This window comes from Olea europaea, chromosome 12 (genome assembly GCF_002742605.1).
Source record: "Olea europaea var. sylvestris chromosome 12, O_europaea_v1, whole genome shotgun sequence".
Classification (NCBI taxonomy): domain Eukaryota; kingdom Viridiplantae; phylum Streptophyta; class Magnoliopsida; order Lamiales; family Oleaceae; genus Olea; species Olea europaea.
The window spans coordinates 21,002,230-21,073,681 of NC_036248.1; the positions used below are offsets into that span (position 1 = coordinate 21,002,230).

General features: G+C 33.1%; 4 protein-coding genes across 4 annotated transcripts; 2 read left to right on the forward strand and 2 right to left on the reverse strand.

The window, feature by feature from the left end:
- The first annotated feature begins 28,830 nt into the window (after window positions 1-28,830).
- On the forward strand, window positions 28,831-30,144 carry LOC111407021 (major pollen allergen Ole e 1). The gene is made up of 2 exons (XM_023036359.1): window positions 28,831-29,078; window positions 29,571-30,144. Exons 1-2 carry the CDS (start codon window positions 28,895-28,897, stop codon window positions 29,900-29,902), a joined length of 516 nt encoding a protein of 171 aa, XP_022892127.1. The 5' UTR covers window positions 28,831-28,894; the 3' UTR covers window positions 29,903-30,144.
- Window positions 30,145-51,190: 21,046 nt separating this feature from the next.
- On the reverse strand, window positions 51,191-56,293 carry LOC111406754. Its single transcript, XM_023036132.1, has 4 exons — window positions 56,102-56,293; window positions 52,722-52,812; window positions 52,052-52,320; window positions 51,191-51,901 (listed from the first exon to the last, which is right to left on the reverse strand). The coding sequence occupies exons 1-4, from the start codon at window positions 56,291-56,293 to the stop codon at window positions 51,191-51,193; spliced, it is 1,263 nt and encodes a 420-aa protein (XP_022891900.1).
- A 2,747-nt stretch (window positions 56,294-59,040) lies between these two features.
- On the forward strand, window positions 59,041-60,381 carry LOC111407022 (major pollen allergen Ole e 1-like). The gene is made up of 2 exons (XM_023036360.1): window positions 59,041-59,299; window positions 59,826-60,381. Exons 1-2 carry the CDS (start codon window positions 59,116-59,118, stop codon window positions 60,155-60,157), a joined length of 516 nt encoding a protein of 171 aa, XP_022892128.1. The 5' UTR covers window positions 59,041-59,115; the 3' UTR covers window positions 60,158-60,381.
- A 9,761-nt stretch (window positions 60,382-70,142) lies between these two features.
- Window positions 70,143-70,534, reverse strand: LOC111406755 (ethylene-responsive transcription factor 5-like). The gene is made up of 2 exons (XM_023036133.1): window positions 70,423-70,534; window positions 70,143-70,378 (listed from the first exon to the last, which is right to left on the reverse strand). The coding sequence occupies exons 1-2, from the start codon at window positions 70,532-70,534 to the stop codon at window positions 70,143-70,145; spliced, it is 348 nt and encodes a 115-aa protein (XP_022891901.1).
- Window positions 70,535-71,452: the final 918 nt, after the last annotated feature.

The following is a 71,452-nucleotide window of genomic DNA, read 5'->3' on the forward strand; positions in this document are numbered from 1 at the left end:
AATTTCATGGATTTCAATAGATTTTACAAAATCCATAAGTATTCGTTTCTCATTCTTTTCCCATTAAAATGAAAAATATGACCGTTATCCATACATCAAGCCACCAAATTTAAATTTATATCTCTTTTAAAGGGCTCATAACGGCTATATTTTTCATTTTTATTTTTATGAAAATAGAAAACAAACGCCCCCTAAAAATGGGGAAAATTGAAAATGATTTGTTATATGTATTTCTAAACGTGAAATCCATCCAAATCTTCTAAAATTACTATATTAATGAACTTAATATAAATCGATTAGTTATTGAGCACTCCTCGGGGGCCGTTTAATTTTAATGGATTTCATTAAAATGTGTTAGAATCTCAATTGAGAACACTTAAGTTTAGAAGGATTTTTAAAATCTATCAAAATCTCAATTTAGGGCACCCTCCAGTATGGAAATTGGCGTGAAGGGAGGTGATACTTCTAGATAACTGGATCAATTTACTTAACATGTCCCCAACTTTTATTTCGCTTAGATATGAATTTTAGTTTTTAGATGTGAATGGCGTTTCAATCTTCAATTACATGTTAGATAGTGAATTTTGGCATGAATGGTACTTTTTCTCTATCTTTTTAGCATTCCGGGTTTTCAATTTTCAGGTTTTACAGCATTTGAACAATATTTTACTTGTGAGTCCAATGATTATTAAAAATGTTTATGTATTGACTTGATCGACATGATTCATGTGTTATAAAAATAACTAGTGGCTATAAGAAGTCAAATTATACAAAGCATTAGTTAAAAACCCTAAAGTCTATGCTCATGCAACGAAGGGGACAGCAACCAATTTCTATTATTTTTAGGACATTTTTAAGGATAAAGGAAATAAGTATGTTTAAAGACGATGTCAGTAATCTTAGTAGACTCTTATTTTTTAAGTGAATTATTGCTTCTTCTCCTGTCGTAAGCTCGATAATAGTCATTTAACAACCACAAGTAATTTAATTATAGATTATTTCAATATACCAAGACATCATAGGTAAGTTTGGAAAGATATTTAAACTCGTTCAATTTATTGGCTGAGACATCAATGGTTCAGTATATATTTGTGTTATATTCAAACCATGATTAATATATCTAGTGTTCTTGTTCTGTTGACAAGTTCATAATAGATTGAGTTTGAGAGATCCGTTTGAAAGTGATAATTTGAAAATTATTTTTCCTTGCTCATTTTCAATTATACGATCTCCAAAAAAGAATTATTTTTCACATTTTTTTCTTAAATTTTTTTCTACTTTTGAGTCACATATTCTCTCCAAAATAAAAAAATAAAAAAAAAATAAAAAATAACTTTTCAAAAACTCACTTTCGCACTAGTACTATGTACTAAAATTATATATCAAATTATTTGTCTCTTATATAGAGTATGAAAGAGCTATAAACGACACAATAAGAATGAGTACTAGTGTAACCATGTATAAAACATATAAAATGTTAGGCAGCGATTTGGTTGGGTGGCTTATGCTAAAAGTTAAGCTCCAAATATGTAACTTATTCTAAGTTTAGGTGGATCCACTTTAAGAAGAAGATAACTTTTATTTCCTAAAAATTTATAGACAACGAGGGATAAGATTCTTCAACTTATCCAAACATTTGAGTTATGTTTGGAGTTGAAGTTCCAATTGGATAGACGTGTCCAGAAAGAAAGAGTAAGATGTGCATTTGTTCTTAAAAAGAATTCTTTTTGTTCAAGTTGTTACGTTTCATCTACAATAAAAAAAATTCTTGTGTATATTTGCATGTATGCATACACATGCATGTAGATTGAATGTAGAAACGGCATTCTTGTAAGGCGTTAGCTGTAGGGTAAGGATTTGAAACTTTTGACCTCACCTTATCTAGTCCTTTGATTATGTCGAGAAGAGACATTATAAATGTTTGATTGTCCTTTCTAAAAGAGTAGTTGAAATCAAACAATGACAAAACAACATACTCGTTTACATAGTCACTCGTCCAAGGTTTCGGAACAATTATGTATGTATGTATTTTTTGTGCTTATGTATGTATGTACGGTGTGTGAGAGAGAGAGAGAGAGAGTGTGTGTGTGTATGTGTGTGTTAGTTAAGGTGTATGTATATCATGCCACCTCTTTAATTGATTTCTTGGACCAGAGTAAAAATGCAATACATGCCACTTCCGATTGTACTATATATTACAATTTACTCCATCTAATCACAAAATATGAATATCCTAGTCAATTTAGCCCTTTTACACACTGTAGAGCTAAGGCTTGTTTGTTATTTTTTTTTAATTATTGTTTTAAAACAATTTTCAATCACAAATTTTATGGACACACAATCCTTTTCCACATTTTTTAATCTCACGTTCTAAATAAAATTATTTTTTTCTTGAAAAAAATATGTGCCAAACAAGTTTTAAGTATTATTATGAAGTGATATAACAAATTATACATGCTAATGATAGAATTAGGGCATGTTTGGGAGCGATTTTTTCTCCTAAAAAATTGATTTTTTGACCTTTATTTTACTATTCAAGCCGTCATATTTGACTTCTTCTCTCACAGTTGAACCCCACATTTCTTCTAATCGTCAAAAAATTAATTCTCAAAATCACTCCCAAACAGGCTTTTAGTTTGTTGCTAATATGAGTCTCAATATTCCTCCATGGACTAGTATAAATTTGTCATGATACAATCACACGAGGAATTTCTGACGACATTATTGATTTTTTTTTTTCACAAATAATATTTCAACTTTTTTCTAATATTATCGACCATCTTCAACATCCATCGCAAAAACCCTATTATACAATTTGTCATTCTAAAAATAAAATATAATAAAACATTCTAGATAATTATATATTTCCAAACGTTTGTCTAAATTTAACGTATTTCATCATATTCAGGGTGTAATAGGGTTTCAAAGAACTTAAGTGTTACTTAGATAATAACTTATCAAATAGTAATCAAAATACTAAACCCATGTTTGGGACACATTTTTTAGGAAATTATCAGACAAATTCTTATCGTTGAGATGCTAGGTGAGACCCACAGTAGAGAGAAACAGTCAAAAAGTGCGGCCGAAATTTGGAATCAACGGTCAGAAATCTCATTATTTTCCCTTGAAAATGTGTTCCAAATAGGGGCTAAAATGCAACCTAAAAATAAATGTTTAGAATTAATATTTCTAAATCATCCCTCGAACAAAAAACTATTTATGAATTGATAGCTGTTCAACTTAGATAATATATTATCACCTCATGAATAATGTAGAATTAGAAGTCAAACAATATGTCGAGGACTAGGAGACAACCTTAAACTACACAAGTTGTACCCATGAATCTAGGGTTGAGTGAAGCAACTGCGCAATGCCTTTAATGAATTAAATTGAATAGCACATCCCTCGTAATTTTACATAATTTCCAAGTCAATGAACCATGTGCATTCTAACACATTGCAGTTGACTTATTAGACTTACACCTAACTATGTCCATTTCTCAGATAAAGTAAATAAAATTGAGTTTTACGAGAACTTAAAAAACTAAGCATAAATTGTCCATTTAATGTTTATTTTGAAATAAAAATAATACAACTCTTTTAAATTACTATTTGGTATTTATATATTGTCTCGTTCCTTTGTTTATTCTTCAATTCCGCTCGGTCACAAAATGATATTGACTTTTTCTGAAGATACTCAAGGCTTGTTCGATAGTAATTTTGAGAATTAATTTTTTGATCGTTGGAAAAAAAAGTGAATCTTATTTGTGAGAGAATAGGTAAAAAATGACGGCTTGAATAATAAAATAACGGTAAAAAAATTGATTTTTTGAAGGAGTGAAAAATTGCTACCAACACATGCACTTAATTACCTTTCTTTGTTGCTGACTTTCACGATGAATTTTTCTAATGCTTCATTTTGGATTCTATCTATGGTGCCTCCACTACTCGAAAGTTAGGAGTACATGAGGACGTGAGGAAATGTAGTAGGAGTGTACGAAGTGGAACTATCTTCGTAACGATCGGGGAAAAAAAGTAGATAAAGTTGGAAAAACTGTGTTGAAATAGAAGATGAAGAAGCTCCAAGGCACGTGGTTGCCCCAAGCTATTGAGCGGCTGCCCAACCATGCCACTGCCTGGTTGTCCCGGAGCATTGGGGGGTCGTCTACAAATCTGTTTGGGCCTCGACTAGCCCTCCTACATTCTCCACCACTCGTATTTACCCCGATTGATACCTTGGCGTGTGCTAATTCTTTAACATATCTAACAATGTCGAAATTCGACATTGAGATTTTCCAATAATCGTTCACCAACTAAAAAATTGAGAAACGAAGTTTTGAAAAATCTCTCGTAAAAGTTTTACCAAATTGTTGTACCAATGAAGTTTTCTTTTGAACTTGAACCTCTATCTAGTGGTTATATCTCAAATGTTTACCAATTAACATGATCGGCAAGTGGGGCTGGACAAAACTCCTGAACCGAACCGACCGAACTGAACTTGATGGTTCTTCCTAAGTTATATACCCAAACGTGTATCCGAATCGAGAACCGATGGGTATGGTTCGGTTCTCGATTTTAAACCAAGAACCGAATAACTGAATAAGAACCGAATTTTCTTAATTTTTTTTATTTTTTTATATTGAAAAAATCAAATTATTTTAATTTTTTCTAAATCTAGTTTTTTTGCCCAATTATTTGTTTCATTTTTCATTTTTTTTTTTTTAGCCCAACATCAAGCATTCAAGCCCATTTTATTCTTCCATTTTTAGCCCAACTCTAAATCTCTAATGTCTAACCCTCTAAATCCAAGTATCCAACCCTAAATAAACTACATAGCACATACAGTCCTACCTCAGTATTAGCCCATAAGAAATTGAAAAACCTACACATCCAAAGACCAAAATCGAAGTCACCTCGTTTGGCCCCCATCGAAGCGGTGAACTCTGAAAGCCCATCGAAGCAGAGACCTCCGACCATAAACCATTCGAACAAGGTAGGAAGTATTCTTCCCTATATTCACCAGGGTTTATACAATTGTTCGTTCCAGTAAATCCCTAACTTGATATCTGGTTTCATTATCTTTTTCCCTTTTAAATTTTTTGAAAATTTTTTAAAGTTTTATTACAATGTTGGCTTTAGGGAAGAGCAGCAGAAGCAAATTATTAACTACGTTTCTTTTCTCTTTCCAGACAGGCAGATAAAGAGTCATCTTTTAAGATGATAGAAGAGCTCAGATAAATAATGAGAAACAGGTAGTTTAATCTTACATGTGCAACGAAATAGCATTATTGTAGGAAGATTCGTGGCTGCCTCATACCGGTTAGCAAATTCTCATAAACCTGTGCATATGATGTAAATTCTTCATCTATTACGCGTTGGAACCTTTCACAATTTTTTAAAATCTTTTTGTAGATTCAATGGGTTTCTAAATTTCAAGGTTAAGTATTGATTGATTTTTATCCTAGTTTTCTTTTACTATGTTGTATAAAACGAGTATTCACTTTTCAAGAGTCAAGAAAGGTAATAAAAGGGACAATTTTCAGGAGTGATGAAGTTATAACATGATTAAGTTAATTATTTTGAACAAAAAATTCAGAGTAGTAATTCACAAATTTGCTAAAGGTGAGGGAGATTCTGGAGTGATAAAGTTATACAATTTGACTCTGCCACTTGATGACTTTCTTCCATGTTGTTTGTGCAGGATTTAATCAAGTTTCTCGTTAAGGTGATACCACTTTTGAATGCTTAAATGGGAGACAAAAAACAACCTAATAAGAGGTCGGAAATATGGAATTTTTATCTAAGGTTGCAAGGGATGTCCCTGCAATTCCTGTATCTACAATGGCTTTTGAGTCAACATTTAGTACTTGAGGGCGAATTCTTGATCCATTTAGGAGTTTTTTAACTCCTAAAGCAGTTGAGACCTTGATTTGTACACAAAACTGGCTAATGGAAGAATCTAAGCTTTTGAAAGTTTCTGAAGATAGAATTTGTATTGAAGAGACAGAGTTCTATGAGAGCATTGAGACAGATAATAAAATATATGTTTTATTTTTCTTATTAAATCTTATTAGTTGAAGAATTTTTAGTTCATTTATGTTTGTTAATTGTGTTTTTTCAATTTTTTCTGTAGAGATTCTTCGTATGGCAAGTCAAGTAGTCGATAAGTATTAGCAATACTTAAAAATATTTTATCTCTATGACTTCTAATTCATATTTAATTCTTTTATGTAGACTTAATTTTGATGGTGTGAAGGTTGAAGCAAGGGAACTATTAATATGGATTGCCGATATTTTAGTACTAGTATCTACTTTTTGGTATATGTATACATTGGTAAATTAATGTTATTGGACAACTTGTTATTTATATGTTTTTTAATGGGACTTCGTTAATTTGTAAAAGTTATGATTCAACATGTTATTAGTTGTATTTATGTAGTGTTGTAAATGTTAAAAAATGTAATTATGGTACAGAATCAAACATAACCAAACCGAATGGAATCGAACCCGAACGGTTCCAGAATTAAATTTGGACCCGACGGTTCCAATTACTAAGTACCCAAAAATTTCGGTTTAGTTCTTAAGGGAACCAAACCGAACTGGACCATGTCCAGCTCTATCGGCAAGTTTTGAACCAACGATCTTATGTGGTTAACTGGAAATACTTCACTCACAGGTTTGCATATCCTTATTTGTTCATAAATCTACAAATGAATAACAAACATGTCGTTTATCCTGGATTATCTTGAAAGTTTTAAGTAGTTACCAAGTTATTATAAAAGTAGAAACATTCCTAATTTTAATATAGATCGACTTATCAAGATACTCTTGCAACTTAAAGTATTCCTAGATATTACTATATAAGTTGCTTAATAGCTTCACATTTACCCTTCCATGTTATGGGTACCAATCACATTACCCTAGGAACAATTTCATAGTGCTTGCAATCACTCATTTAATATACTTCGCTCATTGAATCCAACATCTCGATGTTTCAAGTGTTGGGTCAAGATTTCATTACTAGTGAGTGAAAATTGGCCTTTGTCCTTATTATTCTTTTTACATGAAAACTCTATTAGTCTCTTACAAGTTCTTTGTCAAAGATTATAATGGCATAACAATTTAATCCATTTACAAAGTGTTTCGATTTTGATACCCAATAAATCTTCGCGATAATGTTAAATGCTTTAAATTAATTATATCAACACCACGGTTGATGGGCTCGATCCGAAAATAAACTAGACCATTAGAAGCAACTATTAATTTTTGTTGCTCGTGGTCCGTTCATTAGTTGGAGGGCCTTTTAAGTAATTAACCCCTTTGTGTATTATGTCTTCGCCCAGTTTGTGTTTAGCCAAATTAGAATTTTGGCCCATCTTATTGCCTTAGCCTAAAACCATAGATGCAGACCCCAGTTTGCGAAGTGAACATGTGCTGCAATTGTGAGAAAGAGGGCAGCCGCTTCCGTGAAATATTCTTCTCTGTGCTTGAGCTTTAAAACCTAATTGCTACCTTTTCTATTCTACTCCTTTGAGGCTAATTGCATCCACCATTCTTGATCCTTTGTAGGTTAGTATTATTGGACAACTGTAGTGAAGTTGTCCTGGGTTGAGGACAATCAATTTGGTTGGTGTTTGATTACGTATATGAATATATATCTCCTTATTTATGGACCCATGATTTGGCCATCTCAATTAATTGTCTTATCACTTTTAAATTCTTGTACTATCCATTAGGTTTGTGGTCACTCTGTAGGGTTAACAATTGCCTTATGCCAGAATTCAAGAATTATTTACCCTATTTTACATGTTTGAAGTGTTGTAAAAATTGTTAAGCTTGAGTGGTAAAAAGTTTCTTATTGATTCTTTGATATAATTGCCGATTAAGTTACTATGTGAGACTTGCATTGAGTAAGAAATTGGTTTTGTTGGCATACCTCTTCGTTGCAATGATTATTCTATTGCAACACCTAAAATTTACCCGTTTGATTATTCACTTGATCTGAGATTGCGATTCTCAAGAATCCTTTAAAATGTAGAATGATGTATATTGCGACCTTAAGGCTGCTTTGTGTAATCTAATTGTATAATTGTTCATTTTGGTTGATCTATGTCCAAAGATGACTACAGGTTTTGATTTAGGAATTTTCAATGGAAAAAGAAATTTCTCTATTTGGCGAAAGAAAATGAGACGGATTTTTCTTTAACAAAATTTCAAAAACTAGTAACCAAAAAACCACAAAAGAACTTTGAAAAAAGTTAGAGGACTTGTATTTGCATATGTACACTCCTAACAAGCTTTACTTACTCAAGAGATTTTTTAATTTAAAATGGATCCTTAAAAAAATCTTGATAACAACTTGGATATGTTTAACAAATTTGTGTATGATATCGTTAGTTATGAAGAAACAGTGTCTGAAACATATAATGCAATAATTTTGCTTAGTTCCATGTCTAACACTTATAAAGAGCTAAAGAATGTAATTGAGTATAATAGAGATACATTAACACTTGAGATTGTCATAGATTTCCTTAAGAGTAAGGTGATGGAAATTAAAGCTGAAAAAAGCTGTGAGATACACATGATGAGAAGTAGAACACGGTTTAAGCAAAATAGTCATGAGGAAAATGAAGATAGTGGTGACTCGAGTGATGAAAAGAAGGGTAGAAGTTAGGATAAGTCTATGTCTAGTACAAATAGTAAGCAATGTTATAGCTATCGTAAGTCTAGATATTTTATAATAGACTTCATAAGAAGAAAAATAAGTAGAAAGAAAAGGTAGGTGGTTAAGTGAATATTGTTGTTGGATCTAATTATGACTGGAGTGAGATCTATTGATAGTGAACCTGATTAATGCTTTTACATCTATGTGAAATTCCATTTGCATGAATGATTGCTTGACTCTGGTGCATTGTTCTATGTTACATTTTATTGTGTTTGATGTGTATTTTCTACTTGAATTTGAGAATGGTCGTATTATTATGTGTAATGTGTTGCATGCATAGTGGTTGTCATTACTATTATAAGGATTGACATTGGATGTGTTCTTACTTCACTAGGTGCATTAATAGTATGTCAATTGGTAATATAGAATATAGATGCCTGATGGTGTATTGGTAATATGTACGAGAGGTGCAAAGAATAACATTTGGATCGCGAGAGGAGGAATTATTAAACGGTTTGGAATCTTCTATCTGTTAGAATCCTGATCGAATGAAGTGAGAGAGTGACATTAATATCACCTCTTTTAGGTGGAGACCTATTATTCACCTAGATTGAAAGAGATAAGGTAGTGATAGATGACCATCCCATAGATATATGATATGTAGTGTTTTACCAGTTAGACATGAGTGAGCAATCTTGCGAGCATGATTGGCAATAAGATGAGAAATGTGTTATATAAATATAAGCTATACAGAATAAAGTAGGATAATTGTGCTGAAGTTTTTTCTTAGGGTCATTTTATACACTAGTTGTATATGTTGGCCATTTACTTGATTAACTTGGTGTTAAATTGATGTTCTATGTATGTTGAATATGTTGAAAAGATCTGTGTATTATCCTTGGTACGTCTTCATCGCATGTTTTATAACTATATGTTGTTGTGTGCTCTTGATTTATTACTAAAAATATCTAATTGTACTGGTGCTCTTGACCTTAGCCCTTGGTCAGTATAAAGGGTAGGTATGTTATGTGTTTTATGATCGAGATAAGGGCAAGGTCTATGATTTCCAATTTTATTTGGTTACCTTGATTAGGTAATTATAAATTTGGTGTTTGCTTGCAAGTTCATTGGGTATCGATGTGGAGATTTGTTAGATTTTGATACCTAATAAATTCAAAAAATGATGTTAAACATTTTAGATTAATTACATCAACATCACAATTGATTGGCTCGACTCAAAAATAAATTGGGCCATTGGAAGCAACTATTAATTTGTATTGCTCATAGTCCGTTCATTAGTTGGATGGCCCTTTTAAATAATTAACCAATTGTGGAAATTACACTAGACTAGATATTTAAATATCGCACTTCAAAAATCAGGTAACAATTTAATATTTTAATTATTATTATTATATTAGAAAGTCAACACCTACTAAAACACTCACCCCACCCAATTTCAAATCCTAAATCATTTTAATCCATTTTCTCTCACTCTCGTTCTCCTCAACGAGATCCGTGAGTGGTGAAACCTTCAAGTTTAGAAACTTCAACATTGACGAAAGCCTTAACTAGAAGCCGTCGTTGGAGAGAACCTTCGACGGTGCCACTTTAATCTACTACTATGCAATGTAGAGAAGGTATCATCTCTCTATCGCACTACTCACGAAAAGATGCCTCTCTATCACTCTGTGTGCAGCGATGTTGCCGTTCACAGCATTGTCGTGCTCGAGCGGTGCTGCTAATGGCGTTAGTGGTTTGTGGCAGCGTCGATGGAGTTGGTGGTTCATAACAAGCGTAATGATGCAATGTGACTACAGTTGATGGGATCTCATTTTGGATAGTGCCATAGTGTTCTCAATATTTTCCTTTTTTTTTAGCCGCACATCTTCAAAAAAATTACTATTCCTTTCATTATAATTTGAAAAAAGGCGGCCTAAATAAGTTGTGACCTATGATCAGTGTTCTAAATAGCATACCAATGCACGTACTAATGCTCGCATTTGGCACGAGGCGAGGCTAAGGCGCCAAGCAAAGTACTTGGCACCTTACTTGGCGGTCAACGGACGCGAGGCAAGGCTTAGGCACGCATTATTAGTTTTTTTTTTCCTGATTACAATTCTTTTAAGTTAAAACTTATAATTATTAAATAATTTATAATTATTAAATAATTATTTTATTGATTAAAATTTAAAATAATATTAAAATAAGAAAAAGCTTTTAATGCTTTGTTACGCATTTGCCTCACCTAATCTCGCATTGCCAAGTTGCCCTTAGCTTGGTATCAACGCATCGTCACGTGTTATGCCTTTTAAAATACTGCCTATAATTATGTAACTGTGACCATTATTTGTATAGTATGATCTTAATATATTTAATTAATAAAATATTTTTAATTATTTAGTTATCGCTTGAGATTTAAAAATTTAACTTTACACCTGAGATATGAATTTTTCAATGTTATTAAAATCAGATCGGATCGGCCAGTTCAACCAAGAAAACCGGGAACCGGTCTCAATACCGGTCCGGTCTTCATGTATTAATCGAAAAAAGAAAGAACCAGTCAAGACCCATAAAACCGGCAGCTTTGACTCGAAACCCGGTAAACCGGTCCCGGTTTCGAACCGGTGACTATTCATTTAGGTTTTTATTTTTTTGGCTGTTTTTATAATTGAATATTCTTGTACAAAATTGTTTAACTTTCAATGTGGGATCAAGGCTTTTTCAATCTTTATCAATTTTCAATTGCTGATCTTAAAGCTTAAAATTCCTATACTAATATTATCCTACAGTTTCCGATGTGGGATTTGGAAAGTTTGCACAGTAAACTCACTAATGAAATTCTACTCAGTTCATACTTGTAAATATGTTTCTATTAGAATTTTGTAGTTTCATTTAAAAAAAAAATGACATAATCATCTTGGTGTAAATTATTTGTCTCTTTAAAATTTTTTTTTTCATTATCAATCCAATTTACTTGATCTTTCATGTAATTTTATTACATTGACACAATCAAATATTATAAAAATATTAAATAATTTACAATATGACAAATAAAAATTAATTGTACTCAAATTTAATCATTAGTCGGTGCTTTTGTCTATATATATTAATTAAGTTGAAAAATTAACTTAATTTTGTCAATTTTGTGGTATATTATTTATTTATTTATTATTAACGGTTCGACCCCGGTTCGATCCTTTGACCCTTGACCCTTTCTCTTTTCCGGGTCGATGGCTGGTCCGGCTTTCAAACATTGGAATTTTTCCCTGACCAATTTGTGTGTTATCTCTTAGCTAATTCGTGTTTAGTAGAGTTTTGGTCCATTTTCTTGCCTCTACCTAAAACTCTATATACAGCTCCTTGTTTATGAAGTGAAAGTATGTTGCAATTGTGAGAAAGAAGGTAGCCGCTTCTGTAAATCTCTTCTTTGTGCTCGAGCTATTCAACCTAATTGCTACCTTCTTTATTGTACTCCTTTGTGGTTAATTGTGTCCACTATTCTTGATCCATTGTGTGTGGGTTAGTATTATTGGACAACCATAGTGAAGTTGTTGTGGGTTGAGGGCCAATCAATTTGGTTGGTGTTTGATTCAGAATATTGTTGAAACTAAGCCCAATTTGCACACGAATCCAAGTCTTTGGTGTAATTTTCTTGACACGAAGTCACTATCGAATTGAAGTGACTTTCTAATCCATCTCATTTCCAAACAACGATAATAAAATACACTCATTCTTCTTTTAGCTTTTTAACCAACAAGCCTCATTATTTCACATGATTTTTTATTTTTTTATTATCGGATTTTGTTACCTAGTATCGCACTTCATTGGTCAGCTTGACGGATTTTTATTGTTGCTTCCTTTCCAATATTAATCCTTTGATCCTTTCTAAATGAATAGGTTAGAGAACAAAACTTTCTACTCTCAAAGTAGCATATAATGATAATATCAATGAAACATCTCCATAAACTAAAACATCTTTAGCATATAGAATTTTTTACACTAACATTAATTTTCACCTTTACATTCTATTCTTGTGTTTTAATTACGAATAGAAATCATAGTTCATGCTGAAGAAACAAACCAATATAGTGACCTATGCATTACACAATTTATATCCTAGTATATGCTTAGAATAAGAATCATGTAAGTCTATATAGCATATTGTCGAAGTACCATAACTTGTCATTTTTATATTTAAGTGATTACATTAATTTATTGTACATAACATAAACATTACAACAATACAAATATATAGGACTTAACTGAGAAACTATAGTAATTTTTTAAGACACTTGGGCCACAGAATTTACATTGTCATTTTGCTTTTGGTTTTTCAAAAGTCAACATTCGCTTTTGAGATATCCTTCTTTCTCTTTGAGTCCCCCTCCTTTGAGTCGTGCTTTCTCTACTTGTCTTTTTTGGAGTTTTTTTCCTTACATTATTTTCCTTTCAACTACATATATCCAATCAAATTGCCAAATATTTCATCAGAATTTATAACTTTGAAATCTCCCTCAATTCGGAGATGACGACCCAAATCTTCAGCTAAGTTAACTGGAAGCAATAACTATTAAGGATGGGAGTTCATGCTCAGATAAATGATTTAATTTAGTTCTTGGCTCTCGACTCCTTTGTCCATTCTTGAGGATGATTATCACGCATAGTAGCAATCAATATTTCCTTTTCGTGTTCACTCCTCATAATGGAGATGTCTTCATTTTATGCTTTAGACTCTTTCTATAGTCATTTCAGGTGGATAGAAGTTTATCCATAATCAACGATGCCACAATATATGCTGGTGATATTGTATAGAGAAATGGTTGTTCATCAAAACAGAAAGTTGGTTAAGTTTAATTTGCATGAGCGTAGTTTAACTCTGTGAAGATGGAAACGAAAAGAAAGAATAAAAAGAAAGTGAAGGAAAAAAATTCGAGGAAAGTGAGTAACACTTTTTCTTAAGATAAAATTGTCCCACAATGGTGTTAATCGATTACGGAACTTGCCTCCCAAGATATAATGGATACAACTTGTGGTAAAAGCACTTCAAACCATAAGCAACAGCGAACTCGAACGAAATTCTTCCCTCTACAAGAAAATGATTTTTGGAGAGTTTTTGCAGGAGTTTTTGACATAATACTCAATGCAAATGATATGGATACATATTGAACGTCACTAAGTGTTTGATTGAATCTTCATAACTTAGTTGTCCCTTTGAACCAAGATCTTGAGATCTCCGTTCAACAAGGTAGGGTTACAATTACAAAAATTCTTATGTAGTAGGATTTAATTCCATTCCTTTTAATAAGCAATGTACTTGATCTCTAAGTAAACCTTTCGTAAGTGGATCCACGATATTCTCCTTCAGTTTCACATAATCTAAGGAAATAATACTATTTGAGGTTAGTTTCTTAATGGTATTATGTCTACGACGTATATGTCTAGACTTACCTTTATGCATGCTGCTTTAAGCCCTTCCAGTACTGATTGACTATTACAATGTATACTTATTACAGGTACCATCTTAAGCCAATATGGAATATCTTCCAAGAAGTTACGAAGTCATTCTGCTTATTCTCCAACTTTGTCTAAAGCAATAAATTTTGATGTACACGTTTACTTTGTCTACTTCCATGATATAACAACTCCACTAATGATAAATACATAACCATTGGTAGACTTAGAGTCCTTCATGTCGGATATCTAATTCAGAGTACAATATCCTCCTAATATCGTGATATATTTTGTGAAGTATAATCTACAAATACCTAAAAACTCTTGTTAAAGCCTTCCAATGATCTACAAGTTTATTCATAGCAAATGCTATATCCAGTCTAGTGCAGTTTGTAATATACATTAGATTGCCTATGACCTGTGAATACTTTAATTGTAACACACATTCATCCATATTCTTTACTAAGTGTAAACTTGTATCAATAGGGATTTTCGCAAGACTTTCCCTTTCTAAGTAGACTCTCAATGTAGTGAGATTGGGAAAGTATAATGTCTTAGAGATCTTAATCCCTAATATCACATCAACCACACTCAAGTCCTTCATATCAAAATATTTTTTAACATTCTCTTGGTGTTTAACATTTTTTAGTGGCTATTAGCTATTATCAACATGTCGTCTCTATACATTCATACAGGCTTTTGGTGTTTGTCTGATGTACACAGTTGTCACACTTGTTTATCTTAAATCCATTTGACGATATCATTATGTCAAACTTTTGGTGCCATTATTTAGGAGCTTGTTTGATCCATAGAAGGACTTAAACAAGTCTACAAACCTTTTGCTTGCTTGTTCCATTTTATCTCCCCTTTACTCACCATTTAGGAATGTCGTCCATTTGATAAATTTCAAGGCCGTGTAATGTGTCAATTACAATTAACAACCCTGTCGAAGTGATTCTAGTCGTATGTGAATAAGTATCAATGAAGTCAGGTCCTTTCTTTTGCTATATCCATTGGCAACCAATCTAGCATTATTTTTGTAAATGGATCAATTTGATTTGATTTGATTTTTTTAAAAATCCATTTACATTCTAAAAGGATTATTTCCAAGAGGTAAATCAACTATGTCTTAAGTATGGTTTTGCATTATAGAATCTATTTTATCATTGATAGCTTCTTTCCAGTGCAGTGCTTTTGCTGTAGACGTTGTTTCATCAAAAGTCTTTGGATCATTTCTACCATATAGGTTAGAAAATTTAGGTTAAATGAATTAGACCAAATGAGCCTCCGGCCTTATATTTTCAATCGATTTGTCTATCTTTGACATCTCGCTGTCAAAGCGAACTTCTTTTCTTAGGGTATTGAACTCACTTAAGCCGAACCTCACGCCTTGACTTGGAGGGATAGCAGGTCGCTACTTTCTGGTCTGATTCGAGGAATTAACACAACAGCCTCGAAGAGGCCTTTGCTCTATCTGCTTCTTCCTCTTCCCAGGAATGAACAATTGGATTCGAAAAAATGATTTTTCTATTTTCTTTTATTATTGTTAGGGAAGGCAGTTTCCAATTAGTAGATCCAGTTTGACGAGAGGTACCACTCTCTTTCTGAGTTATTCCAGCCACAGTGCGACGTTCAGGTCATGTGGAGCTACTTGCAGTGGATACACGATAGCACCGCCTCTTAGAATTGCGTCGTTGTGCCTGCTTTGATCTTGACTTGCTCTCTAGGCCTTTTACTACGCATTAGTTCTTCCACATTTGAAGTGTCACTTGTAATATCATATGTTCTTTTATTTGAACTTGTGTTTTTCTTGTCTTTATATGGAAAATTATTTTCGAAGAATGATGCATTTCTTGATTCAATTATTGTTCCTTCATATATATCTTGAATTTCAGATTCATGTACAGGAAAACAATATGCACTACTATTATTGGAGTATCCAATAAATATGCAATCAATCATCTTGTGACCGATTTTCACTTGTTTAGTCTTTGGTACTTTAACCTTAGCCAAATACCCCACATTTTCAAGTGTTGGTAGGAAGGAGGATAGCTTTTCCATAGTCCATACGGGGCTTTTTCCCTTTTCTTAAGGGGTATCTTGTTAAGAGTGTTATTTGCCAATAGAATCACTTCTCGCTCAAGTTCTGGGATAGTTCGAATTCAATTTTTGAGTTCAGTAAATCCATTTAATTGGGATGAGTAAAATGTCGTTGTTTGATGAATAATTTCATGCTCGAAAAACTATTTTTCAAACGGTGCTCAGTACTCACCTCCTTTACCACTAAAAATATTTTTTATTCTCTTACCAAATTGATTCTTAACTTTTGTCTTATAATGTTTGAATCATCTAAGGCTTCGTTTTTACTTTGTAAAATCATTAATGAAAGTTATAAAGTATTTCTTACCACCTTCAATTTGAATGAATTTCGAATCACATATATCGATATGTATTAATTTTAAAGGTGTTTGTTCCTTTCAATCGAACAAAAAAGTGTTTTGGCCAATTTTGCTTCAATACATACTTCACACTAATGATTTGGATCAATCTTAAGTGTCAGAATTAAACTTTCATTCATAAGTTTGTGCAAAGATTTGTAATTAACTTGTCCTAATTGACTATACCATAAGCATGACAACTCAAGCATATAAACTGAATTAGAATCTTTATTCATAATGTTTTTTTGTATGATTGTTAGGACGTTCATTTGAACATTCCTTCACAAAGATAACCTTTACCAATATACTTATCATTTTTGGTAAGTGCAAACTTGTCCGATACAAATACAAGTTTAAAGTTATTCTTGCCAAGTAGAGACTCCAAAACCAGATTCTTGTGAATGTCTGGTACATTGAGGACATTACTGAAGACTAGTTCTTTTTTGAAAGTCATTTTCAATATGATATTTCCAAGTTCTTCAACTTTCAAACATGAAGAATTTTTCATGAACAGTTCTCATTTATGATAGTTTGAGAACGTGGTCTTCTGCACAAATATGGTAGGTGGCACCAGTATCAACCAACCAATTCCTTGATTTACCAACCATGTTGTTTTGAAAAACAACCGCAGATAGACTCATCTTGACCTCCTTCAGAAAGGGTGTCTTTTTCAACTACATTTGTTTGTGCAGTCTTCTTTGGCTTTCGACATTCATTTAAACAATGTCCAACTTTTCTACAATTGTAACAGTTGCGTTTAAACTTCTTGACATTCTTGGAGTTATCTCTTTTTAGTGCAACATCGAAAATCGTACACTTCTTGTTGATGATTTTTGAACTAATTTCAAACAAAATGTGCTCCAAGTTGAACAATAAACTTTCCATTGGTGTTTCTATTGTGTTCCTCAATCCTAAAATGAACTATCAATTCCTCGAAGTTCGTTGTCTTGCATTTGTCATTGAGATAGTTCTTGAAGTCTTTCCATATAGGAGAGAGTTTCTCAATTATTGCTTCAATTTGTAGGGATTCATTCAATTCCATCTTTTCTGTATGTATGTCATGAAGCAGAACTTGAAGTTCTTGCACTTGACTAATCACGAGTTTGGAGTCTACCATTTTGAGTCCAAAAACTTGCTGACGATAAACTTCTTTGTTTCCGCATCATCGATTTTGTACTTCTTTTCCAATAAATCACATAAATTTTTGGTCGAGTCCTTCGAACTATACACTCCATAAAGTGTATTGTCGAATCCATTTAAGATGTAATTTTCTCAAAGAAAATCTGAGTGCTTCCATGCATCCAATGCAATAATTAACTCAAATTATTTTCCCCTTCTTGTATAGTAGGAGTGGTCTCTTTTAAGAATTTTACCAAATTCAAAGTAGAGGATAAAATATCTTTTATTGCCATCTTTTGAAGTCCACACCTCCAAAATTTTTCGATTTATCCCCATGTAGGATATGAGAGTTTGATACATGTATAGCTAAAGGCAGAACCATAAGGTTGGTACCATTTGTTGTTAGACTTGAAGTAGTGTCAATGTATTTGTTTTTGTTACATAATTAGAAGTTCGATGTATAAAATGATGAAAGAAAAAGCACATGATGGATTATTCCAAAGATGAAGAGAAGGGTTTGTTTTTCAGCAAACAACCACAAATTTTTTTCTTTAAGATTGTTGATGATATTGTATAGAGAAATGTTGTTTTGTCAATACAAAAAATTGGTTAAATTTAATTCGTAGGAGCGTAATTGAACTCTATGATGATTGAAAACGAAAAGAAAATATAAAAAGAAAGTAAGAAATGAAATCCAAAACAAGTGATTAACAATTTTTCCTTAAGACAAAATTGCCCTACAACGGTGCTAACTATTACGACACTTATCTCCCAAGACACAATGAATACAACTTGAGATAGAAGCAGTTCAAACCACAAGCAACAACGAACTCGAACAAAATTCTTCCCTATACAAGAAAATAATTTGGTTGAAGTTGACATAAAGTCACTTATATATTTTATACTTAACCAAATTCTTCAATCTTTCAACCAAACTCCAATAATATATTCACCAATGTTTATATTACTGAAATTAACTGTAAATATGAACAACTTCATTGACTTGTTCCATTATTTCCCAAGTTTTCTCTATCTTATATGAGAATAGTTTTGAAGTTAAGAACTTCTTAGTTGTAGCGTCTTTGGACATGTACTTGGCTTCTAAGGCCTTCCAAATCTTGTTAGATATCTTCATGTTGTGGTATTGATTGAATAAGGTGTATAAAATGGAGTTGCAAATATGAACTTTACAAATATAGTAATCTTGTTCCCATTTGAGGTGCTCATGACTGTGCTAAAGTTTCATCTTCGTCTTCTTGGGTTTCGTCGTGGTTAGAGTATAAACCACATTCAATGTCGTCAACAAAAAATAAAAATTGTTTTGCCATCTTCAAAAATTTGCTCCTTCGAAACGCTCCAACTTGATGAAATCTAATGCGAAATCTTGAAGAGAAAACAAAGATGGTGCTATTGTAAAACTTTAAACAACCTTAAGATTGTTGAAACTATCATCGCAATGGCCAAGACAAATAGTAGATGAAGTTGAATAAATTGAGTTTAACTAAATGATGATGAAAATAAGGTCCTAGGCCCCTTAACACAATTTTTGTCCCCACTATCAGTGATCTACATGGGAAAGGAAAAGTACCCTCGTGATACAATGGAATCCAAATATGATGTTTGCATCGCGTATTTTATCCACTTATTTGGACTTGAAAATATCAACATTTAATAGTGTTTTAAGCAATTATAGCCTAATTCATTGTACATTTCGTTTATTAGGTAAAATCGTGGTTGAAAATTGGATTGAAAGAAAGAAGCAAAAAAGGTGAAAGATGGCGAAGTACAAAGTTTGAGAACCAAATTGCAAATATCCAATGATTGATTTGGACCAAAAGAGATACTTTGAAGATTAATAGGAATTGATTGAATACAATTAGAAGTCGAAAAGGAATGGAATATAATCATAATATTGCCATAAATCAACTTCTAATTACATAAGATATCATCCTGATTTTTAATTGAAGATTGAGACTCATTTTTGGCCTAGAAAATGTCCGAATTGGAGAAATTCTGAATCAACTCAATCAGCTATTAAGAGACAAAGTCATGATTAAATACTGACTGTTGTATAGAGACAAAAAACATCCGTGCGTGAAGAATATTTTCCTTGTTCGATTGAAACTTTTTCGAAAACCAATTTGGACCTAATTTTCAACTAGTTTTCAACTCCTACAAATACCTGACAACATAATACATTAAAGGACATCTCCTACATCTCTCATATACATATTATACTCCAATATTCATCAATTATTATCATCAAAAGAGGAAAATTCATAGTTTTTGTAAAGGAATTGCAGGAAACTTACAAGAATTCAATCAAATGGAGATTCAAAGTTAATTTTTGGGCAAAGAACAAAATGCGCAAGTGGAGATTCATCAAGAAATCATTGAAGAGATTAAGATTTCAAAATTTGTCTTCATCTTCTCAATCTATTAAAGATCTGGATTATGTCTTTTCACTTAAATATGACTTCTTATAATTTCAATATGTTAGGCTAGTTTTATACATTGCTAGGATGAGATGAATCCTTGTCATGATATTCTTAGTTTTTAATTAATTATTTCGACTTTAAATTGATTTTACTTGTGGATGTTTATTATCATTTTTATCATTTCTTTCAATTGTTTCATCACAAATTGAATTGTTAGTAGATTTTATTGTTATTGAAAGAGACTATAGAGTTTAAGCACAATATAATAAACATTATAAGGTTCGATAGAGATATACTTCTATGCTTTATATGGTTTCAATAAATTTTCTAGCACTTGTTAATGCATTTATTATGTTTGCATAAGGGTCACATGAGGGGAATAGATTTGATCACTATCGAAAGAGGCTTTCAATTAAATTATGAACATTGACCAATATGAATGATATCAGATTTTCACTTTAGCTGGTACACTAAAAATAGAATAACAAGTGGGATTTGACATCTTAGCAATACTTTCACATATTTGAAAAAAAATCACTTTCTATTTTAATTGATAATTTAGATATTAGCTAGAAAAATTACAACAACTTGTTTGCTATTCGATTAAATATATAGTCCCCGTGGATTCAATACTCTATTCACTACTTTATTACTTGTTTACGATCTCGTTCACTTGTGAAAAGTCAAACGGTCATAACCCTATGTAAGGATCATTTCTATTATCAATTCGGATCAAGTGTTTTGTCAATCAATTGTCTTTTTGAGCACACATGTTTTAATTTAGTTACGAATTTTCATTTTCTCCAAAAGATGTGATCTAGCCAAACTTTGGTTTATTATTTTTTTCTTGTTGCTCTTGAGATGATAGGTAGTACTTGGCAAAAGTCACTTCTGATTACAAAAATATTTCCATGAAATGGTTCTAAATTGTCTGAGATATCCCATAAAGTTTTCTCAACAATTTCTAGTGTGTTCTTATTTTTGGTCATTGATGCTTCATCTCATATTATAAGTCATGCCTGTCGAATCAATTATGTTGTAGTACTCTGGTTTGATATATTACACATTGTTGACTCATTAGTTTGGAATGGAGTATTAAATATTTAATGGATGGTTATTACGCCTACTGATGCTGTTACTCCTAAAGTTGCTATTGTAAGTGCAAATATCTTATAAGTGCTACCTCCTTAAATGATGAATATCTGTAATCTATCAACTATAGTAAGGATTCAAAAGGTAAGTCATTTCACATAGTTCGATGATAATCACAAGTAATTTGTCGTCACAATACGGGAGATAACATGTCTTTTTTTGTTGTCCACTTTCGACGTTCTCTATCCCATACATAACGTTTGAAAAAATCTTTAGACAAAATATTTCTTGTTGTGGTATATTTTTTACACATTTCAAAATACTTTATCAACAATGTTCTTGTGGCATGATCTGAATGAAAAACTTGGGTCACACATTCCAAAATACTTCGTCAACAATGTTCTTGTGGCATGATCTGAATGAAAAACTTGGGCTAAGTCTATTGATCTGAATATGAAACAAATTGTTGGTCAAAGAGGTGAAGTTGTGGGTTTATTATCGATGGAGACATTATGTTCAATAGAAATTCATTTCTTGAAACTTTTGTATTTTATTTAGGATGTTAGTAGCATCATCCTGTGATATATGAACAGGTTCTCTGTCATGATCTTTGTAGATATATTTATATAAATACTTAACAACTTATAATCCATAGCATATTTCAATGTTAATGTGACAATTATGCTGCAACAGCAAATATGATTTGTAAGTAACTAACCGCTAGCGATCAAAAACGACTTCTTAGTGTTATTATGTAAATTATGAGAAAGAGTATGCTGGGCATCTAGCTAAATATACAAGGGTAAATTTGCATTCAAAAGTTTCTTCTTAATCCTTCCTTTTTATATATTATAGATTAGACATTTAATTATCTCAAAATTTATTATCTTAAAATAAATTTTAATTAAAATGTAATTACAAAAAAATTAATTTTTTAAAAATTTTTTTTTTCGCTACCTCCGAAAAAATAAATTAATAGTAGTCTAGTGTTTATGCGAAACGCACAAATGTACGGAACCGTTGACAAGTAATAGATTTAGTGATTAACAATTATTGTCCCACACAGGAAATAAATATCAATTCAAATTTATTAGTTATGTATGAAATTCGAATAATGTAAAACAAAAGAAAGATTTTGATTTGATTTTTGTTAAATTATTCTAAGAAAGCAATAAAAGTTTGGTTTATATTAGATTATGGACGATTGTATTGGATTTCGAATCCACCTATTGGTATCTATTTCAGTTCTTGATTTATAATCTAGTTTTGTTCATGTATTTTTGACAATTGATAAAGTTTTGACATATAATTTTCTTTTTCAAGATAAATTAAATATATCCTAAACATGACCCGAATCTATTCCTAACATGAATTTGAATGATTAGAATGCATTAAAATTTGGATCATTTATATAATTGCACGAGTGATAAATGTTATTCCTAACATCTATTGCACATATATTAATTTTACGGTGTTCTAAACTTATTGTGAGCCTTCCAACACTAAAATAAGTAACTAATTATCTAATGTGGCCAATCAATTAAATAATACAATTAGTATGCAAATTTAATCAAGAAACCCAAGAATTAAACTAAACTACTAGTCTTAAATTAAAAATAAATAACAAATAAGGTTCATCTTCATCTAGTACAAAGCAGATCTAGCCAAGCATATTAATAAATAAATTAAAAGAAAAATAATAAAAAAATAACACTCAAATCATAAAAGAATACAAAAGTTGTTGATCTTCAAGTCCAATGTTGAAATCTTTAAAATCTTTATGTAATTGACCTTCAATTCTTAATAGGGTTTCATATCTCTATCAAAATATAGTAATTGACTTATTTTTCTTGATGAATTTGATGATAATATTTTTTATGAAGAGGCAAGATAAGGTTTTCTTTATGTGTAATCCTTGTTCACTATTCATAGGAGTCGAAAAATAGGTCAAAATCGATTCCAATTTAGGTTCCAAAAGAATTTGAATCACAAAAGAAAACTGTTGATTCATTTGTGGAAAAAACTCAGGCCGGCACAATGGCAAAACTATCGTGCGCATGCCATTGAGCCAAGTGGCTTTTGGGTAAAAAATTTGGGGTCTTACATGCGCCATAGATTGTCCCACGCGTGTTGGTTTGCACACGTAGGAAAACTAACTTGAAGAGTTACAATTTTTCTGTATACAATATTTTTAAATTCGAATGTTTGATATCCAAAAAAAGGGTTTTAAATTGAGGCTGGAAATTCGGAGTGTAACTTCTTTGGCTGGAAAATTATTTGTGAAAGCAACTAAATTCTATTTCACTCCTTTGACCTCCAAATTGCATTCAATTGATCATATGTGATCTTCAATCATCATTTTATAATCCGAATCAACTATTGAATGTTTACACTTTGGTCCCCAAACTTTGGATTTTTTTGTTCCTTTCTTCCAATTCCACCAATTTTTCATTAAGTTCCTTTCCGGTTAGGACTGTGAATCTCTGTTGCGAATTTTCCCCAAGGACGCTGCCTCACGCCTCGGCAACGTCTCCTCTGATTCTCAAAAACCCGATTTTTCACGATGAACCCCATAATTTTCCATGAAAGCAAAATCATCAAGAAGGTGTTGGCGTATGATTTCAAGACTTAACTTATTCTATCAGGTGATGCCATTAATTTTTTGAACTCGTTCAGGATCTAGGAGTCAACTGGACAAAAGTCAACGATTTGAGGTCGGAGGATATACTAAAAAAATAAAATGCAAAACTCACCGAATTCTAATAAAGGGTTTCGTTTGTTTGTTTGTTTGTTTTTTTTTGAAACTGGTGTTCTAAGGGTGTTTATAATGTGGATAGGGTTCTTGGGATTAGAGTTTCATAGGAGGCTTCTGTAGTGAAGAAATGAAGCATCTTGTGCCATCATCGGAACATTTTTAAGAATGTTATTGAAATTTAACGGTGTGGGCGCATACAAATACGTAAGTGGCGAGGTTTGATAGTACTGTATTTTTCTTGATTTTATTAAAAATAATTTAAGTTTCATACTGTTATGTCTTCCGTTGAGAACCCATTTCCAAGCTACTTCTACACAATCATGCAAATTTTAGATTTTATTTTATGTTTGATAGGACACTTACTGTATGTTTGGCAATTACTACTGAGCTCCATTCTTCATAAAAAATAAAAACATAAAAAAATTAATTGTCATGGTATTTTTTTGAAATATGTGAGTAAAAAGTATGCAAATATTTTGGATTTACGTATAAAATTATTTTATTGGAATGTGTGTGGTTGAAAATGAATTTGAAAAAATTAAATTTTTAAATAATGTAGCTCAAACAAGGTACAATTAGAAATAGTGTAAACGGTGAAACATTACATATAATTTAATCATCAATATATAAACTATTAAAAGCGTTAGATGATCAGTATGGACTAAAGGGGGTTAAAATGTTAAAACTAGACGCGATGGCCACTAGCCATATAGATACAAGGGAAAAATCCACAATTTAAGTAACTATGAACCAATTCAATTTTCAGGTTTTAAATTTCAAAATTCGAAACTCGGGTGATAAATAAATAATTAAATATATTTTATTAATTAAACATATTAAGATCAAAATTATACAATTAATAGTCATATGTACGTCCTTATAATTTACAAAATATTTATTGATCACATATTGTCAAATTAACTAGTCACAAGTTATTTTACGATCAAACATAAAAAAATTTATATGTCACAGTTTGATTTCATTGATCACAAATAAAAAATTTATAAGTTACAATTTATTTGTCGGTCACAAGTAATAAAATTAGTTGGTCATAGATTAATTTTCAGTCACAAACTATAAAATTTTTATGTCACAATCAAATAGTCTGTCACAAATTAATCAAAAATTAGGTCACAATCACTCCCACACCAATATGTGGTCACAAAACAACCAACCCTTACCGCACTACCAGATCCAAACAACCATGCTGCACGGATAAAATCAAATCCAAAATACTGCAAATCAAAAAATCATCGATCAAAAACTATCAACAAACCACACCACCTCAACAACCATCACCACCACAAATGCTAGCACCATCAGAACCACAAACAATGCCAGCACCACGACCAAACAATCACAACCACCACCTAATAATCATCATTACCAACACCATCACTGCCACATTATCACCACTTGCACCACAACTACCACTAGCCAACAACCACCCCAAAACTCTGAATTAGAAGAGAAAGAAATCGTTCCCAAAAATATCTCAAAACCATGGCCTCCATCCTTCAAGGCAGCAATAGACACAAACCATAGATCGCCGACCGCTCATACACATATTGTGCTACACAGCGACGTCGAGAGTGAGTCGCTCTAAACGACAATGCCCCACTCATCACCGCCAAGCCAACGATGCTCAATTATATGTTTGCTAAAGAGGAAAAGAGAAAAAGAATAGGAATATTGATTTAGGGTTTTAAATGAAATTGGGTTTGGTAGGTAAATTTTATAATACCTCATTTTTTTATTAAAAAACCTTAGCATTTGATTTTCTGTAGTCTTGAAATCCAGGAGTCGTGTAATTTCCTCTAGTTAAAATACAAAAAAACTTTCATCAAAATTTAATAAAATAATTTTTAATTAAACCAAACAAGAATAAGAGGGTGTTTGATGAGAATTAAAATTATATTTTTTAATAGATTGTGATAAAAAATTTTGAAATGTGTAGTTAAAAAGATGTGGGACCTATAAAAGATATGGATAATATTGATTATTTGATTTTGACTTAGATTAAAATTAGATTTAATCGAAATCAAACATGCTGGAAGCCTCCGTTTGACAATCATTTTCTGAAAACCTTTTTTTTTTTTTTTTTTTTTTTTTTTTTTTTTTTTTTTTTTTTTTTTTTTTACATACTCATTTTTAACCGCGCTACAATAAAATATTTTGCATGTGATCCAAAACTTTCCCTTTTCCACTTTTAACCTTACATTCTCATAAAAAATTAATATTCAAAACATTATTATTTTTTTTCAAATATGGGCTCAATATTGAAAAGTGTAGAGTGAGAGTAGGCTAAGGGTCTGTTTGATTGCAAAGATGGAATTGAATTCAATTGAAAATGAATTTCAGGAAATTAAATTGACTAGAAATTATTTTCTTGAGAATTGTAAATTATTGTGTTTGATTGGTATAATTTTTTACGTGAAAATTATTGAAATAAAAGTGTCTTTTGGGGTTTATTTGACTTTGTTTTATATACAAATTGTCAATAAAGGGATAGATTTTATCGGTATTGGGAATGAAATTTGTTTCCATTACAAAAATAAAAATAAAATTAAAATTAAAGAAAATCATTTATCTTTTGGTGTTCGTTTGATTTAGTTTTACATGAAAATTGTCAATTAAAGAGATGTAATTTATTACAATAATTCTTAATATTAATTTCAATTGCCAAAATAAAAAATAAGAAAAATATGTCAAAAGGTGGAATTTCAATTCCGAAATTCCCACCATTTTGGTGAGAAGTTGCTTATGTGGCAACAAAAGATGGAAAAGGAATTCCATGCCAAATTTGTGCCATCGAACACATAAAAGATGGAAAATGGAATTTATTTTCCATTTTCCATGGAAAATATAAGCCTATCAAACATGACCTAAATTTCAAATTGGAATTTACTGAAACAAATTTGACCTTGGATAATAGGATTTTTATTTTTCATATTTAAATACGTAAAATAAAAATTGGGCTCGAGGTCGGGACAACAGACAAAGAGAACCCCAACTATGGCGTAATCGACCCCTAAATATTGGGAGATCAAACCTTGGAAAATAACATTAAGGCACTATTTGATACACGAAAACTTTCCCTAGAAAATAGAAAATCAATTCCAACTTCAATTTTAAGGGTGTTTGATAGCCAAAATTTTCCATAGAATTCATATTCCAACTTTCTTGTGACACAAGACAATTTCCAGCTTTTCCTTGAATTGGAATTAATTCCTACTGTAGCACTTTTTTTTTGTCAATGGAAACAAATTTCAAAACCAAACGAATATTAAAAAACACTTTATTTCAACGTTTTTCACGTGGAAAATTATAGTAATCAAACACAATAATTTACAATTCCTAAGAAAATAATTTCTAGGCATTTCAATTCCCTGGAATTCATTTTCTTTCCACTCAAATTCCATTTTCGCTATCAAACCGACCCTAACAATAGATTCCTGTCTTGTCCCCTTTTTTTTTTTTTTCACAAGAATCAATTTTTATTAACAATTATGAAGAACTAATTTGTATTTTACAATATTTTTGACAAGGCAAATTATGACACAGGAGATATAACGTCCCTTAACATTCATACTTTCGCTTTCAACAAAACAAATTTTCCGGTTTCAATGTATTTTTGAGCCACTATTTTTATTTTAAAAATTGTTTTTTAAAGTAACAAATTATGCTAAAATTCTGATTTCTAGCAAAATCAAAGAGAGGCTAAATTTTATTTGGAATGAACTGAGCTCAAATGCCTGAATCCATTTTTGTTTTTCAGTCTTACAAGATTTTTTAATATAAAAAGACGAAAATTTTCCCATATTCAGTTTCAGAGCAACTTCACCGAAACCCAGAAAATGATACGAAAAGCATTTTATGAAACTAAAATAAAGCGTACAATCTTCATTATGAATCTAGCCATTAGAAAATAGAATTAGCTAGTTCAGATACTTCTGGTGCAACCTGATTATAATCTCCTTTCAACTTTTCTTCCTCCTGGGCAATTTCCACCTTGGAGGGCTTGATTAGCACCTGAACACAGTAAGTTGGTCTCTTTGTGGCTCCTGCATTGGCAAGATCCTGAATCGAGCAGGTTGTCACGTTGTAAGCAATCAAATTTTTTAATCTCTAATTCGTTATTAGAGCATGTATGGGCAGGCTTTAAAAAGTAAAAGTCACTTGCTGTGCAGAATCGGGGAGATAACTTAAAAAAAGTTACTTAATTTGAACCATCAAATTAAGTAACTCGTTTTCAACTTTGACGAATATAAAGTTATTACCTTTGTTCAGAATGGGAATACACTTGCGAATTACTGCAATCTTCATTACTAAATAAATATGATCTTCATTACTAACTGAATATGCTGACTTCCACATTTTTCAAACCAAAAAATTTCAGTAAGACTGAAATTAGAATGACTCCCGCAAAAGCAGAGTTCAAATCTAGGAGATATACTTTAATTTTATGCAATAATTCTAATAAACCTCACACGCCAATTACAAAAGAGAGGGTCAGAGTTTAGTCCTGCTTGTATGTACATCCGCTGTCTTATCTGTAACACTCTCTAGCGTGAATATATTAATACATAGAGTTGCAGACGCTAGACATTAGCAAATGAAGCATGCTCAAATTCCAGCAACGGTCATTTATCAGTCTAGTTTCGGAAAGCAGCCTAAAAATAGAAAAATTTCATGATTTTTGATTAATTTTTTTATTTAAAAAATTAAAAAATACATATTGTTAAATATAGGAAACGGTTTCAAGATTCTAAATTAAGATCCAGAAAAAAATGAATAGATCCTAAATTTGACCACATAGAAATAACTGTCTATAAAATTTAAACCAACCAACTTCTCTATAAATAATAATGTTGAGTTTGTACAAAACACAAAAAAGAAATTCTTTGATCTTTCTAATCAACAATACCAAAAAAAATATGGCAAAGTTTATTCAAGTTTCATTTCTGTTCGTTGTAGCTTTATGCTTCTTGTCCTTCCCTAGTGTCATCTACTCAGAAGATGTTCCCCAACCTCCAGTTTCTCAATTTCACATTCAGGGACAGGTTTATTGTGATACATGCCGTGCTGGATTCATTACTGAACTTAGCGAGTTCATCCCAGGTATATAATTATAATCTGTACAAAATGCTACTCATATTATATATTGTTTTTCCATGTTATTTTGAATTTTTTGTTTCCACATTTGTAAAATATTTGTAAAACCTAAATTTGCTGGTTCTTGTTGCTAAACTTCCTTATCTAACAGTTTATTAGATAGTTCAGAATGCTAGTAGAGATCAAGCATGTAGAATTGCAGTCACTTGTTTAAAATTAATTGTGCACGAGCCTAAACACAAGAGAAGATATGTTAAGAATGAAATCTAAGGATAGTTTAAACTTCATATCACATCATTTCTCTTTCATTGTAAAACATTGGCATGTAATAATAAGGACACACACTTTATCTTTATACTCCAACGAAATGAGTGCTTGGTTATAAGAATTCCTTTGTTTTGCATTCAATCATCTTCTTTGAAGTGGTGAATGTGTAGTTGAGGAAATTGATTATAATAGATATAATCCATAATTTATACCTTAAATCTCGACTTCCAGGTGCCAGTTTACGCCTCCAATGCAAAGACAAGGAGAATGGAGACGTAACATTTACTGAGGTAGGTTACACGAGAGCAGAAGGACTCTATAGCATGCTCGTGGAACGTGATCACAAGAATGAGTTCTGTGAAATCACACTGATTTCAAGTGGCAGAAAAGATTGTAATGAAATTCCTACTGAAGGATGGGTAAAACCATCATTAAAATTTATACTCAACACAGTAAATGGCACCACACGCACCGTAAATCCTCTTGGATTTTTCAAGAAAGAAGCTCTTCCAAAATGTGCACAAGTCTATAATAAGTTGGGTATGTATCCCCCAAACATGTGAAGATAAAAAAAAAGACGTTAAATTATTACAAGAATCTTAGTTTCCTCACTTTATTGTAGCTGGATAATTATGTGGCCTTTTTGCCAAGGCTTTTTATGGCCTAATTAGAGTGCTTTGCAGTATAGAATAATTTTGCTTTGTAATTTTTGTAAGTTCCCAATAATTTCCTTATGGAAAGACAATAAAGTTTGTCGATTATGAGATAAACAATAAATGCAATAAATTATGATTTTCTTCTATTATTTGGTGTATCCTACCGTTTATTTATTAGGAGGAAAAAACTATAATTACTTTGACTATAACACTGCTTTTCCTTTATCAAGGCAATCGTCACCTTTTTATTTCCGTACAAGATTCCCATGCCATGTGATTTTAATATGATATTAACTGGAAATACAAATTTTGTACCATGAAACCTTTTTTTAGACAATCAAAAAGGCTTGTATGCTATTCATTAGTTTAGTGCAACTTCTTTTTTTCTCCTGGGACAAACAAAAAGGAAAATGCCAAACACCAACATTAAAGGAATATTCATTATGTGAAGAAACAACTGTGAAACTTAGTATTCTTCAAAACTATAAAATACAAAAGTTATAGAGGCACTCAAAATGTTTCCACAATGAAACTAATATAAGACATCCCCATGAGAGCACCAAAACTTTGCAGTTCCATGTGCCCCATAGATGCCATATATTATTCATAGAACATTTAAATTTTCTTCAAAGGAGCACTCGAATGAAAGAGATAATACACTAAACTACAATGTGATAAAAAAAGGAAAAAAAAAGAAAAAAGAACCAAATATCAAATTGATAATGGAGGTTGCCAACACATTAACAAATTACCCATTACAAGAATTATAGCCTCGGCACAAAATCATGCTTCCACCATTTAATAGCAAAAAAATTACTAAAGGAAACCTAAGAGTTAAGCCAAGTAACCTATAATCCTCACTGCCAAAATCTCACTAGCTAACCAGCCAATGACTCCAAAATTCTTGTTAGAAACCATGTTGCAAAATCTAAGAACTTCTATCATCATCTTCATCCATTGGTCCTTTCTGTGCTCACTTGCAATAAAGTCAACTTTATCACACTTGAATAAGCAAAAAACTGGCATGAAACCACTTTATTCTTACCAACCGACTAGCACTAAATACCGTTTGGGATGGAAAGAACATAGAAATAGATTCACACGTGTATGTAATAAATCCAAAAAAAAAAAAAAACCCTTAATCAAAGAAGTCTAATACTATTCTTTGACCAAGTAACAATACTTCCCATGGCTTCACTAAGAGTTCGAAATTCATTTGTATCTCTATATAAGGTCAAATTACCCATATACACTTTCTCAACCCAAACCTTTCAACAATTTCGATCGAGTGACAAGTGATGCACCTTTGCACTTATGTCTCGAGTTGCAATCTTCCCTTTCTGCAACGACTTCTTCCTCCTCAAACTACCAATGCAACAATTAACATCTTGTATTTGTCATAGGTGCAGTACTTCCTTGGACACCACTTCTTTGGTATGACAACAAATTCATAATAAACAGAAAATATTCTTTTTAAAATTAGAATGCTACAAGCCGAATATATATTGAATAAACATTTAATAATGTAGGATACAAAAATTTGAAGAGTAAAAGCATTTGAATTCTTGTCCTCTACATTCTGTAAAATGATACAAAAATTAAAAATGTTATTCTCCATGTAATTGGCTATATTATCATAATATATATAAAAGGTAAATACTTATAACTTGCTGAGAAAACTTGAGAAGTTCTTCTACTTTTTCTTCTAGTGTCCCCATCCTTTGTGCCAAATTTTGTAATTGGCTTTCAAATTTTCCTACTCTCCCACTACTTTGTATTTGTCCATCGATCTTTGATGGTGCAACTCCGAATCTGAGTCCCCTAATTCATCCAAGACGTTCAGGACCTAAAACTCAAGCGACAACATCATGATGGATGGAATCTTCAATGGGTTTTATCAGAAATTGATACTGCACAGTCTCCAATCCTTCTTTGTACTTATAGAACTCAAATTTATACTAGCAAGTGATACAACTAATAAATCAAATTATGCTTCATTGAACGTTGATATAATACACATACCAAAGTATCAGCAACTGCTTCATTTATTGGTTTTCCATCTTTCATAAGATGTCCATGAGTTCATACTCTTGTTCTTTTTAAAACTGGATTCTATTTTCTTTACAATTCAAATTTTGTAATTACATATATTGGAATTGGACAATTCAAGAAAGAAGACAAGATATGTTCCTAAGATATACCATTTCATAAGCCACACGTGGATAGCCCTTTCAATCCATAGTATGGAGAAGCTTCTGATTAGTCCTAATGTTGCTGAACCTAGAACATTTTTCCTATTAAAAAAAATATTAATTATAAAAATTTAAGCTTCATATGCAAATATACTTACATGAAAATCAGTAGAAAGAGCATCCCCGACAAATTTTACCTAGATTTCTTCAGAGTTGACATTTTTTTTTGTCTAAGAAGGGTAAAAGTGCGCGCTCTATTCAAAAATGATTCAACTTGAGTTCTAATTTCTTTTCTCAATCTTGATTTGAATGTCATCCAATACTTTCCCATACATTGAAATATCATTCTTTGATGATAATCACTGACATTGAACCTTTGCTGTATTTGCGTTCAAACACAAATTTAAGACTTAAGAAAATGGTGTCATTAAGAAGGAAAAATGTACAATGTAATAATCTTAAAAGGCAGTTAAGAAATGTTACCTATATGAAAGTCTAAAGGTCCTTTTTTTTCTTTCCATCCACCTAATGCCAATCTTTATTTACAACAAGCACATTTCTTGTACAATGGCCCCACTATGCTAGCAAATTTATCCAAGGTCTTGCCACCTACTTGGCTAAATTCATTGAATATGAGATCCATCTTCTGATAATTATGTTCAGGAATCATCTTCACTTGTTTTGGACCTCTTTTCTTCTCGGACCATTTGCTTTCGTTGGCAACGTGGTTTGCTCATCATTAGTTGGAGTAGTTATCGAATTTTCTTGTTCAATGGAATTTCATATCTCTTACTATTATCTCGAATTACATTAGCAATTGCAGCTCTTCTTCTTTTAGAACTCTTGAAAGTTTGCTTAGTTGACTTTGAGAATACAACATGAAAAAAAAAGATAAAAGCAATTATTTTCAAAACTTAGCATATATCATCTCATGTATCATAAGAAAACACAATTGCCTGAGCCTTGTCCATCGTACAAAATAAATTTCTCACTGAAAAGATTCCCTAGAGCTAGAACAAAAACCTGCAACATCAAAATAAATTATGGTTAGAGATCTTAACAAATCCAAAGTATTCAACATTTCATCGCAATATGAATATATAGATAAATCACATGTTAAAATATAGTAGAACAAAATTGATCATTATGTAAAAAGTATATTATCTACAAATAAGGGAGTTACAAACTACTCTAGGTATGACAAAATACGTTTTCAACATCTATCCATTGCATAATTATCATCATCATCATGGTTGTCTATAATTGGCTGTAATATATCTAGTGGAATAGTTGTATCATAATTAGTATCTTCTTCCATGTGTGATGCATCATAGTCCTTTGTAGCGTTTGCAAAGCAACATATCAGCTAGATGTTTCTTTTTCCCTAGAATAAAAGACTTGTTTCGCTTGTGTTGCCAAGATGAAAGGATCATTTTTAAATTGTTTGTGTCCATCATTAAGTTAACCATTGTTTTTTATTCCCTTCACGATATTTATCCAATCACACTTGAATATTGGAACATGAAGTGCCACGCGATTTATGTAACGTGATTTTATACCGCAAGTGCACGGTGTCCAGTTTTGTAGTATATTAAAGAATTGAAAAGTGTCGAACCCACAGGGATTGATATTCGACTTCCACTGATTACTATAATTGTGTCCGCGTTTACTTTATCTAGACAATCGGGTGTTAAATTGATGTTTAAATACTAAACTAATGTCAATGAATTAAATAATGCAATAAAAGTGAGGCAATTTCTAAATATTAAATCAAAATTACATAATGTCTAGGGAGTGATTTCACCGTATTCTCGACATAATTCTCAATCCCTATAGATATTTCCATCAATTATTTCCCGAATTCATAGGCAAGAATCCTAAATTAATTCTATTTCTCCCTCTCGAGCGTCAAATAGAACTTATCTCTATAGTTTAACCCCAATATCTCTATTCCAAATTAAATATATAAAGATTATCACGCACTTGGTTCTTGTTTTACCTTCAAAGATTCCCACTTTCTCTCGAAACCTACAAATCTAGGTTATATTGTTCTTAGATCACGCCTAAATTTTCCTCTCTTGAGCGTCAAATTTAGAACATCAATTCACTCAATTGGTGATCAGGCAACTGAAAGCATTAAGCAAGAACAATACAAATCAATTCTGGAAAATTAAATGGAAATACTATAAAGAAATTAAATCATGTCTCAAATAGGTTACATCAAACCCTAGATTTAAAAGTTTAGTTCATGATTGAGAAGAGAAACACAATAAAATACAAATTAAATCACATGGAGAAGAAAAAGATAAGAAAAACTCAGTTTACTGTTTGATTTCTTCTCCAAATCTGGTGAATTTCCTCTCAATCGATGTTTCCTTTGCCTCATTCTCTTCAGCCATCCAAACCCCTTGAAATTAGGTCTTTGGAATGTATTTATAGTGTGTAGGAGTTTTGGAAAGATTTGGGGATGAGTTGGGTCAAGAAAGAATGGTAAAAACCAAAAAAATTACTCCCGCAAGGAGGCGCCTGGGTGCTGACTTTCTGTAAAAAATTACAGCAACATGGCGCCGAGGCGCTGAGGGATAGCGCCTGGGCGCTCTTGACCACTTCGGTTGCACTGTACAGCCTTCAGTATTTTTATCATAATTCTTTCTTCCGCTATCCGATTGAGGTGATCCAAGATGCGTTGAAAAAGTAATTCAAAGGGCTACAACTTTGCTTCAGGCATTATTCTCCAATTAGATCGTTTGCTATGTCGAAAATGGGTCTGAATGTGAGACTAAAAATCCGGTGCAAAACTTTTCGGTTGGAAAATGATTTATGATCATATCTTGACTAAATTTGATCCCTTTGACATCTTTCTTCATCCAATTGGCTTCCAGACCTCTTGGATCTTCATTCCAATTTTCAACACAACTTTTTATTATGTGCACCTTAGTCCTCGAACTTTGGATCTCTAACATTTTGGTCCTTTCATCCAATTTCACCAACTTTTGCTTATTTCTTTCATTTGGCCTCTTTTATCACTTGTTTCTCCACTTCATCCATCCTTTAAAATAGCATGAAAACCACATGTTAACACCTGTAAAATACATGAGAATCAACTAAATAATAAGCTTAATGGCCTTGATGTGAGAGTGAAATATCACTCATCAAACACCCCCAAACTTAATATTTTGCTAGTCCTCGAGCAAACACCAAAACAAAGAAAGTCATTAACAAGCACACAAACATAATTAAAGTACACAAAATCACTTAAAAAAAACACATTATATTAGACACCTTGCCTTAGGATTAAAAATATAGCTTCAATTGTATGAATTACTTCAAAGTTATAATGCACGAGCCAAATTCTCACCTATTCAGTGCAAAACGAGCGTGTGTGTGAAGAGTTAAGTGCAACCCTGTAAAATAATAAGTTGACCAAATTCTCGACCTTAAAAGTCAAATATTTCCTTGCCTCACTCGTGGGATTCACACACTCCCAAACTTGTTCTTTTTTTCGTTTCCCAAGGTGTATTCTAAAGTTAATTTTTAATACTAATATCTTACACCGCTCAAATTTGGTTAGATTTCATCGAGTGCAGTTCAACATATCAACAAATGAGGACTCTCCTTATTTTTGACTGCTTCAACCTCTAGGAATCAACCAAGTTACCAACCCCTTATCAAAGGTCTAATCCTCTAAAATAAGTGTTCGGGGCTTAATCAAGGCATTTGATATCTATTTTTTTCTCTTTTTTTTCATATATATCTTTATTGTTTGATCACTCTTTGTGCGAACGTCTCTCCCTTAAACTTTCTAAATGACCCCTGTAGCGACCTTTAGGTCGATAACTCTAAAATCAGATGACTTTAGGGCACCAAGTTTTAAACACTTGTAGGCTTAATCACTCGAGTCATAAAGGCTACAAGAAATTCTTCACAATGAGATTATTAAAGCTGTCCTCATTGGGATCTCTTTTTTTTTCATGCGATTATTAGTGCAATGCCCCTTATTAAACACCTATTCTCGAAAATCGACCTCTAACTTAAGGTTTTCACCCAATTTTCATCCTATTGGTATCAGACAATCCACACAAAATTTAGCATGCACGGAATCCACATTTATCTCCAAATTTCCCTACAACAGTGCAATCATCCAAACATCATAAGTTTGGTTTAAGGGTATTGTGATGTTTAATGGTTGTTTGAGTTTCAACATCTAAGTTCTCTATTTCAACCTATAAACGTCAATCAAACTACTCATGTACAACGCCACCATCAACTCACGTGCAAAGATATTTTCCGTTTCAGATGAACAAGCAAAAATCTAACTCAAATACACATAACCTATTCATAATCCATGAACTAATGCATGTTCTCAATAATATATATCATTGTTGGCAAGGCTTTCTAACTTACACAAGCATGCAAAAACATGAATTTTTATTTTTATTTGACAATGCACACAAATAAAAATTAAATAAATAAATAATAGAAAAAACAAACAAATAATTTTTTTTAAAAAAAACACACAAATAAAAAAAAAATTGCACACAAATAAGACAAAACCAAAAAATTTAGGCAATTAGACAATTTATAATACACTCCCCCCAAACTTAAACTAAACATTGACCCCAATGTTAAATTAAAAGAAAAAGAGGAGGACTTCTCTGAATTGTCTGAATTGCCAACGATGGTTTGGTGCACTAATGTTGAATTTGATGGACGTTTCTTCTAGCTTTCCCCCTAAACTTGAGATTTATCCAGCTTCTCCTTGTCAATGTTGTTTGATTGATCTGTGACATCATGTTCCTGAAAAATCACAATGTAGATATTAAACTCATGGAACAAGTTGTACTTACCTCAAACATCGATAACCAACTTGATTTTTCAAAAACCTAAGGGACGGGTAGGGTTGATGAATTCCTAAATAACAACTTTGAAATAAAATAAATTACCCTAAAATTCAAAAACAGAATAAATAAATAAAGATGAAAGCTTGGGTTGCCTCCTAATAAGCGTTTCTTTTACGTCTTTAGCTGGACATGAACGTGGTGTTAAGTTGGTTTATCAAGGGTAATTCCTTCCACATCCCTGTTTTCTTCTCCATAGTAATGCTTGAGGCGTTGTCCATTTTCCTGAAAGGTAGACCTATCCATGTTTACTAACTCCACAGCACCATAAGGGAACACCTTACGAATTACAAATGGTCCCGACCACTGGGATTTGAACTTACCAGGAAAGAGTTTCAAGCGAGAATTGAATAGAAGAACTTGCTCTCCTGCCTTGAAATACCTCCTTAAGATTCTCTTGTCATGCCACATTTTTGTCCGTTCTTTGTATATCTTTGCATTTTCGTATGCATCATTTCGGAATTCCTCCAACTCATCAAGTTGCAACAAACTTTGTGGACTGGCCAATTTAATATCTAAATTCAATTTCTTCATAGCCCAATAAGCTCGATGCTCCAATTCCACCGGCAGATGACAAACTTTTCTGAATACCAGACTGTAGGGTGACATTCCAATTGGTGTTTTAAAGGCTATTCGGTATGCCCAAAGAGCGTCATCCAATTTCAGAGACCAGTCCTTTCGATTGTTATTCACTGTCTTTTCCAAAATTTGTTTAATCTCTCTGTTAGACACCTCTGTTTGCCCATTCGACTGTGGATGATAGCCAAGTGCCAACTTGTGCTTGACATTATACTTAGCTAGAAGAGAATTGAATAGCTTGTTACAGAAATGTGTACCTTCATCACTTACTATTACCCTAGGCATGCCAAAACGAGTAAAGATATTTTTCTGTAAAAACCTCAAAACCACCTTTGCATCATTTGTTGGTGCAACAATGGTTTCAACCCATTTAGATACATAGTCAACTACAAGAAGAATGTATACCTGACCAAAAGAAGGTGGAAACAGACCCATGAAGTCGATATCCCACACATCAAATAATTCCACCTCAAGCATATTAGTTAATGGTAGCTCATGATGCTTTGAAATGTTTCCGGTACGTTAACAACGGTCACATGTCTTCACAAAAGCATAGCAGTCTTTGAACATATTCGGCCAATAGAAACCAGATTGCAATACCTTTACAGCAGTACGTGTAGGACCAAAATGACCTCCATAAAGTGAAGAGTGGCAATGCTACATGATTGATTGTGTTTCTTCACCAGGGACACATCACCTGATTATTCTATCAGCACATCTTTTGAACAATATTGGATCATCCCACAGATATGACTTAACGTCATGGAGGAATTTCTTCTTTTGATGAAAGGTCAAGTCATGTGGCAATCTTCCAGACACTAAGTAATTAGCAAAATCAGCATACCATGGGATCTTTGTTGATACAGCTAGCAAGATCTCGTCAGGGAAAGTTTCTCGAATTTGACTGTCATCCACCACCTTTTCATTCTCTAACCGTGAGAGATGGTCTGCAATGACATTCTCACTGCCTTTCTTATCCCAAATCTCTACATCAAATTCCTGTAGTAGCAATATCCATCGAATTACGTGTGGCTTGGCATCCTTCTTTTCAAAGAGATAACAGATTGCAGCATGGTCCGTGTAAGTTATCACTTTGGTACCAATGAGGTAGGATCTGAATTTATCACATGCAAACACTACTGCTAGCATTTCTTTCTCTGTTGTGGTGTAATTTAGTTGAGCTCCATTAAGAGTTTTGCTGGCATAGTGGATTGCCCGAAAAATCTTATCACTCCTTTGTCCTAAAACCGCCCCTACTGCGTAGTCACTGGCATCACACATAACCTCAAATGGCTGATCCCAATCTGGTGCTACCATCACTGGCGCAGTGATTAAATTTGCCTTTATGGTTTCAAAAGCTCGTAAGCAGTCTTCATCAAATACGAATGTTGTGTCTTTCTCTAAAAGATTACATAAGGGTTTTGCCACTTTTGAGAAGTCTTTGATAAATCTCCTGTAGAATCCAGCGTGCCCTAAGAAGCTTTGAATGCCTTTGACATTGGTGGGTGGTGGTAACTTGGCAATTATATCAATTTTTGCTCTGTCCACTTCTAGTCCCCTTGCTGAAACATGGTGGCCTAGCACAATTCCTTCTTGAACCATGAAGTGGCACTTTTCCCAGTTTAGAACTAAATTCTTTTCTTCACAACGTTGAAGCACTAAGGAGAGATTGTAAAGGCAGTTATCAAAAGAAGTACCAAACAAAGAAAAGTCATCCATAAATACCTCCATAATGTCCTCAACCATGTCTGCAAAGATTGCCATCATGCATCTCTGAAAAGTGGCCGGTGTATTGCATAACCCGAATGACATCCGTCTGTAGGTAAAAGTTCCATAGGGACAGGTGAATGTTGCCTTTTCTTGATCTTCTGGTGCTATAACGATCTGGTTGTAGCCCAAATATCTATCAAGAAAACAATAGTAGGAGTAGCCAGTTAATCTGTCCAACATTTGATTGATGAACGTGAGTGGTAAATGATCCTTTCTGGTTGCCTTGTTCAACTTCCTATAGTCAATGCACACCCTCCAGCCAGTTACCGTTCTAGTTGGAATTAGCTCATTGTTGTCGTTCTTAATTATAGTCATCCCTCCTTTCTTTGGTACCACCTGCACTGGGCTGACCCATTCACTATTTGAAATGACAAAAATGATTCCTGCCTTCAATAGTTTTAGTATCTCTTCTTGAACCACTTCTTTCATTGCTGGGTTTAAACTTCTCTGATGTTCGATGGATGGCTTGTAAGAATCTTCCATGAGGATTTTATGCATGCATACTGTAGGACTTATCCCCTTGATGTCAGCTATCGACCAGCCCAAAGCAGCCTTGTGATCCCTCAACACTTTCAATAGTCCGTTCTTTTCATCCCTGGTGAGTTATGAAGAAATGATCACTGGAAATGCAGAATTGTCCCCTAGAAATGCATAGCGGAGGTGATCTGGTAATTGCTTCAGTTCAATCTTGCTGCTTTCGCTGCTTTCTTTTATCATCTAACTCCTTTGATTTTTGAATATCTTCATACTGTGACAGGTTGTTTTCAACTGGTGTAGACTCTAGAGCCAAGATGTAATCAACCTGGTCTTTGTTCCCTACATATTCTCCAGAAGGGCTGATGTCATCCTTTGTTGAAATAAACATCATACACTGCTTCAAGGGATCTTCAATATATAATTTCTCATTACGCACAGCAGAATCAATGTAGTCAATCCTATGGCATGTGTCGGTGTCGTCCGAGTACTTCATTGCTTGATAGATATTGAACCTCATCTCTTCTTGATTCACTCTCAATGTCAAATGTCCTTCTTGCACATCAATTAATGCTCTTCCAGTTGCTAAAAATGGCCTACCTAAAATCAGTGGGATTTCCTGATCTTCTTCCATATCCAGTACCACAAAATCAGCTGGAAAGATAAATTTGTCGACCTTTACTAACACGTCTTCAATAATGCCTCATGGGTAAGTGAGGGACCTATCAGGTAGTTGTAGAGTCACTGTTGTTGGCTTGACTTTCCCTAGGCCTAACTTCTTGAATACTGATAATGGCATTAGGTTGATGCTTTCTCCTAGATCACAGAGGGCCTTTTCAAAGGAAGAGCTTCCAATGGTGCATGGAATAGTGAAGCTGTCCAGATCTTTTCTCTTCTGAGGAAGTTTCTTTTGAAGAATAGCGCTGCATTCTTCTATCAATTTAACTGTTTCCTATTCCTCCAATTTTCACTTCTTTGACACCACTTCCTTCATAAACATTGCGTAATTTGGCATTTGTTCCAAAGCATCTACAAAAGGAATATTAATGTGAATTTTCTTGAAAATTTTTAAAAATTTTGCAAATTGATTATCAATTTTTTTTCTTTTGAAAACGCTGTGGAAATGGAAGTGGTGGTGTGAGAATCGGTGGGTTTTCAGGGAAGGATATGGAGTAAGGTCTGTGAGCCTTATTTGTTCCTATCGCCTGCTTTTCTTGCTCTTCTACTACTTGTTCTTTCTCCTTATCAGGTGTGGGGTTGCTATCTTCGGTGGGTTCACTTTCTCCAACTTGCTTGCCACTCCTTAATACAACAGCTTTACAGTGCTCCTTTGGATTGACCTCTGTATTACTTGGAAATTTTCCTTTTTGTCGAGACTTCATTGAGGTAGCCAATTGGCCAATTTACACTTCAAGATTCTTCATTGTGGCTCCCATGTTGGACACATGTGTTTCAATATTATCCAACCGTGATTCATCTTTGTTGAAGCGTGATCTTGTCTAAGAAATGAACGTCCCAAGGATGTCTTCCAAGGGTGGTTTCCCATCAGAATTCTGAGTGTTGAATTTGGGTGGAGGTTGAAGTGGTTTCTATTGTTGCCATATGACAAGTTCTCGTGATTCCTCAGCCCTGGATGATAGTGATTAGCTTGGTAGCTTCCTCTTTGATTGTAGTTTCTACTGTTGACATATTGGGCCTGCTCATTTGCAACCTCTGTCTCTTGGTGTGATGAAAAAGTACTCATGACTTAATCTACCTTCTGTTGATTTCCTTGAGTGGTAAGCGTGACTATCTAATTTGTGAGTGATGCAACCTGAGCTATTAGTGCGGTGACAGGATCCACTTCATGAAGTCCTGCTACTTTCTTTACATCTGATCTCTCACTTGGCCATTGGTAACTGTTGGTGGCTATGTCATCCAATAAAGCATATGCAGCCTCTGCTGTTTTAGCCATTAAAATGCCTCTCGTAGCTGTATCTACCATAGTCCTTGTCTACCCATTTAGCCCATTATAAAATATCTCAATTTGCACCCATTTCTGGAACCCATGTTGAGGACATCTCCTAAGCAAGTCTTTAAATCTTTCCCAGGCTTCATAGAATGGCTCGAAGTCGAGTTGTTTGAATTGGCTAATTTCACCGCAAAGTTGAGCTGATTTAGAAGGTGGAAAGTACTTGGTGAGGAACTTCTGACCCAAATCATCCCAAGTTGTAATTGAGCCATACGGTAGTGACTGGAACCAAGCCTTTGCTTTATCCCTTAAAGAGAATGAGAATAGGCGGAGTCTAATTGCATCTTCAGTAACCCCATTCATCTTCACTGTGTCACAAATTTCCAAAAAGGATCCAAGATGAGCATTTGGGTCTTCTATTGCAGCTGCCCAAACTGATTTTGTTGCACCATATGTATCAACCATGGCTTCAATTTGAAATTCTTTGCAGCAATTGCTGGGCGTGCGATGACGGAATAGTTGTCATTGACAACCGGCCTTATGTAGTCCTGAATAGCCATTTGTTGGTTATCCTCATTGGCTGCTCTAGCATCCTGTTCGCCATTGCTTCCCGTTCGTTTCTTTGTATGCCTCTGAGAATGCGAAATGTGCGTTTTGGTTCAGGATCAACAGGTAGTAGATCTAGATTTCTCGTCCTTTGCATAAATAGCTGAAAATAACCACAAGGAATAAAAATCTAAAGTAAAATGAACGCCGATTGGTAATAATATCAATTGAATTTGAACGAATCAATCCTCAGCAATGGCGCCAAAAACTTGCCACGCGATTTATGTAACGTGATTTTATACCACAAGTGCAGGTGTCAAGTTTTGTAGTATATTAAAGAATTGAAAAGTGTCGAACCCACAGGGATTGATATTCGACTTCCACTGAGTACTATAATTGTGTTCGCGTTTACTTTATGTAGACAATCGAGTGTTAAATTGATGTTTGAATACTAAACTAATGTCAATGAATTAAATAATGCAATAAAAGTGAGGCAATTTCTAAAGATTAAATCAAAATTACGTAATGTCTAGGGAGTGATTTCACCGTATTCTCGACATAATTCTCAATCCCTATAGATATTTCCGTCAATTATTTCCCGAATTCATAGGCAAGAATCCTAAATTAATTCTATTTCCCCCTTTCGAGCGTCAAATAGAACCTATCTCTATATTTTAACCCCAATAGCTCTTTTCCGAATTAAATATATAAAGATTATCACGCACTTGGTTCTTGTTTTACCCTCAAAGATTCGCACTTTCTCTCGAAACCTACAAATCTAGGTTATATTGTTCTTAGATCATGCCTAAATTTTCCTCTCTCGAGCGTCAAATTTAGAACATCAATTCACTCAATTGGTGATTAGGCAACTGAAAGCATTAAGCAAGAACAATACAAATCAATTCTGGAAAATTAAATGGAAATACTATAAAGAAATTAAATCATGTCTCAAATAGGTTATATCAAACCCTAGATTTAAAAGTTTAGTTCATGATTGAGAAGAGAAACACAATAAAATACAAATTAAATCGCATGGAGCTCAGTTTGCTATTTGATTTCTTCTCCAAATCTGGTGAATTTCCTCTCAATCGATGTTTCCATCCAAACCCCTTGAAATTAGGTCTTTGGAATGTATTTATAGTGTGTATGAGTTTTGGAAAAATTTGGGGATGAGTTGGGCCAAGAAAGAATAGTAAAAACCAAAAAAATTACTCCCGCAAGGTGGCACCCAGGCGCTAACTTTCTGTAAAAAATTATAGCAACATGGCGCCTAGGCGCTGAGGGATAGCGCTTGGGCGCTCGTGACCACTTAGGTTGCACTGCACAGCTTTTAGTATTTTTATCATAATTCTTTCTTTCGATATCTGATTGAGGTGATTTAAGATACGTTGAAAAGGTAATTCAAAGGGCTACAACTATGCTTCAGGTATTATTCTCCAATTTGATCATTTGCTATGTCGAAAATGGGTCTGAATGTGAGACTAAAAATCCGGTGCAAAACTTTTCGGTTGGAAAATGATTTATGATCATATCTTGACTAAATTTGATCCCTTTGACATCTTTCTTCATCTAATTGGCTTCCAGACTCTCGGATCTTCATTCCAAGTTTCGACACAACTTTTGATTATGTGCACCTTAGTCCTCGAACTTTGGATCTCTTACATTTTGGTCCTTTCATCCAATTTCACCAACTTTTGCCTATTTCTTTCGTTTGGCCTTTTTTATCCCTTGTTTCTCCACTCCATTCATCCTTCAAAATAGCATGAAAACCACATGTTAGCACCTCTAAAATACATGAGAATCAACTAAATAATAAGCTTAATGGCCTTGATATGAAGAGTGAAATATCACTCATCATGAAGCATATTATAATCAAGAACTATAACATCACACAAAACTCCAAAATAAAGAACTCACTCAACTATTTGAGCATTATCTTTTGACTAGATCTACATATGGTCATTGCTTCAACTAAAATGCCAATATTTTGGCAAGATATTTATGCATCTTTAGTGTGAACTCGAAGACCATTTATGACAAAACTAGAATATGATATGGACTGACATCTATAACCTCGTACAAGCCTAGGGATGTCAAACGGGTTGAGCGGCTCATCGGCTAGTGGGGGCTCGAGCTCATCAAATGACGAGCCTAAGCATGAGCCGAGTAGGGACGAGATCCAATGAGCAAAGCCTTGCTCAGATCATAGAGCTCATGAGGCCCATGATCCTAACGTTCATGACCCCACGAGCCGAGCTCATAAAAAATGTGAAGAAAATGTTTAAAAATTTTAAAAAAAAAATTTGAGCTCGTGGCTTGTGAACTCACGAGATCTTGGGCCAAGCCGAGCTCGTTGAGCACGAGCCGAGCTTGAGCTCTACTTGTTATTAACGAGCCACGAGCTGAGGTCGTGTGTTTAAGGGCAGAGTCGACTTGGCTCGACCCGTTGCCACCTCTATGCAAGCCACTTCAAAATTTTTGATACTTTGTTCGTTAATAGTTGAACTTTAATCTATTATTATCTTGAAAATTTTAGAAATAAAATAATAAATAACACAACTAGACATTTATTTTTTTATGTGTATTCCAACCTTATCATCTAACTAGGCAACAAAAACATCAATGTGTTTTTTATGCAATAAAGTCTCATTTTTTTTCCAGTCGTCTGTCAACACTCATGAGTTCATCCATATGGTTGAACTACTTAAAATTTATCGAACTCGATGTTTAACAAACATACTCTATGTATGGTTGAACTTTTGTATTGTTTAGTAACATGTAGCGATGAACAACTTTCAACATTTCATTAAATAGTACAATTGCCTTTCCTTTAGAAATTGTATGTCTTGCAACTAGGAAATCAGTCTCATGTTCTACATTGCATACAAGCTTAGAGCCTATTTCAGATGCTTGTGTTACGTATTTGCTACAAAACTTCGTATTTTCTTCAACCAAATATCGTTCAGCTACGTACCCTTTAGGCCGTTTACGGTTCATAATATACCCTTTCCAAACTTCCATATATTTCTCAACTGGGTACATCCAACGATATTGTATTGGTCCATATAGACAAACTTCTTTCCCAATACGGATTGTTAAATGAACCATTATATCAAAAAGGAAAACGGAAAATACCTTTCCTACATAAAGTTTCAGAAATGTCCCCTCTAGTTGATCAATCTTATTTCTATCTATAATTCCTAGACATATTTCCTTGAAAAATGAGCACAATTTAAAAATGGAGTTTCTTAATCCTTTAGGTAGAAGTCCTCTCAAGGCAACTGATAATAATTGTTGTATTAAAATGTGTCATTCATGAGACTTCAGCCCAACTATCTTGCATTTTTCCACTAATATGTAACTTTCAATATTAGATCCATAACCATCGGGTAATCTCAAGTTAGCAAGCCTTCTGTAAAAAAAATTGTTTTTCCTACTTTTGATAAGGTCCGAGGAGTAGCTTGTAGGTAGAATTTATTTCTCTGCTCTGAAGATGTAAATCATGGCTAATGTTCATTTCTTTCATGTCCTTATGAGTGTTAATGCTATTTTTAGATTTTCCTTTAACATCCAAAAATGTACTAATAATGTTATCACAAATATTCTTCTCTACATGAAACGCATCCAAATTATGATACACAAATAAAGTCTACAAATCAAACATCATTGGAGTCATGAAAAACTACACACAATTAGAACTATAATAAAAATGAAGGAAATATTACAACAATTATCTTCGAATATGGTAGATCGAAAAATATTGACTATTTCTTCCATGTTACATTAGGTTAAGCTGTATTCTTCTTCCTCTTTTGTTTCTCACTTTTCCCCCAATCATTTGCAATTTTATCAACTTCAATAGAATCATCTTCACCATTTTTTTTTTATCTTCGACCTAATACCATATTCAATATATCCATTAAACCAGCTTATTTTCATGTAAAATGGATGATCAAAGGCAAGAAATCTTCTATGTATCATGTACAAAAGCTTCCTAACATGTTTCAACCATAGTGAACCTGTACTTTTACGACAAATAGGGCATGTGATTTTTCCTTCGTCGAGCCACGCAGATATATTTCTATATGCAGGAATGTCATGTATTGTTCACGTCAAAATAGCTTTTAAGTTGAATGTAGACTTTATAACTGCATCATAAATATCAGCCACATCACTTCATACTAGCATTAAGTCATCTACAATGGTGCCAAATAAACATTTATGTCATTACCTGATTATTTCAATCTCGAGATCAATAAACTCAACATCAAACTTTCCTTTGACATGCGAATTGAGATATGCAAGTTATATATAGTTAAGATTACTGGCCAACAACTGTATTTAGAATTAAGATCTCTGAAAGGATTAAGTCCATCAATAGCAATACCTAATCTATATTTTGAGGATAGGATGCAAAATGTGGCCACCTTCAGTTATTCATTTCCCAACTCAAGGAATCAACCGAATGCCTAATCTTATCGCCAGAACTTTTATTACTTGACTGCCATCTAAGTTCTGTTGACATCTCATATATTCCAAACATCCTCTTAAGTCTTGGTATTATAGGAAAATAATGAAAGACTTTTGATGGGATATTTTTTTGAATTTTTTTAGCCCGTTGGCTAATTTTCCATTTTGAGCAACCTATTTTAGATATAATTTGGCATGCTCAAGCTCCTTTCTATATAGACAACAATCATTTAGGCAAGCATGTATCTTTTCATAACCAAGATCAAATATATTGACAATTTTTTTCATCTCATAAAATGAGTCTGGAAGGGTGTTATTCTCTGGCAGCATGTCTAGAACAAGATTTATAAGTTCATCCAAACCATTGTCTGATAAACCATGTGAAGCTCTATGCATAAACATAGCAATCGAAGGTGACATATTTGTAAATGCCCTGCAACCAAGATATAAAGGAGTTTCATCATTAAAAACTAAATTTCCAATCTCTTTGTCTCTTCTATCAAGACGGTTTTTAGGATCTACATCATTTTGTGCATAGAAATCCTTAAACATCCTACTTAGCTCAAGAATTTCTACGTCGACCAAATTTGATTCACTTGGTTTCTCTCCATGAAATACCTAAACAGTATATGTAGGATCCATACCTTTAATGACCAAATGTTTATAGACTGTATCATAATGATGATGCATTAGATTCCTACACTTAACACAAGGGCATGCTATCATTTCTGAATTACAATTTTCACCAACTTGTTCAACAAAATTCTGTGCTCCATCGCTATATTGTTTTGAAAATCTACAAGTAAATCTTTATGATCATTATATGTTAAATTGCTTTCATTTGGTAACTACATTCATAGGATCTAATTTCAAATGATAACCTTGATAAGTACAGCCACTCTTTGTCTATTATAAGCAAAGCTATTATCCAACACTGAACACTGCACTATTCAAATTTTTTTGAGTTGCCAGAAATTCTGTAGTGTCGCGTAATAAAAAGAGATGTAAATTGTTGTCATTTTCTATCATTTTATATAGCATTTTAGCCTATGAAGAATAGATCATTGAATGTGGTAGCAAAGGACGAGAAGCATAAAAATTTTTAAAGTAATACTAATATTCGCTACTAAGATTAGAATCAAAGATGATAAATTAAGCCCTCATATCATTTCTAAAGCAAATCACGTAGAAAGTGTTTGCGAGAAAATAAAGAATGAGCAAGGTAGGAGCAAAGTCGACTCTAAACATTGCAACTGAGGAATATACTTATGTATATCGAACATTGAAAAATTACATGCTTCATGCTTGTTTAATAAACTAGGTTAATTTTTCAATTTTGAACTTGTCAAATTTTAATTTGATCACATGTTTCATAAACTCATAACTTTTATCAAACTTTTTAAGTCATACGCGTCATCAACTTTTATTAAAATTCTTTAAATTGTTTTTTTAAGAATTTTCTCAAAAAACTCCTATCAACTTTTATTTATTGAAAAATCCATTTATTGGTAGTAATTTTAATTTATTTAAACTATTGCACATTATTTCCGAATCCTAATATAAAATCAATGGAACTCACTGTTCCTAATGTTGTTCATATATTCATGCTAAGATATTTGAAAATATTTCCAAGATGAGGATAAACCTACAACTAATTTCACATAATCACTCTGTGAGAAGATAACTTAACCCTTAATTAATTATACATAACCTTTCACGCACAGTGAGAAAGATTTAATTGGCTTTGATTAGCTTTGATTGAGTATAACCCTGGAAGTTTTAGTTGTAGCTCTTCTGTGTGTTTTGGAAACTGAAAAAAGGGAAAAATGATCCGTCTCTCTGCATTTTAGGTAACATTTGCATTCAATAACTGCTGGAAATTTTTTTGGGTGAATTAACACTACAAGATTTTTGCATTTGCAGTCCTTTGTAGTCTTATAATTGCATTATAAATACATTGCATGGTATTGCCTTTTTAATTCTCTTGCATTTTCTTTAAAAAAAAATATTACCATTTTTCTCTTTGCGAATTTATATCAAACAGCTGAAATATATTCAATGAGAGGACAATGAAGTATTCAGATGCTACTGAGTGCAGAGCAGGAGGCTCAACAAATTGTGAGTGTTGTTAAAAACGTGAAAATGAAAATATTGAGGCAAGCTAAGGAAAGTTGAGAGGGAAGTGGCGAACTACTGCACCCATTTGGAAGCTAAGTACCAAAAGAGTATTTCTGAGTCAAGTGGGAGCTCAAACTCAACAGTTAAACGACTTGACACAGAAACTAAAGAGAAGATTCAAAGCTTAAAGCACATTACAACCGTGAGAACATGATGCATGAAGGTTTGTGATCAATATGTTAATTAATGACTTGCTTGAAGTTCAAGGATTGCGAACTGTTGAAAAAATCATTCTTTGATTCAATATAAATTATTGATTTTTCTTTTTGTCATTTCCATTTTTGGTACTAGATCTAATCTTCTAGTACTAAATTTGAGCAATGGAATAAAAAAAATTGCATTATAACATCCAAAAATTGAAAAAATAGAACGAGCGATTACAACCTATTGGAGATGAAGATTTGAAAAATAGAACACATAACAATGGAATCCATGAGAAATAACAAAAATCTTATGTGAAAAATGAAAGAAAGAACAAAGTTACAAAAAAAATGTAAAAAAATAAAAAATAAAAAAATGATTGTATATAGCTCAGTCTTCCGATTAAGGCAAAAACTGGATGAGACTCACCACCTCTGGCAATGGGAGATCAATGGTAGGCATGGGTAACTAAGAAATGGTGACTAGCGTGAGCGATTTGTATAAGAAAATTGGAGAAGAATTAGAGATTTTGGCAACTGCTTCGATCTCATCTTCTCTCAATTAGGTCCTCTTCATTTGTTGTTTGTGGACGGGTAGGGTTGGAATGGGTTTTCCTTTTCAGCAACGTTTAGAAAATGTTGCAAAATAAATCATTTCAGTAATGTTAAGAAAACAATGCAAAAGAAGTGGATTCCGCAACACTATTACAAATGTTGCAAAATTTAGTTTCTACTACAATCAATAAATGTTGTAAAATTGGGTCGATACCTTAAAATTGGATTTTTTAAGCAACGTTGTTGTTTATAAAACATTGCAAAAGAATGAGTTTCAACAACATTCATGTAAACGTTGCAAAAGTTAGTTTCTACAACTTTTTTTGAACACTATCAAAAGTATGCATTTTTGCAACAGACAATAGCCATTGCAAAACAACTCAAAATGTCTAAACTTTTCTCAAAAACCAATAAACATTGCAAAAGGTAATATTAGCAACACCAATTTGTAAAATGTTGCCGAACCTCAATTATGTTAACCAATGACAACATTCACTTATGAAAATGTTGTCTTAGACCCTTTTAGCAACACTAAATTTAGTGAATGTTGCCTTTTGCGTGTTGCAAAAGCCAAGTTTTGGTGTAGTGTGTTGCGGAAGAATGGTTGAGTAGCCAGCTTCAAGTGGGAAATTCAGTATCACTTTGCTTACTCTAAGTTTAAATGCCACCCTTCCGTAAGCTTTCTTTGCTTCCACTGTCGTGTCAAATGTCCTGAGCCACACACAAGTCTCTTTCTGGTTAGGATCGCGAATCTCTACTACGAATTTTCCCCAAGGACGTTGCCTCATGCCTCAATAACGTCTCCTCTGATCCTCAAAAACTTGATTTTTCATCAATTAATGATCAACCTTTACTTTCACTGTACTGTGATTGTTTGTAGTTTTATTTTCCCACTCCAATTTTCTTTCACTCTCTTTTTGAGGACCTGTAGCAATTATTTCTAGTTTTATTTCTGATAATGCCACAAGATGCTTCATTTCTTCCAAAGATATAAGGTTGTTAGGGTTCTTGGGAAGGAGGTTTCATAGTAGCAAGAGCGGAGCCAGGAATTACTATTACGGTGGGCTAAAACTTTAAAAAATTTAATGTACGAATAAAATTTATATATAATAAGAAAAATTCATAATAAAAATTACCTATTGAAGTTGTACTCGGTGATGTCTTATAGCATAAAATTCATCTATAATAAAATCTAGATCTAAATTCATACTAAATTCTCGTTCAATGTTTAGTGTTAAACAATCAGCAAGAAAACCATCATCCGTTTTGTTATGAATTTCCATCTTCACATGTTTCATTGTTTAAAATGCTCGCTCTACAGTCGTCTTTGAAATAGGTAGTGTCAGTACTAAACAAATCAATTTAGTCAAAATGATGTAACTCTCCAACCTTCTACTTGCAACCAATTTCCGACATAAATAAGAAAATGTAGGTACTTGAAATCAAAGTTTAGAAATCACATCATTCTGATAGTGTTGCAACTCAACTTTCAAACAATAAATATCTCGTTGTTTAAAACCTTCAGGATAAAACTTCTCTGCAAGCTTGCATAAATTATCCATATTAAATGATTCAGAAGAATTTTTTGGATCCAAAGCCATATTGAGAGAAAGGAGTTCTATTGATGTCTCATTAAATCTTGTATCTAACTCCATCATCTGAAAGTCATTGGCTGCATTGAAAATATCACAGTGGTAATGATGTTCAATGGTAGGATACTCACGACCGTGAGAACGACCAACCATATACGAACCATCAAAGTCAGGTACATGTATATCATTTTTTAAGCAAAAACATTTCACCTCTTCAAGAAATTCTTTCCAGCCATTTTCTCTCAATGCTTGAAGGATAGTTTTTGTAGTACAGACAAATCTCATAGCAGTTAAGATGTTTTGAGTTTTCTTTTGAAGGGCCTGATAAAGCACATCCGCAATTGCTAATATTCTATGCATTAAATGCAAGATAAATACAAATTCAAATGTTGTTATGGTTTTGTATACACCACCAACGTCGAACCGAGATCTTGTACTTGGAGAATATTCACTAAGATACTCAAGCACCTTGCAAGTTACAGCATACACATCAATCAAACTCTTTACAGAGCTATAATGAGAAGACCAATGAGTATCTCCGGCTCGTTGCAAATTACGTATCTGATTAGCATTACTTCCTGACTCTCGTTATCCAATTTTCAAATGCTCAATTTCTTTTCTTTGGGCACTTTTCAACTCATTGATGTGCTTAGGAGATGATGTAATCATATTAATAACAGTGTCCAAATGAGAAAAAAATGAATTAATAACTGAGACATCCTTAACTGCAGAAACCAATGTGAGTTGTAAACGATGAGCAAAACAGTGGGCATAGTACGCATATGGACAATCTTTAAGAAATAATGCATGTAGTCCATTCCAAGAACAACGCATAGCATGTAGTCCATTCCAAGAACAAAGCATATTATTAGCACCATCATAACTTTGGCTTCTCATTTTTTGCACTTGAAGTTTGAAACGAACAAGAACATAAAAAATCTGATTCTTAAGATTTACTTCCTTGGTTAACCCTCTTCCAACTATCAAATCAAACAGTAACCAACGATGAAATATTAGGTGGACTACTATCATTGAGAAAAAGGAAGCACTAAAAAGAATATACCTTATGTGTTGAAGGCGAATATTCCAACCAAGGAAACTGATTGTACCAACGTTCTTGAAATCGACGTTTCTATTTTTCACATTCTTTGCTTTGATACTCCAAAAGTTTTGGTTGATAAGTCCAATGTTTAGATAGGCCCGTCTAATCTGATTGCGTTCATTAAATGGATGTTCACATATTTGCTTTCTTTTTCCAGGGTCCCATTAAATAGAATCAGATGGTTCAAAACTAAGATTGGAAGATGAAGACCGTTCAACTTTAAGGGATGAAATTGAAGGAATGGACACCGTAGGAATTGAGAATCCCGAGATTTGTTACTTTTTGAAAAGAAAGACAACAAGTTTCTTCCTTTCTTGGTAGAAGGTCGATCTTCTTTCATATTAAATCTAAAAGCATAAAAATCAAAATGCTTCAATATTCCATGAAGGCATAAATTAAAATTGATAAGACCATAACCATAAAACCAATTTACCGTTTGCTATGAAATGAGATTTTTTATCCAAAATCAGAGAACCAACCTTAAACCTTCTCAACTAGTTCAGTAGCCTTTGGACCTTGTTTTTATCAAAAAGCATAGTGCTTCAAAGAATCAAACTACTTCACATACAATTAAATTAAAAAATCCCAAAAAATTAAGAATTACTAATGCTTCTTAAGTAAATATTCATATTAACAATTGGCTTAAAAATGATAAGGATTTCCTACTGCCCAACAATTTACACACCCTTACCAACTGCAAACTAAATGCTATAGTATATACTATAAGATAAGAGAGAATTGATTCAATTGAAACAAATAAAAAGGGAGCAACAAATGCTTCCTAATTGAATCCTCAAACTATCAAATAGAAACTAGAAAGCTACAATTACAAATTCCATTATTCCAAGATCTCGAACAATTTTGAATATCATTTAGTGCCGAGACTTGAACTGGGACTTATATACTCTTATATACTCTGATATTAGGTATGCAAAGAACTCAATTTTTTTAAGGGGCAATCGTTTTGTTTCAACTAAAAACACCATCAAGTGAATGAGTGCCAACTGCTGTCTGCCAACAAAAAAAATTTCAGTTCCTGTTCCCACATAATTACAAGACAAACAAAAAACATAATAACTACCCAAAATACCAAGTATAATTTTTTATTCCAAGTTTCCAACGACCAAGTATAATTAATTGAAAACATTTATCATATACAATACAACAAACCAAGTAAAATTAATTGAAAACATATTGAAAGATTCTCATATTCTAAGAATCTAATTAGTAAATTACTTACCCTAAAACCTAACCCAAGTCGGCAACTAAGCGTGAGACGAAGAAACGGTGCAAGTCCGTCAATCACGGGCCTGCAGTGAGTCGGCAATCGACGGTTCCGTTTGGCTAGCGGCTACAGGTAGGGGCAAAGTGAAGATTTAGGGATTTTGATTTTTGAATTTTTGGAATTCTCTAAATTGGTTTTGCAAATGAACAGGAATGGAAAAAGTTAGGGGATTAATGGATTACATGGGTAATGACTAATGGGTATTATTGGGCCTAAAATTATATAGATAAGTGGGCTACAGATTAAAGAAGTTTTTTTTTAAGTGGGCTAGCCCGCTGAATTTATTTGTTGGTGGGCTAATATGGCTGAATGATTACAATTCAAACAAAAATAAAAATAAAAAATTTTGTTGCATATGGCCAGGAAGATAATGGGCTGCAGCCAAGTGCGGCCCACTACTGAATCTGCCCATACATAATAGGCTTCTAGGATGAAGAAACAAAGCATGTTGTGGCATTATCAGAAGATTTTTAAGAATGTAATTGGAATGCATAGGTATGAGTGCATGCAAATACATATTGGAGAGGTTTGATAGCTGGTGCATGTTATCGTAGGCACTCCAAATTAAAAACTATACTTTTTAAAATTAATGTAGTAGTGGAAGTAAGAGTCGATCCCACGAAGAGTGATTAATTTACTTTTTGGTGTTGGGCAAAATTTCTTCCAAAAGTTGTATTTTAGTCCCAAATTCAATTTTTGATTCTTTTAAGTCGTTTCTCTTGCAATTTCAACCCTTCAACTTCTAATTGTGTCCAATTGAATCCGCAATATCTTTAATCTTCATTCCATTGCTTGTCTTATCTAAGGATTATTTGCAACTTGGTCCCTGAACTTCCAGTTTCTTCCATTAAAGCACTTTTTTCACTCTTTTTTCTATTTTATGCCATGAGCATCCAAATGCAACCTAAATCACAATATAAGGGTACCTAGGACATTTAGGTGTTAATTAATCATAAAAGTGCAAGAATTAATGGATGTAAATCACAACATTTCATGTCTTATCAATAGCACTGTCTCTTTCTTAATTTTATTAAAAATGCTTTATGGTTCATACGTTGTGTCTTCCATTGAGAACCCATTTCCAAGCTAATTCCACACAATCATGCAAATTTTAGATTTTATTTTATGTTTTATAGGATTTTTATGATATGTTTGATAGTGACTTCTGTTTGAGCTCCATTCTTCATAAAAAAATAAAAAACAAAAAAAAAATTGACTTTTGTAATAGTATTTTTTTTGAAAGATGTGTAGGGTTTTATTGGAAGAAGTATATTTGAAAATGAGTTTGAAAATATTGAATTTTTAAATAATGTGGCTCAATTAGGGTACAATTAGCATTAGTGTAGATGATGAAACATTTCATATAATTTAATCATTAATACATAAACTATCAAAAGATTTAGATGATCAGTATAGACTAAAGTGGGTTGAAATGCCAAAACTAGACACGATCCAACAAACTAGCTGTATGGATACAAGGGAAAAAATCATAGTTAAGAGGTTAAGTATCATCTATTTCAAAAATAAGTACAAAGATTTCAATTTTCAAAAATTAGATACTTATTAAAATTTATTTATGATTTAATTAATTAGTTTAATATATATAAAAGTCACAAATCTATACAATTTGAATAAAAATTATCAATTTAGTTAGTTACATATTATTTTTTGGTTACAAATCAGATATATACCACAAATAGCTCTATTTGTCTCTGCCATTTTATGAGTCTCTTCCTTTTTCTATATGGCATCACCACTTTCTTTAGCAACATCCGCTAATTCTGAGTGTTTGTGATTGTTTCTGAACAAATGAAACAAAAGATATGGTAGAGCTTAGGCAGTTTTTGTATGGAGGCCTTCTTCGCCTTCCACCTAAGCTGCGCTATTATGTCACAATTTATTTATTGGTCGCAAAACACAAATATTATAAGTCACAACTTGTTAAACACTCACAAATTAGTAGATTACCGATCACGAATTAAAATTTTTTTTAGGGAACGCATTACCATTTTTGTCACAATTTATCATTTTTCGTTGGTCACATATTATTTATTGATCATAAATTAACTAATTTAATGAACCAAATAATTTGTGACACACTAACAACACTTGCAACCACCATCTCATCATTGCCTCCAACAATACCACTACCGCGCGTCGCCTCCACAACCACCACCTTCCGACAAAAACACCACCACCTCAAACCAATCAACACATCGCAGAAAAACACCATCACATCGTCGAGCCATATTCACAACCAGCCGATAGACCCATCGTCACCAACATCTCATGATCACCACTGCAACCACTACCACTACCATCATCGCCGATCGCCTCACCACAGCCAAAATATGGAAGTTGCTACCACCAATACCTCAACAACCAAAACCAATACCTCACTGCTACCACCACCATACATAACTGCCAGATCCACCACCATCATCACAATTGCGCAGAATCGCCACCACCACCCAAACACTACCAAAAAGACAAATCCAAAATTATGACACCAGCCACCATGGCCACACGCACAATTGCTTGGTTTAACAACCACTTCCACATTCATCTGCAACTCCAATCAACCACCACCCCTGCCTGCTAGAATCCACCATCTCATACAACACTACCATACTATAGTTTCCACCCCACCAACAAAACCCCAAACCCGCAACAATCACCAACATTTGTGGTGGTTTCTTTGATCAGCCGCTTTATTGGAGTTCTCAGTTACGCTCAAGGATGCAGCTTGTGATTGTCGCACGTCGCTACACAGCATTATAGCAGCGTTGTGTTGCTTCGAGTCATGCATGGTGACTAATAAAGGCCACTTTGCTTGACCACAACCCAGTGTTTTATCGCTGTTGACAAATAGAGAATGGAGGAGGGAGAGGAGAGCAAAGATGGTTGTGGCACATGGTGGTGATGATGGGTACTGTCTGCTTCTTGAAGCGGTGGCATGTAGCTACTTCGCTGACAAAGAGAGTGGAGAAGGTGAGGAGGGAGATGGGAAAGAAACGGTAAAGAGGATGAAATTTTTAGGTTTAAAATTGCTTGAGAGAAGGGAGAGAGTGTAAAGAAAGACTAGAGAGAGAAATTTAGGTTTGGGAATGAGGTGGAATGGATATCTATCTTAATTAATATAATTTTATAATATTAAAAGATGAATAAGTCTCTGATTTTGGGGGAAAAAAAATTCTTTACATCTATTTTCTGAATCGTGCGTTAGGTGTAATTTCAGCTAGACACAATGCAAAACAACTTTTATGAAAATTTATGAAAATAATTTTTAATTAAACCAAACAAGACTAAGCTTCTGTTTGACAATTATTATTTGAAAACATTTTTTTTGCATTCTCATTTTTAACTATATATCACACAATAAAATAGTTTGTACATAAAACAAAAAATTTTCCCCCTTCTAACCTAAAATTCTTTTAAAAATCATTATTCAAAACTTTATTTTTTTCAAATAATGATTGTCAAACAATGGCTAAATATTGAAAAGTGCAGAGTCAGAGTAGGCTAAATTTCAAATTGTAATTTACTAAAACAAATTTGAACTTGGATAATAGGGGAAAAAAATCATATTTAAATATGTAAAATTAAAATTGGGCTTGAGGCCGGGACAACCGACAAAGACAACCCCAACAATGGCATTAGCTACCCCTAAATATTGGAAGACCAAACCTCGAAAAATAACATTAACAATAAATTCCCGTTCTGTCCCCCCCCCCCCCCCCCCCCCCCCCCCCCCCCCCCCTCCTTCACTTTTGATTTCTAGCTTTCTAGGGTAAGGAGGGGAACTTCTCAACATGCAGGAGTATGTCGATAAGTCAATGGAAGGTGACTTATGTACAGCTGACGAGAGAGAGGGGCGATCTCCTTGATCTCCCCCCGGGGCCCTTTTTTTTTTTTTCGTTACAATAATCAAGTTTTATTAACAAATATGAAGAACTAATTTGTATCTCACAACATTCTTGACAAGACAAATTATGACACAAAAGATATACAATATCCCTCAACATTCATATTTTCGCTTTTAACAAAACAATTTTGCCCATTTGGATGTATTTTTGAGGCACTATTTTTATTTTAAAATTTGATTTTTAAAGTCACAAATTATGCTAAACATCTGATGTCTAGCAAAATCGAAGAGAGACTGAATTTTATTTGGAATGAACTGAGCTCAAATATATGAATCAATTTTTGTTTCTCAGTCTTAAATGATTTTTTAATATAGAAAGACGAAATTTTTTCCCACGTTTAGTTTTGGAGCAACTTCACTGAAACCCAGAAAATGATACGGAAAAGCATTTTTTATGATAATAAAATAAAGCATACAATCTTCATTATGAATCTAGCCCATTAGAAAGCAGAATTAGCCGGTTCATATACTTCTGATGCAATCTGATTATAATCTTCCTTCAACTTTTCTTGTTCCTCCTGGGAAATTTCCACCTTGGTGGGCTTGATTAGCACCAGAACACAGCAAGTTAGTCTCTTTGTGGCTCCTGCATTGGCAAGATCCTGAATCGAGCAGGTTGTCACGTTAAAAGCAATCAAACTTTTTCATCTCTAGTTCGTTATTAGAGCATGTATGTGCAGGCTTTAAAATGTAAAATTTACTTGATACGAAGAAATGGGTGCATAACTTAAAAAAAGTTACTTAATTTGAACTATCAAAATAAGTAACAAATTTACGCATATAAAGTTATTACTTTTGTTCAGAATGGGAATACACTTGCGCATTACTGCAATCTTCGTTACTAAATGAATATGGAGAGTTCCACATGTTTCAAACCTAAAAATGTCTGAATTTTCAGAAAGACTGAAATTAAAATGACTACCGCATAAGCAGAGTTCAAATCTAATAATTCTTTAATTTACTTTAATTTTATGCAATAATTCTAATAAACCTCCCACGCCAATTACAAAAGAGAGGGGGAGAGTTTAGTCCCGCTTGTATGTACATCCGCTGTCTTATTTGTAACAGACTCTAGTGTGAATATAATAATACATAGAGTTGCAGACGCTAGACATTAGCAAATGACGCAAGCTCAAATTCCAGGAACTGTCATTTATCAGTCTAGTTTTGGAAAGCAGCATAAAAATAGAAAAAATTCATGATTTCTGATTAAAATTTTTCTATAATTTTAAGATTCATTTAAAATTGAAAAATAGATATTGTTAAATATAGGAAACGGTTTCAAGATTCTAAATTAAGATCCATGAAAAAATGAATAGATCCTAAATTTGACCACAAAGAAATAACCGTCTATAGAATATTAACCAACCAACTTCCCTATAAATAATAATGTTGAGTTGGTACAAAAAACAAACAAAAGAAATACTTTGATCTTTCTAATCAACAATACCAAAAAATAAAATATGGAAAAGTTTATTCAAGTTTCAATCCTCTTTGTTGTAGCTATATGCTTCTTGTCCTTCCCTAGAGTCATCTACTCAGAAGACGTTCCCCAACCTCCTGTTTCTCAATTTCACATTCAGGGACAAGTTTATTGTGATACATGCCGTGCTGGATTCATTACTGAACTTAGCGAGTTCATTCCAGGTATATAATTATAAACTGTACAAAATGCTACTCATATTATACATTGTTTTTCCATGTTAATTAAAAAAGAAAAAGAAAAAGGCTACTCAAGTTGAAATTTTTATTTCCACAGTTGTAAATTTTCAAAAAAACCTAAATTTGTTGCTTCAATTGTTGCTAAACATCCTTATCTAACAGTTTATGAGATAGTTCGGAATGCTAGTAGAGATCTAGCATGTAGAATTGCAGTCACTTGTTTAAAATTATTTACGCACAAGCCTAAACACAGGAGAAGACATGTTAAGAACTAAATTTAACGATGGTTTAAACTTCATATCACATATCATTTCTCTTTCATTCTACAACATGGGCATGTAATAATAACGACACACACTTTATCTTAATACTCCAATGAAATGAGTGCTTGGTTAGAAGAATTCCTTTGTTTTGCATTCATTCATCTTCTTTGCGGTGGTGTATGCATAGTTGAGCAAATTGATTATAATAGATATAATCCATAATTTATACCTTAAATCTCGACTTGTAGGTGCTAGTGTACGCCTCCAATGCAAAGACAAGGAGAATGGAGACGTAACATTTACTGAGATAGGTTACACGAGAGCCGAAGGACTCTATAGCATGCTCGTGGAACGTGATCACAAGAATAAGTTCTGTGAAATCACACTAATTTCAAGTGGCAGAAAAGATTGTAATGAAATTCCTACTGAAGGATGGGCAAAACCATCATTGAAATTTATACTCAATACTGTAAATGGCACCACACGCACCGTAAATCCTCTTGGATTCTACAAGAAAGAAGCTCTTCCAAAATGTGCACAGGTCTATAATAAGCTGGGTATGTATCCCCCCAATATGTGAAGATAAAAAAGAAGACGTTAATTTTCTTCACTTTATTGTAGCTGAATAATTATGTTGCCTTTTTGTCAAGGCTTTTTATGGCCTAACTAGATTGCCTTGTAGTATAGAATAATTTTGCTTTGTAATTTCTGTAAGTTCCCAAGAATTACCTTGTGGAAAGACAATAAAGTTTGTCAATTATGAGATAAACAACAAATGTAATAAATTATGATTTTCATCTATTATTTGCTGTAGCCTACCATTTTTTTATTAGGAGGGAAAAACTACAGTTACTTCGACCATAACACTGCTTCTCCTTTATCAAGGCAATCAGCACCTTTTTATTTCCATACAGGATTCCCATTCCACATGATTTAATATGGTATTAACTGGAAATAGTTTACTTATGCTATTTCTGTCAATCGATGTAAAATTTACGTAGGTTCGAATATTTTTTTTCCAGAGTTATTATCACTATAATTTATGTTTCAGTTTATATTTTGTTTGTCGTGTTCTCTATGAGCAACTTCTAATTGCACCATGGCCCCTATTCGATTTAGATAAAATAAATAAGTAGATTTTATAAAAGTTGATGAAATTTATAGTTGAGAAGTTGTGGATCCCATGAAATGTGTGGTTAGAATTAATTGTTGACTTTGACTTTTTGATTGTGTGTTTTCTATATTGCTTATGAATGATTTATTTTTGTAGCGGGTTGAAAAATATATTGGTAGATGCATTCCGATGTTAAAAATAGTGGCATTTTAGCTTTAGTTTTGGTTATTGTGTGCAGCCATTTTGTATCTAATTTGAGGCATATTTTAATCCTTACCATTAATTTATTATCATTAATTTTATAATACTGAATTGTAGCATTATACATATTGAAGATGTAAAATGAAATGGATATACGAATGTGAAAATATATATTCTTTTCTTTGTTATTAACATATTTTTGTACGAAAACACACTTTGGACAATCGGCTTAACAAATTCCATAAAATACGAACCTACAAAAACCCAAGAAGAAAAAGATAAAAGGTACGAAGAAGAGGATGACCATCAAATATTGGAGACTATATTCAATGCTTTCTTCACCAATCTGTGTATAATAAGTGTTCTCCCTTTTTTCCATTTACGGTATGAAAATACAGTGATTACAAGTCATACGCATCGATTGTCTTCATGTACTGTAAAATGTGAAAATTTTGAGTGATTTGATTGCTTGGAGCTTGACATACTATGTAATATGTACATGTGCATTGCTCAAATTGAAAAGGGTTAGGATTTAATGTTTTTTTCATTGTTTTGTTTAGGGAAAAAATCAAAGTACTTCAGCATACGCCTTCATCATAATGTAATTTTATTTGGATAGATGGAAATTTTGTGTACGAGCATGGAAAAATAAGTTATCTAAACTATGTCAAACATGATTTCATCAATAGATTTCTTTAGTACAATGCTATGAAGATGTTGGGATATTCTAATAAAATCAGATATCTATACAAGATAAGAGAAGAAAAGATTGAGTGAAGCATCATACTGGTTGGTTAAAGATTTAGATTTCATGAATGTAGCAAAGTTGCTTAGTGATGATATGATGGCCGAATTATATTGCTTGTCTATAGTTGAGGTTTGGGAATTGCCATTAGATGAAATAGAACATAAGTAAGTTTATGTGGTTGACTGTGAGACTGGTGAGGAGTTGGTCAAGGATCAAAGTTTGAAGTACATGAACTAGTGAATGAGCAGTAACGATGATATGCTGCTGATATTCATGATAAATCATTATAAGGTATTGACTTGTACATAACTAATAAAGTAGATTACATGGACGCAGATGAGGAACAGATTATCTTTGTAGAAGATGATGGAAAATTGAGATGGATGTTGAAGATGCTACATTGAATAGAATAGAAATTGATCCCGGTAAAACTGATGTATTGAAGATGCAGAGCTTCAGAAAACAAAGGTTGATATAACTAGGGATGAACCAGTGGTTATGGTAAATTTTGATGGTGGTTTTGAAGAACACTTGTATGAGGTACAGGTCATTGAACCAAAGGTGCAAGTTGGCGAAAATGATGTGAAGTATTATGAAAATTAGGTGCAGCAAAGTGAAACTGCTGTGGAGAATATTGAACCACGTATTGAGGTATAGACCAATGAATCTAAGGTGCAACATTTGTACCAAAGGTGCATAATGGTGAATTTGAGGTGAAACATGGTGTAACAGATGTGTAGGTTTGTGGATCTGAGGTGCAGGATGTTGAATTTGAAGTGCAGCACTGTGAATCAAAACAGTTTAAGGCTAACTTCACCGCAGATATAGATAGTACTGAATGTGAAATTGAACCATATATTGAGGCTGACACTGATCATCCTGATGAGCAAGGAGACCATGTAGATGATATGTGAGTAAATTCCATAGATCCTAAGCAAGATGATAAATAAGAAGATATTTTGGAGAAATTCAGTGCTCAAAGTATAAGCATGAAGAAAATATTATGAGGGATGGAAATGATGAAAACATAGATTTCAGGTTGAGTGAATATTTTGATATTGGTATTAATAGTGTAAGAGTGAGCAGAGAAGTGAGACAGTTCTTCAAGAAGAAGCTGAAACAGATTATGAAAACTCAGATGAGCTTAGAAGGTTACCCTGTGATAAAGAGGTTGTGGGATGATCTATCAGAAGGATGAATAAGTATTGGTTTAACCCTGCAACTGACATGGATGATCCAAAGTTCAAGATAGGTAATGCATTTGTAATATATACATTGTTTTGTTGTTTGAAAATATATATGACAATATGCTAAGTTCATTGCTTACAGGGTTGAAATTTGATAATGTCAAGACTCTAAGGTTTGCAGTAGTTTAGTACTCAATAAAAAAATTCTAGGTAGCTCAAATATGTGAAAAATATAAGGACACGGTTGAAAGTTAGATGTTAAAATGACTGTCCCTAGGTGATATGCATACCAACGGCTAGACATGAGTTTTAGAATTAACACATTCTGAGATGAGTACACATGTACCATCGTGTGGCAAAATAAAAAGGTTAATGCAGGTTATCTGGCAAAAAAATACTTAAGAAAGTTTAGGTCTGATCTCAAAATATCAATGACCAGTTTGTGGAGACTGTGAAAGAAAATCGCATGTATGAGATTCCAAAGCATCAGTTCTACAGAATGTGAAGTATTGTGTGGGATTGTTGCTGAGCAGTACAAAATTTTATAGAACTATGGTAAGGATCCCTGTAGCACAGTGCAGATTGAAGGTTCAAGTCATACTTTTAAGACGTTGTACATATGTTTAAATGCTTGTAAGGAAGGGTTTAAGGCTGGCTGCAAGCCAATTATTAGGTTGGATTGTTGTTACAACAGTATGCACAAGTTGGGCATTTACTGGTAGTTATTGGCATTGATGTTGAGAACTACATATTTCCTATTGCATAGGCAATTGTAGATGCTAAGAACAAAATAAATTGATAATGGATCATAGAGTTGTAGGTTGATGACATAGGGATGTATAAACCTAGAGCTTGGACATTCATTTCTGATAAACAAAAGGGTTGTATATTCTATAAGTCAATTCTATGAAAGGACTGGGCACAAGTATTTTGCATCATCTCTATAGTAAATTTACCTTGGCACACAAAAGTTTGATCCTTAAGAACTTATTTTGGGCTATAGCAAGTGCAACAACAGTGCTAAAGTTGAGGAGTGCAATAAGTGAGTTGAAAGATGTTAATGAAGAAGCTTACAAGGGGTTCAATGAAAACCACCTTCCCAATGAAGCAGATTAAACTTTGAAGAGCATTCCAAGTGTGATATTCTTTTGAATAGCTTATGTGAGGCATCCAGTTCATCCATTGTTGTTGCCAAAGAAAAGCCCATCATCTCAATACTGGAGAAAATCGGACATCAGCAAATGATAAGAATGAATACAAAAAGGGAATTAACACAGAGGTAGGATTATGCATTTAGGCCAAGAGTTATAAAAATCATTGAGAAGACTAAGTTCAAGGCAAGGTACTTGGAAGGAAAATGATGTAGAAAATCATAAGTTTAAGAAAAAAGCCTAACTTTCTTTTCTCAGAAGACGAGATCGTTCAAATCATTGTGCAAGCATCCCATCAATGTTGTATCATAGTAGAACCCATACCACATTTTGCCCTCAACGCCAGGGCCCTCCTTAGCTTATTTCATCCTTGTAATAGGCTTCAACGGTTTCTAACGGCTTGCTCTCTAGGGGCTCGCCAAAGCTTATTTTAGTCTTGTGATAGGTTTCAAAGCTTTTAATAACTCACCCTCTATGCAAGGGCTTCTCCAAAGCTTATTTTAGCCATGTGATAGGCTTCAAGAGCTTTTAACGACTCGCCCTCTATGCGAGGACCTCATAAAAGCTTATTTCAGCTTTATATTCAATTATTTCTTAAATTCATGCATTATATGAAAAACTATGCTTGGTCTTGAAGGACTATTATGATACGGCACAAATGTGTCCCTCCATGAAATGATCCATAAACAAAAAATATGACACATAATGATCTATAAATAGAAAGTATGATACGTTGTTTAAACTTAGTAAATACATTATATGAATATCCGTATATAGACTTGAGAGATTATTGTTACATCTCGTCAACAAGGCTCTAATCAGAACCACGTGGCAAGACCTATTGCAAAAAAAAATATAGGTACGAACTCTACGTTATTGTGTTGACATGACAATTATAGCCCAACCGATCAGTAGATGAACCCCCATATAATGAAACCAAATCCATTAATCACAACCGATCTGCAATGGTTGAGGCAAGCCTATAGAGGTACCTTAGGAAAGGATCGTCATGAAAGATTTCGTTACAAGTGGGTGATTTGATGTCTCACTGAAAAGGCTGCTCCACTCAATCAATAAAGTCGTGTAAAGTCTTACACCTTCACCATACTCATTGCAGCCTAGCCTGTGAATGATTGATTGTTATCTATGATAAGAGATTCCAACCGTGTGGATGAAGCCATGTGTATCTTCATCCAACAGCTCACCTTTATCATCTTCTATTATAAAAGCTCACAAGTACTCCTGTTCAAAGGTAATACAAATTTACATTATAAACTATGTAACCCTATTCTATTTATATTTGTCCTCTATATCTTTCCAATTCTAAATCTCTTTTTCTTTGATATATTTGATTATTAAGATCGTCCCACATCTAAACATATATTTCACTAGTACTGACCTAAGTTGGAGTGCCTGTGGTCACCTCTCCTACCATCGAAGTCTAGCTATATGCTCTATCAGTTATCCAAGTATGTAGAACCAAAGCTTACGTGGAAGCAGAATAAGCTACGATTTGTTAGCCACGTCACCTCTACAAAAAGTGAGGTCAACAACTTCCACAATGTTCTCTCCCTCCACAATGGGTACGTTCAATATCCATGGTTTTAGAATTAAAAAAGGTCGAATGAAATCCTTTAATTCAAGGTAAATTGGAATTGATATAGGGACAGTTGAAAGAATCAAAAGCACAGTAGCATAAAATTGGAAAATAAATGACCATGACCTCCTGTAACGTTAAATGCCAATAGATAGTGTGTGATGACAACAACAAGAATGTTAATTACACCGATGTATTTAATATCATCATTTTGTTCCCAAAAGGTGGACAAATGAGGGATTTCATAGAGGAAAACAATGTACCTACCCAAATTCAGGTACAATTATTATTATAGTTCACACTTCACAGTAGAAAATTGAACCTACAATTAGATAACTTACTTACAGCCCAATAAGGAAGGGGTTGGATGCGAAGGCTAACGATGAGCTATTGAACGTCGTAACCAATAAACACTTCAATTGGCCCAATGAGGAGAATGACAGAGGTGGGGAGACGGTTAGAGTAATTAGATAAAGTGTAATTGGTGTCGAAGATATCTTGAACCCACTATTTTGGAGAAACCCAACCATTTTTTTTTGGGGGGGGGGGGGGGGGGGGGGGCGGAGAATTTTATATCATCATTTTCTTCCAAAAAGGTGGACAAAGGTGCGATTTCACAGAGGAAAACAATGTATCTACCCAAATTCAGATACAACTATAATTATAGTTCACATTTCACAATAGAAAATAGAACTTACAATTCGATAAATTGCATACAGCCTAATAAGGAAGGGGTTGGATGCAAAGGCTAAGGATGAGCTATTGAACATCATAACCAATAAACACTTCAATTGAGCCGATAAGGAGAATGAGGAAGGTGGGTAGAGGATTGGAGTAATTAGATAAAGTGTTATTGGTGTCGAAGATAGATTGAATCCTCACTATTTTAGAGAAAACCCAACTATTCTTCAGCGGGGGAGTCGCTGAAAGCATGCCCATCAACAACAAACAATTGAAGAAAGTTGGTGAGAATTTAAAGAGACAAAATTTTGATCCATGAAAATGAAAAATATGATTGGAAAAACCATTATTCAATGAAGCACAGGATTTAATACATAATGGAGTTAAAAATTTGTGCAAGAGCGGAATGAGAAGAGGATTTGCAGCCATTTTTAATGAGAGAATAGAAAGTGACGGTAGTGGTGAGAGAAATAAAGCTTTTATAGGGAAATTAAGAAATAAAAATGATGGCTATTAATGACATTGGAAATTTAAAAAGTGCACATCATTTTGAGAGAAGACATGGTGTTTATTAGGATTTAAGCTTTGTTGCCAAATGTAAATATAAACTAGTAGTAAGCACGTGCATTGCACATTTTATGTATCCGATGAATTATATGGGGAATATTTTTAAACTACTAATACGTTTTTGAGAGTGGTTGAGTTAATGATATTGTTAAAGGAAAAATTAAAATTATTAAAAAGAATAAAAATGAATAAAACATTTTATGAAATTATGTATATATGTGAAAGGTCGAATAAACTAAAATGTAACATTTTTATTATAATAATACTTTTTTATTCAAAATATTTTTTGTCAACATCCTACAATTTTTCTTTTTTCCTTTTACTAAATTTTTAGTTATTTGTGTTGAAACTCTACGAGAAAGTGTAACATATAATTGTCTGTGAGAAAATAAATGTTTAAGAAGGTATATTCCAATAGTAAGCATTGTTTATCCTTGAGCTTTGTTAATGGTCATTGTAAAGTATAGATGTATTGAAAATTTTTCCTCTTCAATTTGAATGGATATCTTTCATCATTTGCTTGAACCAAACTAGATGTTGTCAAACTGTTATTTCTATATGAAACATGTCGATTGAAATCTTGGTAAATCATTCTTGTTCCATTGCAAAGATCGTTTGATGGGTCTAGACTCCTTGGTGGACAATTTATGTTTCATATTAACTCATGCGATGGGATACCATTTGGCAACAAAATGTTTCGAAACTCTTCTCGGTAAAATTAATTTGTATCATCGGTTGCTTCTTCAAAGCTTACAAATTCTTCACTTTCTCCATGAAATACCCAATCAGTTTGTCATTGAGGTGGTCAAGAAACTAAATTTTGGTAGAAAGAATTCTATGTTATGTCATATAATCGAAAGAACAGTAGTAACTCCAAAAGTTTAGCATCATCACTTACTATAACTATCTCATTTGGTAAATTGATGGAGTCATCCCTATTTCAATTTGGATCATGTATTTTGTAAATCAATTGTTATTTTGAGCACACATGTTTTAATTTAGTAGCAGATTTTTATTTTTTTCCTGAAGATGCGATCTAGCCAAACTTTGGCTTATTGTTTATTTTCTTGTTGCTTTTGAGATGATAGGTAGTAGTTGGCCAAAATTTCTTCTGATTACATAAATATTTCCACGAACTGGTTCTAAATTGTCCTAGATATCTCATAATGTTCTGTCAACAATTTCTATTGTATTTTTATTTTTTGCCATCAATGCTTCATCTCATATTATAAGTCTTGCATGTCGATCAATTATGTTGTAGCACTCTGCTTTCATATATTACACATTTTTTATTCATTAGTTTGGAGTGGAATATTGAATATTGAATGGACGGTTATGCCTCCTAGTATTATTGATGCTATTACATGTGAAGTTGTTGTCATAGGTGCAATTATCTTATAAGTGCTACATCCTTAAATGGTGAATATATGTATTTTATCAACTATTAGTAAGAACTCAAAAGAGGTAAGTCATTTTACATAGTTCGATAATAATTGAAAGTAATATCTTTTTCATTCACCAGGACTTGTCACCCCAATGCGGGAGATTTCATTCCTTTTTTTTTCGTTGTCCACTTTCGACATTTTATGTCCCACACATAACATTTGAGAAATTGTGCATTATTTACTCAATATCATAGAAAAAAAAAAAAACAAATCAAAATATGTAAAATTCATGTTGTTGAGTAAAAAAAAAATGAATATTATTAATCCCATGTGTAATATGCACAAATCTAAGTTATTAGAATTATTCTATAGCTAAAATAAAGTAATTTGAAAATGAAAAATTCGTCCTGAAGTGGATAACCAAGATGCAAGTGTATTTCAGCTAGAATAGCAAGGCTCCGCAGATTTCGTAGAATATAAATCCAAAGCTAATAATCCCATATAATAGTTTTTTGCGCACCAATGGCAACTTCGTTACCAAAAATTAAAAAAAAAAAAAATCATTGATAGGCCTTGTGCCTTTATAAAAAAATATTTCATGTTTATACTCAAGAATTGAGAGTACAGAGCTTTCACATAATTTTTCTCACTTATTTACTTGCTTGGTTTAAAATTCTCATAAAAAAGTATCATTTCAAAAAAATTAAAATTCACATTCCAAATTTTCAATCTTTATAAATATATGGAGGTACAACTTTTATTATTCATTCCATAAAATCCAATCTAACTTGTAAAGAAAATGGTAAAAAATAAATAGTTTCACAAATATGATCTTGATGGCTATATATTCTAGTTCAAAACTTGTAAATGTGTTATACTATTTTCCACGTTTATAGGAAAAAAAATTGAAATTTAAAAAAGTAATCAAATCAATAAGTTCCAAATGATAAGTAATAATCGTATATTATGATCTAATGGTGGCTATTATAATACAACTTAAAATATAACCTAATGCACGAATTATTAAAAATATTTATATTATGAAAAATGAAATTTTCTCTAATTATGTATTTGATTAATAAAAGATTTAAATATTGTAATTATGATTTAAAACCTTAACCATTCATTTAACACATGTAATAAAAAAAGTTTCAAAAATTAATAACAGTATTCAAATCAATAAGTTTCAAATGTTAGCTAATAATAGTATATTAACATTTTAAGGATGAATACTATAAGGTAATTAAAATATTAACTCATTACATGAATTAGTGTTATTAATGTAAATTATGAGAATCGAATAAGAGGTAAGGGTGTGTTGCGCATATAGCTGAATATATAAGAGTAAAATTGATATTTGAAAATTTCTTCTTAAAACAACAACTTATTACTCGAATTACTATTGTTAATGTAAATTATGAGAAAGGGTACATTGGGCATATAGCTAAATATATATAAGGGTAAATTTGTATTCAAAAGTTTCTCCTCGTATCCTCCTTTTTATAGATTGTAAATTAAATATTTAATTATCTTAAAATAAGTTTTAATTTAAATGGAAGTACGAAAATTAAATTTTTAAAAGAAATTGTCATTGCCTCCGATAAAAATAAAATAATAGTAGTCTAATACACAAAATCGATAAATCTCAATCAAATCTCACACAACACTGAATTAAGGGAGTAAAAACAAAAGAAATCACTAATCTCTCCTCTCCCTCAAAAATACTATCAAACATAACTAAAACACGACCTATGCATACCCTAAATGGACAAGATTTTGAAGTTTAATTAATGGATAATTATATGTGTACCCCTTATGGTGTGTAGGTGTACACATAGCACTTCCCTTAATTAATAGTTAAGAGGCATGGAGGGTACATATTTATTTATATAATTTTAATCTTCAACAATTCTCTCCAGCCTTCTTGAGGATGTTCATATTCCGGAAGAGGGGTTGGAAAGGCCAGCGTCAAGCGGGAAATTCAGTATCGCTTTGCTTCCTCTAAGTTTAAATGCCACCCTCTTGTAAGCTTTCGCTGCCTCCACTGCCGTGTCAAATGTCTCAAGCCATGCAAGAGCCTCTTTCAGGTTAGGATCACGAATCTCTGCTGCAAATTTTCCCAAGGATGCTACCTCACGCCTCGGTAACGTCTCCTTTGATCCTCCAAAACCTGATTTTTCATCAATTCATGATCAGCCTTTACTTCCACATTACTGTGATCGTTTGTAGTTCTATTTTCCCACTCCAATTTTCTTTCACGCTCTTTTTGAGGATCTGTAGCAATTATTTCTGGTTTTATTTCTGATAATGCCACAAGATGCTTCATTTCTTCCAAAGATATAAGGTGGTTAGGGTTCTTGGGAAGGAGGTTTCATAGTGTTAGTCAATTTGTTGTCAAACGACCTCCCGAGCAATGATATAACCTCGGTTTTATTTAATTTCAGTCGGCATTGACCATATGACTGAACTATATGTCGCGCCACCATTGAGATGACCCAACCCAATTTTTTATGGACCATTAGAAGCATTCTATTTTAATAGTGTTGCTCGTGGCCTGTCCTATTTACTTGGATGGCTACGATATCCATTTGGAGTCCATTATCTTTGTGTTGGGCCTTTTGGGCCACTAAGTTTAACCTACCCTAACTTACCTTATTTGGTCACTCTCTTGGGCTATAATTTTCTGTCCCTTTGTGCCTCCAATGTATCGTCTTCTTTGCCTCTCTCTATGATTCGGTTTTTGCTCATTCTTGGCCTCTTTCTATCTTGCAACCTGTGTGGTTTCTCTTGGGTGACATTTCTCTCACTTAGCCACCTCTTTGTGGGTATGAATAGCAACTGTAAGTGGGAAGAAGAAAAGAGAAAGTTGGATGTGTCTCAACATTTCTCTCACGTCGGTATTGCTTGATTTTGGCTTCGCATATAGTAGGCCTTTGGAATGAAGAAATGAAGCATCTTGTGACATTATCAAAAGATTTTTAAGAATGTTATTGAAATGCATAGATGTGAGTGCATGCAAATGCATAAGTGGCGAGGTTTGATAGCACTCTTTTCTTGATTTTATTAAAAATGCTTTATGGTCCATATGATGTGTCTTCCATTGAGAACCCATTTCCAAGCTACTTCCACACAATCGTGCAAATTTTAGATTTTATTTTACGTTTGATAGGATTTTTACGATATGTTTGACAGTAACTTCTGTTTGAGCTATATATATATATATATATATATATATATATATATA

What these genes read in the sequence shown, in the direction of transcription:
- LOC111407022 (XM_023036360.1), top strand. Translation starts at nt 59,116, where the DNA reads ATGGAAAAGTTTATTCAAGTTTCAATCCTCTTTGTTGTAGCTATATGC. An exon ending in ACTTAGCGAGTTCATTCCAG is followed by an intron (nt 59,300 to 59,825) that starts GTATATAATTAT and finishes CTCGACTTGTAG; the next exon opens with GTGCTAGTGTACGCCTCCAA.
- LOC111406755 (XM_023036133.1), bottom strand. Translation starts at nt 70,534, where the DNA reads ATGAAGCATCTTGTGGCATTATCAGAAATAAAACCAGAAATAATTGCT. An exon ending in TAGAACTACAAACGATCACA is followed by an intron (nt 70,379 to 70,422) that starts GTAATGTGGAAG and finishes ATGAAAAATCAG; the next exon opens with GTTTTGGAGGATCAAAGGAG.
- LOC111407021 (XM_023036359.1), top strand. Translation starts at nt 28,895, where the DNA reads ATGGCAAAGTTTATTCAAGTTTCATTTCTGTTCGTTGTAGCTTTATGC. An exon ending in ACTTAGCGAGTTCATCCCAG is followed by an intron (nt 29,079 to 29,570) that starts GTATATAATTAT and finishes CTCGACTTCCAG; the next exon opens with GTGCCAGTTTACGCCTCCAA.
- LOC111406754 (XM_023036132.1), bottom strand. Translation starts at nt 56,293, where the DNA reads ATGAATGTGGAAGTGGTTGTTAAACCAAGCAATTGTGCGTGTGGCCAT. An exon ending in TATTGGTTTTGGTTGTTGAG is followed by an intron (nt 52,813 to 56,101) that starts GTATTGGTGGTA and finishes GGAATATTGAAG; the next exon opens with CATTTTGATTTTTATGCTTT. An exon ending in CTGCAGTTAAGGATGTCTCA is followed by an intron (nt 51,902 to 52,051) that starts GTTATTAATTCA and finishes AATGCTAATCAG; the next exon opens with ATACGTAATTTGCAACGAGC.